The 55,226-nt window shown below is 27.4% G+C and overlaps 9 protein-coding genes across 9 annotated transcripts; 5 read left to right on the top strand and 4 right to left on the bottom strand.

The window, feature by feature from the left end:
* Window positions 1–331: 331 nt before the first annotated feature.
* On the top strand, window positions 332–3,035 carry OCT59_012541 (uncharacterized protein; the record flags this gene model as incomplete). Its single annotated transcript, XM_066134555.1, has 5 exons — window positions 332–740; window positions 813–1,159; window positions 1,241–1,367; window positions 1,440–2,902; window positions 3,030–3,035. The coding sequence occupies 5 exons, from the start codon at window positions 332–334 to the stop codon at window positions 3,033–3,035; spliced, it is 2,352 nt and encodes a 783-aa protein (XP_065989810.1).
* A 1,093-nt stretch (window positions 3,036–4,128) lies between these two features.
* Window positions 4,129–4,609, top strand: OCT59_012540 (uncharacterized protein; the record flags this gene model as incomplete). Its single annotated transcript, XM_025322765.2, has 3 exons — window positions 4,129–4,143; window positions 4,207–4,280; window positions 4,354–4,609. 3 exons carry the CDS (start codon window positions 4,129–4,131, stop codon window positions 4,607–4,609), a joined length of 345 nt encoding a protein of 114 aa, XP_025165506.2.
* Window positions 4,610–6,087: 1,478 nt separating this feature from the next.
* OCT59_012539 (uncharacterized protein) lies at window positions 6,088–7,496 on the top strand (the record flags this gene model as incomplete). Its single annotated transcript, XM_066134554.1, has 7 exons — window positions 6,088–6,241; window positions 6,377–6,427; window positions 6,562–6,621; window positions 6,723–6,806; window positions 6,941–6,991; window positions 7,114–7,223; window positions 7,299–7,496. The coding sequence occupies 7 exons, from the start codon at window positions 6,088–6,090 to the stop codon at window positions 7,494–7,496; spliced, it is 708 nt and encodes a 235-aa protein (XP_065989809.1).
* Window positions 7,497–8,863: 1,367 nt separating this feature from the next.
* On the bottom strand, window positions 8,864–9,320 carry OCT59_012538 (uncharacterized protein; the record flags this gene model as incomplete). The annotated part of the gene is made up of 2 exons (XM_066134553.1): window positions 8,864–8,970; window positions 9,038–9,320. 2 exons carry the CDS (start codon window positions 9,318–9,320, stop codon window positions 8,864–8,866), a joined length of 390 nt encoding a protein of 129 aa, XP_065989808.1.
* A 7,145-nt stretch (window positions 9,321–16,465) lies between these two features.
* On the bottom strand, window positions 16,466–17,753 carry OCT59_012537 (uncharacterized protein; the record flags this gene model as incomplete). Its single annotated transcript, XM_066134552.1, has 5 exons — window positions 16,466–16,521; window positions 16,588–16,704; window positions 16,790–16,912; window positions 16,981–17,660; window positions 17,734–17,753. 5 exons carry the CDS (start codon window positions 17,751–17,753, stop codon window positions 16,466–16,468), a joined length of 996 nt encoding a protein of 331 aa, XP_065989807.1.
* Window positions 17,754–18,991: 1,238 nt separating this feature from the next.
* Window positions 18,992–19,551, bottom strand: OCT59_012536 (uncharacterized protein; the record flags this gene model as incomplete). Its single annotated transcript, XM_066134551.1, has 5 exons — window positions 18,992–19,066; window positions 19,153–19,225; window positions 19,313–19,337; window positions 19,420–19,452; window positions 19,536–19,551. 5 exons carry the CDS (start codon window positions 19,549–19,551, stop codon window positions 18,992–18,994), a joined length of 222 nt encoding a protein of 73 aa, XP_065989806.1.
* A 48-nt stretch (window positions 19,552–19,599) lies between these two features.
* On the bottom strand, window positions 19,600–20,975 carry OCT59_012535 (uncharacterized protein; the record flags this gene model as incomplete). The annotated part of the gene is made up of 5 exons (XM_066134550.1): window positions 19,600–19,614; window positions 19,698–19,734; window positions 20,453–20,507; window positions 20,592–20,872; window positions 20,971–20,975. 5 exons carry the CDS (start codon window positions 20,973–20,975, stop codon window positions 19,600–19,602), a joined length of 393 nt encoding a protein of 130 aa, XP_065989805.1.
* A 15,026-nt stretch (window positions 20,976–36,001) lies between these two features.
* OCT59_012534 (uncharacterized protein) lies at window positions 36,002–36,735 on the top strand (the record flags this gene model as incomplete). The annotated part of the gene is made up of 2 exons (XM_066134549.1): window positions 36,002–36,413; window positions 36,620–36,735. The coding sequence occupies 2 exons, from the start codon at window positions 36,002–36,004 to the stop codon at window positions 36,733–36,735; spliced, it is 528 nt and encodes a 175-aa protein (XP_065989804.1).
* A 14,611-nt stretch (window positions 36,736–51,346) lies between these two features.
* Window positions 51,347–53,237, top strand: OCT59_012533 (uncharacterized protein; the record flags this gene model as incomplete). Its single annotated transcript, XM_066134548.1, has 8 exons — window positions 51,347–51,402; window positions 51,645–51,678; window positions 51,770–51,784; window positions 52,003–52,224; window positions 52,285–52,354; window positions 52,422–52,591; window positions 52,660–53,005; window positions 53,083–53,237. The coding sequence occupies 8 exons, from the start codon at window positions 51,347–51,349 to the stop codon at window positions 53,235–53,237; spliced, it is 1,068 nt and encodes a 355-aa protein (XP_065989803.1).
* Between the last annotated feature and the right edge of the window lie 1,989 nt (window positions 53,238–55,226).

Here is a 55,226-nt window from a genome sequence, read left to right as displayed (position 1 = left end):
TAAGAACATGAATGTAACTTCGCCCAAATGGCATTCTAATGCTGGTAAAGGCGATGATCGCCCAGGCAATACCCGAGATTTCCTTATATATATGCACAACCATGCACAAAAAAAAAATGAAATTGATCACGATGATCATTGCTCAATTAACTTTTGACAATAAAGAAATTTTTTTTTTATGCAAGAGGCGAAATTTTGCATACAGCCATGCATATTTATACATGGTGTTTCAAAATAAAAAAAAGTATATAATCGCAAATAGACGATATAAAAAAAATAATTTCTTTGGTAATAAATTTATATATTTATAATATTTATAAGCGATTACCAAATGAGTGACAATTCAGTAATCGAAATTAACGATATTGATAAAATCGATAAAATCGATGTTGATAAAATTGATGTTGATAAAATAGATTTTGATAAGATCGATGTTGATGAAAATGATGTTGATAAAATATTTACCTTCGATGATATCGATGATGAACGACATAATAGTAAATCTATTATTATGATAGAAATATCACCAAGTGAAAACTACCTTATTACTTATAGTAAAGAAGATCGTTCAATTATCGGTTGGAATGTTAAAAATATAGATAAGGTTCAACTTAAATTTCATCAAACTGTTAAAATTGATGAAAAAGATAAATGTGAAATCAAAAGTTTATGTGTTTCTGATGATAAGAAACTTGCTTATATTATTAGATATTATAATAATGGTTATAATGCTATTACTTGTAAGTAATAATTATTTGGTTATGTAATTATTAAATTATGGTAATTGATATTTATTTTAATATTTTTTTTAGTAATCGATATGAATAACAAAGATAAAAAAATTACATTAAATTTAGATACAGAAGATGCTTATTATTGTGCCTTTAATTTAAAAAGTGAATTTATTTTATATAGTGTAAAGGATGATATTTCTGAAGATGATCATAAAATTATTTGGATTTATTCCACACAAACTAAAAATAACAAATGGGAATGTAAGAGATTTTATATGATACCTGAAGATTATGAATTAATTAGTATATCAAAATATGATAAAGTTTACCTGTATTCAGATGAAAATGATTACATTTATGAATGGAATATTAATACTGAGAAAAGTGTAAAAATATTTGTTAATAATAAGAATAGAACTTATAAGGTAATAAATATTATGAAATTACTTTCAAACCAATCAGTGTTAAGTTATAATTAAATATATTAAATACTAATTATTTTTTAGTTTAAAACAAAAAACATCGGAATATTCAGTAATGAAGAGTTGATTTTTCTAAAAATCCAGTATAAAATTATCATTGTTTATTCAATCGAATTGGGAATTCCTATTGCTTCTTTGGATATAAATGATGGTAACCATTTTTAATAAATTTTATTTTATACGTTAATTATTACTCATATTAAATCATCATTTTTTTATTTAGATATTCAACTATATAATTTTATGAATCATACTGATTTATTTCTTTTACCTTCTGTATTCTATTATACACCAGATAAAGAAATCAAATATTGCTGGAATAGTAAATACAAAAATGTGTTTAATCAAACTTTATTTGATAAATCAACTTATAAACTAACTTATGTTACTTTTGGCACTGACCCAATTTATGTACTAACTGATGAGCAAACAAAGTTTGTGCTTGGAATTCTAAATGGACGTGTTTGGAAATCTAAATTTGAAGAAAAGATGTCAACAAACTTTTCACCTGAAAATTCTAACGAATTAAATAAAGAAAATAATAAAATTATTAAATTTGGTGATCATGATAAAATCAACAAGAAAACTTATAAACACTTAAATGTTTATTCATTTAATCTATATATGGGTACTGTGTTTACATTATTTCAAAAAGCCATAAGAAATAATGGTGATAGTGAAGTGAAAAAATCAGCTGAGTTAACTGGAAATTTAATTAAATGGGATGTACATGTTGATAATGAAAAAATTAAACTAGAAGTTTTCAGAAGGATTAATACTGAATGGGAATCAATTAGCACAAGAATTGAAAATCATCCTTATAAATTTAAAGATTACTATTGTATATTAATTGCAAGCTCATTATTTAATAACGATGATATTGTTATATTGACAAATTTTGGTATTCTTATTTATACTTTTAATGAAAATAACAAATCTAGTGATAATAACAAATCTAGCGAAAAAGACAAATCTATTTTTTTAAACTATTTTTATTATATGAATTTAGAGAACTATAGATATAAAAATAGCATTAACAATCATGACATTATAAGATATAAAGATTGTATGAAATCACTCCAAATTTTTTTAAAATCTACTTTACCATTACCAAATTATAATAGTTTTAGATTAAATGGATGGAATTCAGATGTAATAAATAATAAGACAAGTCTTTTGAAATATGGAGTTGGATTATTAACATTTGCAATTAAAGAACATAATTTAGAATTAATTGATGATAATTATAAAAAATGTATGACTTATTTTAAAGAGGACTTAATTAACAATAAGTCATTTTTAAGCATTATCACTTCCACAATGCCATTACTAGATAAATATTATCCGGAATATATTCTAAAATATTCATCAGAAACGAATATGATCATAGATTCTCCTTTTTATAGCATAAAGCATCGAAATAAAAATTTACATCTTTATTCTTTTTCTCAATATCCTCAATTAGCTAATTTATCGAAATCTCTTTTATGGACAAAATTCCATCGTAAATTGAAATTATTATCAGTTACTACTTCTATTATATGGTTAATTATATGTGTTACTCAAGCTTTAATAATACTTTTAACTTTACCCCTTTATTTTGTTACATTTTATATTTTATCAAAATACAATTTTATCAATAATATTTACGCTTCAGATGCATTTTCTTATGTTTATTTCCTTGCTGTACGTATTATTTTTAAAGTTTTTGAATTTTTTGAAGATAATATGACAACTACAACACCAACAATTACTTTTATTGTTCCCTATATTAATTTTGTTAATTATTCAAGAGATTACAATTGGTTTTTAGAATTAATTAGACCTCAACCTAGTTTATTTACTGAAACAATAAATAGGAATATCTATAAAACATGGAGTGGAGAAGCATTAATTAATTTTAAATGGAATGCTTATGGAAAATATTATTTTGCAATGATTTGGATTTTATTCATGTCTTTACTTGGATGCTTTACTGCTGCTGCAACAGTACCCCAACAATATATCAATGAAGAAGTTAAACAACAACTTTTTATTGCTTCGATCATACTTGGATTTATTCATCTGATTTTAGAAATTCGTCAATTTTTTTATAATATTATTAAGTGGTTCTATAATTTTTGGAATATTTTTGGTAAATATAAATGTTTAATTTAATTATTTTACAATAGTTTAAGAAAATAAAATTAATTATATAATATTTTAATATTTCAGATATAATTGCTTATGTGCTTTCAATTTACACTTCTATTTATTGGCTTCAAACAAATAATAAGAATGATAATTATCTAATTCAGTTGCTTTCTTTTTCATGCTTATTTTTAGATATAAAATTTTTATTATTTTTTAGAGCATTTGAATATTTTGGTGTATATTTTGCAATTATTATTAGTGTTGGAAAAAAGATTTTTTCTTTTTTATTAGTCTTATTCATTATTATAATAAGTTTTGCACATGCATTTTATATTTTATTATCACCAAGATCTGAATTTTCACTTGATCAACATAATAATGATCCAAATAATCCTTGGAATTTAGCTCCTAGTTATAGTCAAATTGATAATGATGGAAATATCAATTCCAATCCATTTATGTTTCAAATTCCTGATAAAAATACAAACATGTTTATAGATTTTAGAACTTCTCTTTTTGCTATGTATTTATTTTTAGCAGGTATATCTAATTTTTCATAATTTATTACATAAATATTTTTTCTAATATTTTTAAGCAATTCTTCTTTCATATCAATAGGTGACTCAAGCGCATTATCCAATTGGCCATATGCTGACAATCCATCAATTGCAATATTGATTGTTTTATTTTCTCTTTTAATTGTTATATATCTTATGAACTTGTTAATTGGACTACTCAGCAATGCAATTGAAGAAAATAATAATAGAGTCTCATATTTGATGCAAAAGGCAGAGGTAAATAATAATATTATTAATCATTCTATTTCTGTAAATATACTAATATATCTCAACTTTTAGATTTTGGCTGAGATTGAGTTATTTTACCTATTACCATATCAGAGACGTTGGCAAACATGGTTTCCTGAAGTAATGTATGTAATCTTACTTTAAAAAAAAATTTAATGTCATGATTTTATTAATTATTCAAAATTTATTTTTTTCAAGACATTACTATGCCGATGTTGATAAGACTCGAATAGAAATTAAAAGATTGATTAAAGAAGGTGAATGGGATACTAAGGAATTCACAGAGATGCGGGAAAAATTATTAGAAGAACTTCAAATTAAACATAATCCTATTGACAATGAGCTAATGTTGGAGAAATTAAAATCTAACGATGATAAATTAGATAATTTAAAAGAAGAAATTAGAGAAATTAGAAAAACTTTGCAAAACTTTAAAATTGGAACCATATCATGACCAAGTTGAAATTTTATCATAGACCTTATAATCAAGACTTGGTCACGATATGGTTTCACATCGCCACGATAAGTTCAAGACAATCGCATGTATAAAGTTACTGTATATTAAGAAAATCTAATCGGGTCGTACAAAAATAGTATTGAAATCGTAAAATGCAAATTAAAGTTATAGTTAACGCATATTTAAGTTATAATGAATATATGTTTGAGTTATAGTAAACATATATTAAAAAGTAAATTTATTTTAAATTAGTTGTTAAACTTTATTTAGGAGATATTAAAGAGATCTTCAAATCTATTATTATTCTGTCAATAAATGTAAAATGTTTTATTAATATACATTGTTCTATAAATGTAAAATACATTATTAGTAATAAATGTTTTCTTTCTAAAAACGGAGATCTCCGAATTGACTAAATTCCGATATATCCAAGTTGGAGCCGCTTCCTTAAAAAAAAAGGAAAAAAAATGTATAAATTAATAAATAAGACTTAATAATGTTTTTAAAAAAGAAAGTTACCAATTATTTCGAGAGCTTACTTTCAGGATTCTGGTAATGAAGTTAGCCAGCATCCTACAAAGAAAAAGAAAGTTTTTGAAACACTTGAAACTAATTACCAGGATTCCAAAGCTAAATCTTTGATTATCCATGATGTAAATTCGCGCTGATCGCCTTTAACACGTTAATTTTTCATTAAAAAATTATAATAAAATTCGTTATATGTAAAAAATAGTCCAAAAATCCAAATATCATTCAAATTACATATCAAATATTTCCAATATTTCAATGTGATTGAGAATGTATGTATAATACTGTACTAAATTTAAAATTTAGGTTTGTAATTTCGCAATTTTTTTTTAGTAATTTTAATTATTATTTTTATATTCCTTTTTATAATATAAATTTACATATAATTATTATCTCTTCAATTATTGTATAATAGTTTATTTTTGCGCTAAATTATTATTCATAAATTCGTGCCGAATAACTATTAATTATGCAGACGGCCAAGATCATGTTCCATATGAAAAGCATAATAAATGTGTGATAATAATCTATATGACGTAATGCGTCAAAAATATTGAAGATATTCACGCAATAATAGTTTATCTAAAAAATATCAGTATGTTAAAAACAACATGATCCTATTTGGCTGCATAATAATATAATATTATTTTATTACATACTATGATATTTGTCATGTTTTGTCATGACACATATTATGTTATTATCTTAGTTTCAAACCACATTATTCAATCGTACTACATAACAATAATCATAATCTAATGAGTAATGATAAAACCGTATTATTCACTCACGTACTGAGAGTATAAAATAAAAGCTCCTGCTAAACCTTTTTTCTCCAAACTAAAATTTTTACGGAACTAAAATTTTTACGGATTTTAACGGATTTTAACAGCATCGGATTTAACAACATTAGGCAATATATAGAAATATTTTATCATTGAAAAAAAATGGCTCGAAAAAAAGCCCGCTCTTTTTTTAAGCAATGTAAAGATTATGTAAGAGGAATTACAAGAGCAAGAAAAAAAAAATTACTAGAGAAATTGTTAGAAAAGGAACAGAAAGAAAAACAAAGAAAAGTACAAACGAAAGTTTATTTTGAAGGTAGGTTATACTGGTATCCTCCAGTCCCTATTCAGCTTTTGCAATCCTGTTTACGTGACTACATAACTATACAACATTCTGGATAACACATGATTTCAACATCAGGCATATTACTGACTTGAGAAGTTTTTGTAGATAAACAATTCAAAACTGAAAAACATAACTCTGAAGAAAACAAGCCTGAAGGTAGGTTGTACTGGGTGGTATCCTCCAGTCCCTATTCAGCTTTTGCAACCCTGTTTACATGACTATATAACATTCTGGACAACACACACTTTCAACACCAGGCATTTTCACTGACTTTTGAGAAGTTTTTGTAGATAAGCCACTTAAAGAACTCAAAACTGATAAACATAACTCTGAAGAAAACAAGCATGAAGGTAGGTTGTACTGGGTGGCATCCTCCAGTCCCTATTCAGCTTTTGCAACCTTGTTTACATGACTATATAACATTTTGGACAACACATGCTTTCAACACCAGGCATTTTCACTGAAGTTTTTGTTGATAAGCCAATTAAAGAACTCAAAACTGAAAAACATAACTCTGAAGAAAACAAGCCCGAAGGTAGGTTGTACTGGGTGGTATCCTCCAGTCCCTATTCAGCCTTTGCAACCCTGTTTACATGACTATATAACATTCTGGACAACACACACTTTCAACACCAGGCATTTTCACTGACTTTTGATAAGTTTTTGTAGATAAACAACTCAAAACTGAAAAACATAATTCTGAAGAAAATAAGCCCGAAGGTAGGTTGTACTGAGTGGTATCCTCCACAGCTTTTGCAACCCGTTCATAACTATACAATATTCTGGACAACACACGCTTTCAATACTGGATATTTTCACTGACTTTTGAGAAGTTTTTGTAGATAAACCACTTAAAGAATCTGAAAGGCAAGATGAAACTGAAAAACGTAACTCTAAAAAAGAATTTGTAGAAAACGAGCTTAAAAATCAAGAAAACAATCCTGAAGGACAAGTAAGAAAAAGCGTGTATAATCATTCATTTTATCATTTTATAATATTCTTTTATTGTTTTTATTTTGTAAAATAGATTCAACTTTGGTGTGGACATTGTAATTATTCATATTGTAAATGCCGGCCATCTTATCGAAGCTCGGATGGATATTGCCCAGAATGTGGTTATTATAAATGTCGTAAAAAGAGGTTTAGTAATAAAAAATCCGGGCCTCATATATTTGATTATAAAGGCAGATTAGTTAATATTAGGAAAAAAAGAATACCACATTAACAAATATTTCATTTTATCGTGACGAATTCCAAAGTTTATTTATTATAGCGACTAACTTTATATATATATTTAACTCTATATTTATTTAATACATCATTCAAAACTTCTGTTATCATGACTTATATAAAAAAGAATCCGTATTTTGACGTATTTTGACATTAATATTAAATATTAAAAAAAAATTAACGTGAATCAAGAACGTGATAATAATAACACGAAATTTTTTAAATGTTGCGAAATATAATGATATAAAAGATTCTATATAAGCAAAACAAGTTGAATAATTTCAATAATTTCATGGGCTTAGTTCCTTTACAGGATTTTACTCCGAATTATCAATGTATTTGATAAATGAACAACGAAAACTATTCCGATAGACGGATAGATCACCGTATGATGAACGTTACACAAGTACTTGGCGTTAAAGAAATCAAAATGGAATGATATTTAATTAAAATTTTTTTTGGGTTTATCATTTGGTACGACACATAATTTTAACATGACGAAATTGTAGTTTTATTTGCCGCATAAATATTGATTGGACGTCTTTCAAAAATTATAATCACAAACGTGTTGAGAAAATTTACAAATCCTTATTACAATTTGGAATTCGAAATTTTAACTTCATTAAAGATGATTATTTGCAAAAATTAGTAAAATTTTCTCAATTTTATCAACTTTGTACGAATTGTAAATAGTTATTTTTATCAACGGTTCCGTTATTCTATTATGATACTACAATTTTTTTTTTATTATTTTTTTTTCTTGTACAATATTTTGCTGATGGAGATGCAAAGATCCCTGCCGCTTCCTTAATCAATACGGCGATGCCAACTAATTTTTTGGCGTAGTAATTATAGTAATTTTATTAATATATACATACATTAATATGATGTTTGTGATCCCTTGTATCATATTTTAATTAGAAATAGGCTTCATAATCCTAACTACTGTAATTGAAAATTTGCATTGAAATCTTAATACAAAAAATTCAGTTGTTATATACAATACAAAGAACGGGACCTATATTACATTTATAGTCTAAACTTTATATTTTTATTTAATTGAAAAATTATTACAATTAAAAGATCTATCTAATGATATTTTCATTTTCCTTAAACCGCCATACCAAATTTAATCTTATAGATAAAGTTGCAATCCAATTATTGAAAAAAAAATCAAATTCTAAAATCATAATAAAAAAAAAAATTATGATGCGAAAATGTATCTTGAAAAATAATATAGTATAAGTTATCGTATAACTTACAATTTACCATCTTTGTTAGATTCAATTGAGAAATTATCAATTTGTAAAGATTTATATAACAAAATAAATTTATTAGTATTTATAAATCTCTATATACTTACTATATATTACCATTTTGTTCATAATAATCATCATCAGAATTTCTTGGTTCAGGGAGATTAATAATGTTCAATTGAGAAACGTTAATTTGTTGAGATAATAATACTACTTAATAAGTAATAATTTGTTAGTATTATTTTATAATTATTTTAAATAATTTTTCATTAAACAGTACCTGAAGATTCAATGCTAATTATATTATCATTCTGTTCATAAAAATCATCGGAATTTTTTGGTTCAGGAAGATTATCAAAATTAAGCAATCTACTTGTATAAATAGCTTCTGAATGTGTTTTATATGATAATCCTAAACACGTTGAAGATATACTGTAATTTGAATTGTTGTTTGTTACATCTGCTTCTTTAATTTGTTTTTGTATTTCTGTTGTTTGTTTGCTAGCTAATTCACATCGCCATATGTATAAAATATCTCTAATTTCTTCCGCTTTTGGTCTCATTAATAAATTTGCATCTAAGCAACTTTTAATTAAATCCACAATTAATTGAGGTACTTTAATATCAAATCTTGGTCTAAGTCCTTGACAAATTTTTATTGCCAAATATTCATCATGACTTAAATCATAAAAAGGAGGTAAACCAGAAATTACTTCATACATAATTATACCAAAACTATAAATATCAGCAGCTTGAGTATAAGTTTGTCCCCGTAAAATTTCAGGAGCTATATAAGGCAAAACACCATATATATTATTTTTTTGTACATTACAATTTGCAGGTTTGCACAATCCTATATCAGTTATAGCAGCATTATATTTAAGCTTTAATATATTACCACTATGCAAGTTTCGATGAATCAAATTGCTTTCATGAATAAATCTAAGCCCATTTATAATATCATATAAATAAATAAATTTATTTCTCCAAAGTAATTTATTAAAATTTGTGTCCAAATATTTTCGTAAACTTCCATCATCTGCATATTCTAAAACCATTACATAATTTTCAGTTTCCGGATTTTGAGTTATTCCATAGAATTTAATAATTTTATAATTAGAATCTAATTTATGATGAAGTATCATCTACATAATATAAAGGCAAAAAAAAAAATAATATTAAAAACTACAATAATTAAAAAGTTTTTGTTAAGTAATAAATTATTCATACCTCGTTCATAAATTCTAATGTGATATTTTTTGAATGATTTAAACTTTTCAGAGCTACTACCATATTTTCATCATGTCTTTTCCAATTTTGATTTATATTATCCCACTTGTCAATACATCCATCAATCCAATTTGCTTTACATATTTCACCGAATCCACCCTTTGAAACATATTCAATATTATTAAATCTATCATAATTTATCCATTCTAATGCTTCATTTACATCATTATGATGATCTGATAGCTGACTATCTTGAATAAATTGATCAATAACATCATTACCACTAGTCCAACTTTCAAAATTTTGCTTAAAGTGTATTGCATTACATTTTGAATTACACTTTTTGCATTTATCACTCAATACAATCATATAATTTTTTGTTTGTGGATCTTGAGTTATTCCATAAAATTCATAATCTATTTTAATCTACAAAATATAATATTACTGTATTAATAGAAATTAAAAATTTTCAAAACTTAAAATTAAATAATAAATTATTATACCTCATTCATGAATTCTTCCGTAACATTTATTGGGTTATTTAAATATTTTAAAGTTACCAACATATTTTGATTTTCTCTTTCCCAATTTTGGTAAAGTACACTCCATTTGCATATACATCCATCAATTAAATTTGCATTATACAATCCATTTCTTTCAATATATTTGATATTATTAAGTCTATTATAAGGTATCCATTCTAATACATCAGATACTGGTAATTTCTTATGAGCTAATAGTTGAGTATTTTGAATAAATTCATCAATATCATCATTACCACTTGTCCAATTCCCAAAATTTTGTTTAAAGTATATTGAATTACATTTGCAAATACATTGTTTGCATTTATCACGCAACACCATCATATAATCTTTTGTTTGTGGATTTTGAGTTATTCCGCAAGGTATATTAATCTACACATATATTATATTTGTAAAAATTAAAATTTTTTCAAAAATTAATTAAAATAAAAAAATATATCATTACCTCATTTTTAAATTCTAATGCAATAATTTTTGGTTCATTTAAAAGTTTCAAAGTAACAAACATATTTTGATCAAATCTTCTCCAATCTTTAGTCACATAATCCCAATAATGAATATATCCATCAATCCAATTTGCTTTATACACTCCAATGTTTTCAATATATCTGATGTTATGAAATCTATCATATGGTATCCATTCTAATAAATTTGATCTATAATTCTTATGAGATAATACTTGAGAATCTTGAATAAATTTATCAATATATTCATTACCACTAGTCCAATTTTTGAAATTTTGTTGAAAATATATTGAGTTACATTTAAATTTACATTTAACGCATTTCTTATTTGGGGTTAGTTTTTTAAGTAACGTATCCATTATGATTTATTATTGATTAATAAACAAAGATTTTTAAAATATTAAAACTGAAATAAAGTTTTTAAATTATATAAATGAATGTGGTGGGTGTGTTTTATTTTGTTTTGTTTGTTTGTTTATTTGAAACAGGAAAGCGCATAGAAAAGTGTACAAATTGTGTATATAAAAGAATTCTAAATGTAAATAAATAAATATATATATTACAGGAGAGGAAATAAACAAATTATGTGATGATCATTTGTTAAATATCATGTGGCTTAAATAAAAATTATAATACTAGTCCGAATCTTATTGGTTGCTTTTGTTTCTAAACTTAAAAGCTTTTTTAAATTGTAAAGTTTTTGAGAATTCCTTTGTGATACTGTTACACAGAAAATATCGACGCTTACGGCTTATCTATTTGTTACATTTGTTACTCCAATATAACCCACGATGTTTAACAAAAAAAAAAATTTATTATGTTTACTAAGGGCAAAAATTTAAATAAGACCGCAGTAAAAAATTATTTATATAAAAATATTAGCTTAAATTTAATAAAGATAATTTTTTTTTAAAGAACAAAGGAAAATACTTACAACTATTTATGATAGTTTTCAATCTCATTATAATGATATACTATCACATAAAAACTTTTTCATCACTATGACGACCAAGTTCAAAACTTATTAGTTTTTTGGTGATTGCGTTAACCCTATAAACTTCCGTCAAGAAGCTGTATAATAGAAGTTATACTGACCCTTCATTTTTTTAGAAATTGCTTCAAGAGCAGCATATACGAATTATATTACAACATCCTATCATCGACTGACGAAGAGGAAGAAGAGGCGGCGCAGTTTAGAAGCTATACTTAATTCGGAAAGTATAATGCAACGATCGAAATGCTTTTCATCACATGAGACAAAGAAAGGCAGATCGCTCACGTGATAAAAATATTTCGTTGAAAACCAATCGTCCGTCGAGATCATTACGGTCAGGTGATCCGAATTAGACATTGCGTAACGTCAATTTGGTCAAAAAAAATTTTAGGCGATTTAACACGTCTATCAAAAATCAACGCAAATATCAAGCAGTATGCATCAATATAGAACTCTCTTCGTTCACTTTCTCAACGGTGCCTAATTGCCTATGGTCTTACACACTTGGAGATGAATTATAAATATATACACGCCCTTTTAGAAAGAATAGGGAGAGTTCTATTGCAGTCGTTTACGATATATATAGTTGAAAGTATGTATAGAGACTGTACAGAGTCTAACTCTGGAATTATGAAATCCACACAAAATTCTTTTGAGAATCATTTTTTTGAAATATTCTATTAACATATTTTCCATTGTGCTGTCATTATTTCATAACCTTGTAGTTCAAAAGTATGTTGTTGGTCACGCTACGCTTCTTCAAACGCGCAAAAGAAGAATAATAACTCAGATTCTTCAGAAAGGTTATCAAAAAAAAGATACTAGGTAAGAACTCATTATGCATTAAAAGAAAACTCCACCTCTCCAAGAAATTGGACAGTAACAGAAGAGTAGGCCAGGTAATAAAGGAGAAGTACTAGCGAAGATTTTGAATTTACTACTGAAAAGTTTATAATTATATTAAGGAACGTTAATTTTAATTGCAATTTATAGAAAGTGTTTTCAGATAGGTCCGGATTGCAATTAGAATAAAAATTTTTTTCCTTTATGTAGTCGGTCTTTTTATAGTGATTACTGATCATCTAGGTCAGGTTACATTTTATTTTTGAGTTTTGAAATATAAGGGTGTCGTTTTGAAGCTTAGCTGGATCAATAAGCAGTTGTTCTATGATATTAATTTACTGCGATGCAGGTGTAGATTCCCAAGAAGTTTTGTCACTACAGTGGGCTCACCAGTTGTACTGTATTATCTCTAGATTATAAAATTACTGTAAATAAAATCCAAACTTTATATGATATCATCATGTGAAAAATATAGTAGTAGCTTAGGATAGCTGGTCTATTTTAAGGTCGCTCAGAATTTTTGTTTAAATTGTAAAGCTTCCGAGTATGACCAAATCAAATCCAATTACAAAACTTGTAAATGTGACGCACGCTGGAAAAGCATAATAGAACGTCCAGGTGTAACCAATCCTTTATCATCAGTTTGTCAAAAGGGATACAAAAAGCCAAGTACGTACATTTCGTGCCAGGACCTTTTTTTTGCTAATATGTCCTGAAAAAAAATTTGCTTAATCCACTGTAAACATTGCAAACAAACAAATTAAATGTAAATCTTCGTGATATACATTTTTTTATTTTAATGTTGTACGAGATCTTTTTTCTGTTTTTCATTAAAAAAAATTTATTTTATTAAAATTTGAACGATATTAATAATGTTTTTACTACATTAATAAAATAATAAAGAATTATGTTTCGTAAATAAGACTAAAAGACCTGTGAAATTTAACTATGAGTAACATAAAATAATTACTATCAAAAAATAGATTTTCCGAAAGGAGACTTCTGATTGGTAATTTAAATAATTTAAATGGTTTTATTTGTGAAATGTATGTGAGAGAATTATTGTTTGTAAAACAGTTTATTTTTGTAATATCAAAATTTGGTAAATTTGGTGAATTTCATATTTTTTTCAAATGATGACTCGATAGGTAACGTAGGACACCAAGTAATGTAACGATACAAAATTTGTGAAGAACGAACTAAAATAATGCGAAGATCCTTCCTTCTTTGGATAATGCCAGGCGGCATTACGTTATTTGTATTTGCGAAATTATCTTAAATGATTTATCAAATTTGAATTTTTTACGGCATCGCATGATTTATATTAAATTAAATGGATTTTTTTTTATCTATAATAAGCTGCCAAGAATTACATTTTTTTTTTATTAATAAAGATAAAAATTTTTTTATTTTGTTATTCATTGATCTTTTTTTAAGATTGTACGCAAACAAATATTCAAAAGTAACAAAAGTCACAAAATCAAACGCAATATTGTAAACAAATAAGAAAAAAAGCAATTAAAAAAAATCTATTTAAAATTAATTTATTTGGATAATAAAAAAAATAAAAAGCTCTACACTATTCACTAAAAAAAAGAGATTAAATAAAATTAAAAAATAGAGGAAGATCTTGTTTTTTTTCTAAAAGTTTGAGATTGATCATTAATTTTAACCTTTTTGAATCAAAAATAATAACTTCTTAAATATAACCGTCGTAAACTTAAAATTATTTCTTTCTTCAATTATATATACCTCAGAAAAATGAATAGCAACATTCGTTGATAGAGGTAACGAAATTGTAAATTTTGTTTATCCCTATAAAATACTGTATATTTATGTACACGAATGATGATAATTTTTTTAAAAAAAAATTTATTTTGCAAAATTTTTTTAAACGATAGTTTTCATTCCAGCTTAGTATTATTTTTGACGATGATACTCCTAAAAATGGTAAATCTTGTCGAAATAAGATCTAATATTAATGAAAATTTTCATATTACGGAGAATAGAACTTGAAACAACACATGATAATGAAAGCAAAAGCGTTGTATATGCCACTTTTAAGTTTGTAGAATCTTTTTATTTTATTTATTGCGATTTTTTTTGTTATCGTTATTTATTTGTTTATCATTTTTTTTTAATGGGCTTGTATCCGATTACTTATTTTGGATGAGGCAAATACATATCAATAGTAAACTTTTCAAGATAAGTTTATCATGGCTGAGCGGAAATCAAATTAAACTTTTATACTTTTCCAGCTGCAAGTTTAGTATAAATAATTGAATTTAGTTATTCAATTTGATCGAAATTATCTCTTTTTTGAGTAGTAGACGGTAATTTTTATGTTATACCTGAAATTACACAAAAAAGATACAGTGATAATTGTTAAGTTTCTTGCAAAATATTGGCTGTTCAATCTAAGGACAAACTGAATTGGCAAAAGATCAGCACCGGTTGAAATAAATTTTTTTGGTAGAATTTTTTTTTAATATAGGTATTAAAAGCTTTTTCTTTGATAGAATTTCTTTGGGGATTTTATTTAATAGAAAAATTTTTTTTTTTTGATAAAAAATTTCGTTAGTGAATTTTTTATTGATAGGGAATGTCTTTTAATAGAGGAGTTTTATTTTTTGATAGATAATTTCAGTAAAGAATTACATTTGAGAACTTTTTTTAATGATAGAGAATTTCATTAAAGAATTTATCTTAAATAGGGAGATAAATAATTTTGCTGAAAATTTTTTTTTTTTTGATAGATCATTTCGTTAGTAAATTTTTTAACAGGGGATCTTTTTTCGATAGAGAATTTCGGTAAAGAATTTTTTTTTAATAGAGAAAATGTGTTTTTTGATGGAAGATTTCGCGTTTCATCAAAATTTATAGAAAAAAAAAATACCTCATAAATTTAATGTTCCTGATAAAAGTGATATATTAGATGAATACGTCATAACACGAAACACGAATTAAATGATTTAATACACTGATATCATTACGCAATAACAAAACAGTACTCTTGTACCATACTTTATTTAAAAATAACTTTCACAATTCTGGTAAACGATCTTGATTGCAAATTACTTAATGTTAGAACGTAATTTCGCTAAATTTCGAGAGAAAGTTCTATCTTCGAATCTTACATAAAAAGAAAAATATTAATAGCTTACTACTAATGATTATGTAAAATTTCGGCCGGTTCCAGTACAAAATATTTACAATTGAAAACTTTGCATCGAAATCTTTCATATTAAAATATTAACACTAAAAAATTTTTTTAAAGAACGGAATCCATCATTTTGTTACATTTTATAGTCTAAATTTTTTATTTTTATCAAATTGAAAATCATTACAATTTAAAGTTCTATTTAATGTTACCATCCCTTCAAACTTAGCCTTATAAAAAAAAAATTTGCAATTCAATTATTGAATAACAAATATATATATAACAAATTCTAAAATCATAATTTTCGTCAATTTACCAAGAAAAACAGAACAACTAAACATTAAATAGAATCTAATTTATAATGCGAAAAATAATACATAAAAAAAATAAAAAAAAGTAAAATTTAATTACAGCAACTAAAATGACAAATAAATATCTTGTATCAGTAGATTGATGTTTATCTGTTATCATATATTTATAATTCACCATCTTCATTAATATTCAATTGAGAAATATCAATTCGTAATGATTCTATTTAACAAAATAAATTTCGTTAGTATTTATAAATCTTAATCTTTGTGATTATTAAATTAATACCTGAATATTCCATGCTTATAATGTCATTATTTTGTTCGAAATCAGAATGTTTTGGTTCAGGAAGATTACTATCATTAATGTCCAATCGAGAAACATCAATTTGCTGAGATAACGATGCTATTAATAAGTAATGTCATTTATGTTATTTATTAGTATTTTTTTATGAATATAGAATATACACTTTTTCATTATTAAACAATACCTGAAGATTTAACGTTAATTATGTTATCGCTTTGTTTATAATAATCATTAGAAGTTTTTGGTTTATGAAGATTATTATCATTAATTTTTGATCGAGAAGCATCAATTTGTTGAGATAACGATACTATTTAACAAATAATTTTTTAGTAGTATTCTTTAATAATTATTCCAAATACTTTTCATTAACAATACCTGAAAATTCAGCGCTAATTATGTTGTCATTGTGTATATAGTAGTCATCAGAATTTTTTGGCTTAGGAAGATTATCAAAACGAAGTAATCTACTTGTATAAATTGCTTCAGAATGTGTTTCGTATGATAATCCTAAATTAATTAAAGGAATTCTACTATTTGTTGGCTTGTTATTTATTTCATCCGCTTCTTTAATTTCTACTGGATCATTCTTCCAATTGTATAAAGTATCTTCAATTTCTTCTGCACTTGGTCGTTTTAATGCATCAGCATCTAAACATCTTTTAATTGATTGGACAATTAATTGAGGGACTTTAATATTGAAACTTGGTCTATATCCTTGACAAATTTTTATTGCTAAATTTCCATCATGGCCTTCATCACAAAAAGGATATGAACCAGAAATTACTTCGTACATAATTATTCCAAAACTATAAATATCTGCGGCTTTTGTATAATTTTGCCCTTGTAAAATTTCAGGAGCCATATAAGGTAAAACACCATACGCACTATTTTTTTTTGTATTACAATCTGTAAGTTTACATGATAATCCCATATCTGTTATGGCAGTTTTATATTTAAGCTTTAATATATTGCCAATATGTAAGTCTCGATGAATCAAATTGCTTTCGTGAATAAATTCAAGCCCAGTTATAATATCTTCTAAACAACAAACACTACTAGAAAATACAATCACTGTGGCTAGCAATAATGTGTAGTAATCCCTTTCTAATAATAAAATATACAACATACCATACACAACGATCGAACATCAACGTAGGACCCCGAGCTATACATAGAAAAGTCCTGCCAAAATCATGTAGATCGCTTCCATTTGTGGATAATGCCGACCAGCATTACATAGTGCCGGCCCTGAAGAAAATGCGTGGAGCTAATAGTAAATGTGTGCCGATCTCCCCTGACCTATATACAGTATATATAACTCGTCGGGACTCGGGATCCTATCAACGTATTTACTATACAAGAAACAAACCAAAATTCAAGCAACAATTATTATACCAAAAAACAAATCTTTTTAAACAAAAATCATTCACGATTATCTCGACAACGCACCTTATAAATAAAGGTGCTGGCATTATAATAATTGTTGACTCCTTTTCAGTGCACGTCTACAAAAGATAGACTGCATCCCAGGCCGACTTCTGATAGCAAACTTGTATTTCAGAGGGAAATAGAATTTATTATCATGAACGTTTATCTAAGACCACACAGTGACATCACTATCAAATTCATCAACAACTTGATAAAAATATCAACAAAAAAAGCACGCACCAAATCAAGAATTCATAATTTTGGAAAAAAATTTGCTACACGCAGTCAACAATAACAAATACTAAATTCAGAATAACAGAATTAATAATTAAAGATATAAAAAAAAATTTTTACAATAAAAACTCAAGAATTTCAACGTGCGTGCTGACATTCACGTGTTACATGTCTATTACCATCACGCATGATTATCCCGTACAAAATCAAATGGCCCGCGTTATGGAGAATTATTAAGAGTCACGTGACGTGTTTTACCAGCATTAGAGTTCTGGGTTTCGTACCCGTCGGCCCATACCCTTCTATCTAATTCAAAAAAGTTAATTATTTTATATTGGCAAAAAAATCAATTATTCTTATATTTTAAATTTTTAAAAATAAAAAAAGATTAATGACTGACTAGGAAAACGGAAACTGCTATTAAGTCCGAGGTGGTGCGCCAAGGAATATAGGTTCAGTTTCTAGTATGAACGGCATAATTGGGAATTACACAGATATCCGGACATGACGCCATCAAGCGTAGATATAGTACTTCGTTACTAAAAAAAAATAACAAAATTAATAAAAAACTTTCAGAAATTCAACCATTGATTCAATAATTATCTTGTACAAACCGCTTGAAGACGTTTATTTCTTTTAGCAGCTAAAAAAATAAAAGTAAATACCCAGTTGTTCTGTTAATTATTTAATTTTACTAATTTCCTTACCTAACGGTTAGTTACAACTAGGGAAACGGGAACCGTTGTAAGTCCGGAGCAATAAGTCGTTTCGTCACCCAAAAGCTGCCTAAAATCTGCAACTAAAAAAACAAACAAAATATTAGCAGACGTTACATTTTGTTAAAAATAAAAAAAAAAGACAAAGAAAAAATATTTAAACACATACCGTAATGCATCTAGGGAGAACCGGATTTCCAACCTTACCGAAATTCATGTCCATAGATATTTGAAGAAACTGTCTAAAAAAAAGTAATAAAACGAATTGTTACTAGTAAAAATTTCGTTATTTTGTTAAAACAAATAACAAAGTAAAAAAAATATCTTACCTAAATCTAACGCGTCCAGATGACTCTAAAAAAAGTGAAGATGAATGAAATATTAGCAAACATTTCGCTAAAAGAATTGATTTAAGTAAAAAGAATACTTCACTTACCAAAATATATGTCCAAGAGACTCAAAGAATCACCTACAAAAGAAAAAAAGAAAGAACTATTAGTAACATTTCATTAAAGAAAAATAAAAAAAAAAGTCTGAAAGGGCCAAGTTTACACCAAAATTTATTCATAAAAAACCATTTTTCCTTGGCGCTGCTGGTAACTTTCAGTATTTTGTTTTAAACATCAACCATCTAAAAAAAGAGAAAAATTGAATGTTAACAATGCTTTGTTAGAATAAATAAATTCGAAAAAATACATTTGCAGATGTTCTCACCAAGTTTCTATGTATCCAAAGGGCTAAGAAACAATGCCTAAAAAAGAAAAAAATGTTAAAAACTGGTCATCAAGATAAAAAAATTAAAGAAAAAAAAAATGAAAACCTGAAATATCACGCTCAAGGAAACTAAACACCAGAAAAAGTGAGAGAAGTAAGGGGAAGGGTAAGACGAAGGAAATAGGAAAGTACTTTTTTTTTCATGTGACTTATTTGTTTGATTATTGATCTTATCAGATGTGATACGCGGAGTAACGCGACGTGACAAAATTTTTTCAAATACAGGGTCTTTTTTTTTATATAATGAACATGATACATTTTGCTTTATCAAGTAATCAAGGACATTGCATACAATGTTACTAAAAATAAAAAGTATAAAGGGAAATAAGCAGGGGCATTATGTTTCAAAAAGGAAATTGTGGTGATGACGTAGGTGGAAGGAAGGAAAAATTACATGGGTTAAACCGGTACTACAAATTTATCTAGTTCCGTACAATAAATAGTCCTTCGCTACGCTCCGGACAATTATGTTACCCAAAAAGAAGGGGAACTACCAACGAAAAAAAAAGATAAAAACTAAATTCAGAAGACTAATAATCCTTTATCTTTATTATTGTTTTTCAGAATTATTTTTAGTTGAATCTCGTAACTTTTTTGTTAAGTATGTTAAGTATAACATATTTGAAGATTATTAAATTATTCTATTTACACTATAATCTATTCAAACGATACATATTTAACGTTATGGACAATACGTAACGCTAATATCTAATTGTGAATAATTATCAATTGTATCAATAGGTATAAACCCTATTTAATAAATTATAAAATTATATGAGTATATTTATTTTTAATATTTTATTAAAAAAAAAAATAAAAATAAAAATAAAATACCTGAATCATCCATGGTTATTATATCATCATTTTTTTCATAATAATTATCAAAATTTTTTGGAGCAGGAAGGTTATTAAAATTAAATAATCTACTTGTATAAATAGCATCTGAATGGATTGAATAAGAAAAGGTCAAGATAGTATTACTAGAATCATTATTTTCACCTAATTCACTAAGTTGTTTACGTAAATCTAAACAATTCCAACCATCCAACCATTGACTTATAATTCTTGTAATTTCTTTTATTGTTGGACGATTTGATGGATTTGAATCTAAACATCTTTTAATTAATTGTACAATTAATTGAGGTACTTTAATACTAAATCTTGGTCTATGACCGTTACAAATTTTTATAGCTAAATTTTCATCATGACATACATCATAAAAAGGGGGTAAACCAGAAATGACTTCATACATAATTATACCATAACTATAAATATCAGCAGCATTTGTATAATTTTGACCTTGTAAAATTTCAGGAGCAATATAAGGTAAAACTCCATATACATTATTATTATTAGTATCATCAGGTTTACATAAACCTATATCAGTTATACAAATACGAATATCATCCATATATAATAAATTTCCAGTATGTAAATTTTGATGATTTATTTCTTTTTCATGAATATATTCAAGACCAATTGCAATATCATTTAAAAAACTAATTTTATTTTCCCAATTTAATTTATTATTTTTAATTAAATAATTTCTTAAATTTCCATTTTCTGCATACTCCAAAATCATTAAATAATGTTCTGTTTTTGGATCTTGAGTTATACCATAAAGTTTAATAATATTACTATTAGAATTTACTTTATAATGTGATGCAATCTAAAAAAAAGTACAACTGTGTTAATAATTTTTTTATAACAAAAAAGTATTTGTTATATTTCATTAAATAAATACCTCATTAATAAATTCAGATTTAACATTTTTTGAATCATTTAATCTTTTCAAAGCAAAAATTTTATTTTTATCTTTTCTTTTCCAATTTTTAATTTTATCATCCCATTTATTTATTATTCCATCAATCCAATTTGCTTTATATACTTCACCAAAACCACCTTTTGAAATATATTCTATATTATAAAATTTATCATAAGGTATCCATTCTAATATATCATCCACATTATAATGAGCTGATAATTGAGTATTTTGAATAAATAAATCAATATCGTTATTTCCACTCATCCAATTTTTAAAATTTCGTTTAAAATATTTTACATTACAATCAAAATCATTACATATTTCACACATCTCTTGTGATTCATGCGATGATGATGACTTTTTGAATTTTTTTCTAAGATTATCAAGTAATTTTTTACCGCCCTTAATAATTTTCTTGATTAAAGGACTCATTTAAAAGAAATAATTTTTTTTTTTTTGTGGCGAAGTTAAAATAAAAGTGGGGGATAAATTAATAAGCGTAAAAAAATAACCCAATATGAAAAAATAGACTAACCTAATATGAAAAACAGACTAACCTGATATGAAAAAAAAAGACTAACTCGTTATGAAAAAAAAAGACTAACTTGTTATGAAAAATTATAATAAATAAAAACAAACAAAATCATGTCGATCACGAAATATTAAATATAGTAAAAGAATCTCATATAACCTTATTGGTTTTTGGTGTCATCCCAAAATCAAATTATTCTGATCGATCTGCATTGATGTTGACTCATTTTTCTTTCATTTTTAGCAAATATTTACAATAAAATTTTTTTTTTTACGTATAACAAATCATGATATACTGTGTTTTGGCGTTAATCTATGTTACTTAAGAATTTTAGAATGAAAAAAAAACAATTAAAATAAATTAAATAAATTCAGGTTTTTTAAATGTTACATTTATTATTTAATTTCAATTTCTTTTTTTTTTCATAATAAAATTTTATTGGCAAAGGATTGATAAAATGGAGATTATTTAAAGACTCATTGTTTAATACCTTTATTTACGCTTATTCTGCTAACTAAAATTATGATTCCTATTCGAATATAGTAATCCAATTAAAAATCATTCATTTTAACATTTTATCTCTGTGTATTTCGGAAGATGCGAAATCTTTTCTTCTAATTTATTTATTTATTTATTATATTTGTTTACTGTTATACCCAATACGAATTACCCATATAATCATTTTGCCCATATTTCTGGTTAATTATCAGGTTGATTAATCCGGGTAAAGTTGGAGTAAGGTCGGTACATGATCCAATTGGTTCATTGTAGTAATTGACTAATTGTGTAACTTTTTAAATGATTGTACAAAAATTTTTAATGCCAAATTTATTATTAATATGTCTAAATTTGGTATTTAAAATATGTATTATACTTATACTAAATCATTTGATTTAAAAGAATCTATCGTATTAAAGTTCATATATAGAATCATATGACGATTTTTTGAAATTTTTTTGAAATTTTTTACAATGTTCATAAAAGTTTCTATATACGGATATTTGAAATTCCGAGGTCTCCGTGATCAACATCAAAAAATCACGTTACAATCGGATTATCCTAAAAAAAAAAAGCCAATTTACTTTTTTTGTGAACCTGTTTCCAATCTTTCCAATCTTGTATTAAATGATCATCAACATCTGATGTAATTTTGAATTTTTTGTATTAAAATTCTTTTCTTCGAGGCCTTTTAATAGAATATAATAATTTTACTTTTTTGGTTATTGTACAAAAAAAAAGTAAAAAAAGTTATTTATAAATTATTAATCGTATCAAAAAAATTAAATATAGTAAAAAAAAATAAAATTATTATTATGAAAAAGTAATTTCTCATTACATAATTTCGAATTTCAATTTCGAATTTTTTTTTTTTTTGGAAAAATAAAAATGTTACTTATGATTCAATTTTAAATTATGATCTATAGAATGATATTATAAAACAAGAATAAAATGTAAAATTAATGATTCACCAATTTGAAAAATTTTAATTTAACGTGAAAACTTTTTAAAAAATTTATCGAGTAATTTGATACTGTATTCCTCGATAATTCTAAAAATTCAATGTATTATAAATAAGCAATAAGTTGGTATGTCATACTTGAATATTGAATACAATGTAGTTCAAATAAATCCGTCTTGGATGAAACACTTAAATATACGTGAATAATTTATTCTCTAACTTCGGAAAAATTGTCATCATGTAGAAAAAATATAAGATAAATAATTTTTTAGATAAAAAATTTTAAACTTCTATTTTTTGATTTTTTGATACATTCTTTCAAAATCTTACAAAAATAAATATAGATTGCAGCTAAAAAAAATCAAACTATCAATAAGTTGCTGTCATCATAAAATTAATGACATGTATGACCATTCCGTGAGGTAAAAATTTCTCCGTCGGAGATTTTATTCAGAGTATTTTCCATAGGTATAACTAATTGTTTTTCTTTTCAGACCTTTTGAGTTTACCAAATTTTCACGATAATGTAATGTTTCTGTCTTTCTGGTACTTTATTTGAACAAAGCATTACACTAGTACTACAGTAGAATGTAATCTTTTTTTTGTCAAGATTATTGGCGAGAAATCATCTTGTTGAATAAAATTAATAAAATCAACTTACGAAAATAATGACCTCCGATATTTATTGCTACTAGTTATACTCAATACTGAATACTTTATAGTTATGTTGTTAATAATCGTCCAAGACTATACATAAACTTATTGTTAATAAAACCATAAACATGAGTACATGACCCTGTCCTATGTTAATTTATCCAATTTTATTACAGCTGTAAGTCAGAAATGAGAAATACGTGGTCTTTGCCAACAAAAACGTACGCAAGCTGCGCATAATTCTGTAATTACATATTTAAGTCTTAGTAATATTGCATAGAAATGCGAGGAGGCTTATTTGTATAATCAGGGACGATAATTTTATGCAAATTGCATAAAACCGCAGAAATCGAGTGAATATGGTATGAAATGCTCAAACGCATAGTCGCCGTATAATGCCGCATAAGTAATGGTAATACATAAATATGCTTTATGTCAACCATTTCCTTTTTGGAGCCAGAAATTATTTTATTTTTTTTTTAAAAAAAAAAAACATTAACGATCACGCGAACAATATATTTTGTAATTCAGGCTGCAGCTGAATTACTGCTACGCATTAAAATGCATATTTACTTTTATTGGATTTATTGCAGCATGGAATCATCGTCCTCAATTTATTCTATGAATATGGAAAACAAGTGATTTTAGTTTGATGCATAATACAATATCACTTTGATTGAAGAATAGGAGTACAATTTTCATTTAAATAAACGAATTCGGATTCACAGAATTCGTTAATTTAATTTAAAATTTACAAATTCAGTTGGATGCACTAATGTCGCTCGCCGCATAACTATTATGCGATGTTTACATTTTTAATCTAAACTCCATCTCAGTGTCGATTGTAAGAAAGTAAAAAGCTGAATAATTCTATTTTTTTTTTTCACAAAAAATAATTTATAATTCCCATCTCAGTGTCAAGTAAAAAGCAGTATAATTTCATTTTTTTTTCTCAAAAAATAATTTACAATAATAAACGACAATATATTTAAAGATTTCTGGGGAAATTTCGCTGCTAGAGTCGCAGTTACCATTATAGCTACACGACTTGGCAATAAAACCGAAAGAAGATTATTTTTCATCAATACCATTATTAATATAAAATAGGAAAAAATTCTGTACGTATGTATATTAAAATTGAATTTACATCCTGACGAACACAAAAATATTTTTGAGCATCAAGTTTTAGCTTTGATTTTTGTTATTTAAATGCACCAAATTACGAAATCGATTTTGGTTTTAAAACTTCGAGTTTGGGAACACATGACTGAAATTACCAAGTCTCTGGACTGCATTACATCAAAATTAGAAATATAGTGGACACTTGAAAATTGGATCGCGGTTACTCGGCTAGTCGGGTTATTAGAAAGATACACATATGGGCTACTCACCAACCAAATGTCACATGAAAATAAGTGTGACAATATCGAACCAATCGAATTTAGTGTAACAAGCAAAAAAAAAATCAAAAAAAATATTTCAAACGCTTCTTTTATGTAATAAAACCATTATAAAATACCGCCAAAAATAAAGAATAACCCTTAAAAATATGCTGTTTATTATATAAATACATATAATATACAATAATTACAATAATTATTAAACAATAATGCCTACTTTACTAAAAATGGCTAATTTTTTGAAATATTTTTATAGACCTAGATACAATGGCTTTCAAAACAATTGTGCAATTATTTTGTAAAATGTTTAAAATATATCAAGATATATTTGAAGTATTTTTAAGATTAAAATATTAAAATAATATCAAAGTTAATTATATTATAATATTAAAATAATAACAAAAACATTAAAAAATTATGTGATATTATTTTGAGTTATTTTTATAGACCCAGATACAATATAATTACAAAATAATAACAAAAATATAATAAAAACATTTTGATGTATTAAATGTATTTTTGTAGTATTTTAAAATTATTACAAAATCATTTCAAAAAATTGGCCATTTTTAGTAAAGTAAAAAATAAAAATAAACCTATTAATATATTTAAAAAAAGTTTTACAGCATAAACTGCTGTTTAAAATGCCTTAATAAACGTAATAATGTGCAAATAATGTTATAAAAATAGAGCACATTATACTAACTTTAACATGTCATATATTTACAACATCCAATAGGAAAATGATTCCCTGACGATTCCCCACCATATTGTTTTTTGTAGAAAGCTTATTTTATTTGCAGATCATCACAAATTTCATATATATATTCCTCAATTATATCTAGTGTTCCGAAAGGGTCGAGTCGGGTCGGGTTTGATAATGTATTTGAACTTGACCCGAGTATAAAAATCAAACTCGATAAATATTCGGGTTAAAATTTATGTAACTCGATTCCTGACCCGACCCGATATAGCTTAACTCCCGGATAACCCGGGTCAGATAAATTTTTCAGATCTTCAAAACGAATTTGTTTATGATCAGCAAGACAATAATAGTAACATGTAGATCGCACAATTTTACAAGAAAGATTTCATATTTTTATTGATAAAGTATAAAATTCTAAAATTCTAATTCTCATTATTAAATCATTCTTTCCATATCTTACGCCCACCAAGACTTCAAACACATACATGCACGGATTGTATTAGTTTTGAGATTACTTCTTTTAGCCGTAATTAAATCCGTGCCACCAGAAAAGATCCGTTCTACTGGAACACTTGTAGCTAAATTAAAATCATTTTATTAGCTAGTAATTAGTAATACTAAAAATTGTTAAATGTCTTTACCTGTAATTGCGAGATAATCCCTTGCCATTATTGCTAGGTGCGGATACTCTACTTCATTCAACTACGTATGTTTATAGTAATTAAATTAGTAAAACTAAACTAATAATTTATATTAATTGTTACTATTAAATAATTACCATCCACCAAAGTAGAACATCTTGATTTCGATCTGCTCGAGGAGTTTTTAGGTATAATTCCACTTCATTTTGCTGAAGATTTTGCTTTTTGCCAAAAATATGATCTAAAAATTCATTATCTTCGTCATTATTATCATTAACCTCTACATTTGTAACAGGTGCATAATTATTATTGTAAGCATTTAGAACTGTTTCTTTTGCGTAACGAATAAAACTTTGCTTCCACTTATTATCTTCATAATAGCCCAGCTTAAACCGTGGATCAAGCACTATATAATTGTTAATGTGATAAATATTAGTCAGATTTATAATAAAATTATATTTTTTTATATTTAACTTACCAGTAGCAATTGTATACATAGTAGTATCATCAGTTTTTTCATAATAAATCTCAAGTTTCTCTAATCCTGCTTTAACAGCAATTACCATATCACCAGAGCTATCAAAATTTTCACAATATGTTTCAAGTCCATCCATTAAATAATTATATATTGGTATAGCAGAAGAAAGCATAGGATATTTTGCAGATGAAAGTATTTTAGTAGTCTGTACGAATATCTATTTTAATATAAATAAAAAAAAAAATTTTAATCAATCATAAAGGTTAAATAAATATTACAATTTACTTACCTTTAAAACAGAAATAATCTCTTTGATTTTATTCCATTCATCATCAGTAATTTCAAAACTTCTAAGATCTCTATCTGAATTTACCATTGCATCTATTGCCTAAATATAAAAATAATATTATTATTTTAAATATAAATAAAAAAGCAATTGTATTTAATAAATACTCTAACCTCACGCATTTCAAATGCACGGTTAAGCATGTCAAAGGTGGAATTCCACCGTGTTTTCACATCTAAAATGAGTTTAAGATCCTTAAGATTAGCAGCTTCGGAGTGGCGCACAAATCTTTCTTGGCGTTGTGGTGAAAGTCTTATTTTTACTACAAGTCTACGAAGCTATAATTATAGTATAAAATTAATATTATAACAATTGAAAAATTTAAAAATAATCAATAAATCAACTAACTTTTGGAATTATTTCTCCAGCATTTATAGTTGCATCCATATTATTCATGATGTCATCCTCAGTTTGCGCTTCACCAGCTTTTAATTGCTTTAAGATTTCTTGTACAACTAAATTTATAATATGAGCAAGGCATCGACAATGAGAATTGATAGCATTAAAAAAAATATTTTCTTTGTGACAAACATCTTCTAAATGTTTCATAAAAGTGATATTATTCGATGCATTATCGCTTGTAACTGCAAAAACCTATTAAAGTTACAATGATTTTATGAGATCTAAGTTCATATGATATAAATATTATACAAATTATATATTTACCTTTGCTAAAATTCCGAATTCATGACAACTTTTTACAAAAGCATTACAGAGGTTCTCGCCAGAATGAGGACCGGAAAGATCTATAAAATCCAGTAATTTATCCTGAAGTCTCCAATCTTTTGTAATCCAGTGTGTTGTAATAGCTAAAAAGGCATAGCCATTCATTGATGTCCATGAATCTAAAGCAAATGAAATTCTTCCTGGTACACCCTATTAAATAATTAAATAATTAAATAATTTGATTTATTAAAAATCATTTACGCGTATGTTTAAAATTACCTGAAATAATTCCTTCATTTTTTTTTGTTCCACATTGAAACTTTCTAATATATCATTTTTTATTGTATCTGCTGACAGAACAAGTGCATCTGAATTTAACACCTTTATCATCTGTCGAAAGTATTTATTTTCTAGTGTTGTGAACGGCTGATCATCATCAATTACCCATTTGGAAATGAACCAACGAAAATCTTTTTGTGTAAACTTAAAATGAAAGATGTAAATATTATAAAAATAATTTATATATTTTACTGCTTATATATTAACTTACTTTAGATGGAAAAGTTGTATGGCCTACAAATTCATCTAATGTACTTTGGCTTTCTATTATCAAATTCTTTGCTTTTTTTGGATTTTTATCTGGATGATTACGCTCTAAATGACGCCAAAGATTTGATGTATTAGAGTCTCCTATCTTGCGAAGCCATGTTTTATTTCTAAAATGTTAAGAAAGATAAAATGTTAGCACATATTTATACTATTTAACTTTATAAAATACTTATATACAGTATAAAAAAATTTTATTCTTTTTTAAAAAAATACTTACGGACAGTTCAAACACTTAACTTCCCGGTGAGTTTTTGCATTTTTATGCTGTGATGGGAGGTCGTTTTCTTTAAAAAGTTCTCTAGTAAAAAGTTCACTTCTTAAATAATTTCGCTTCCCAAGAGAGGTTTTTTCAGCTTCACTCATTTTTTTAATACAAATAATACAAATGAAGTTAGATCGCGTAGTAGATCGCGTAGTAGATCGCGTAACATAAATACAGTATATATATCGAAGATCATCTAATCATCTTATTAAAACCCGGGTTAACCCGGGTCAACCCGGGTCAAGCAAAGGTATGACCCTGACTCGACGGGTTGAATCAAATCTATGACTCGTGTCAAATAAATAAAAACCCGATTCGGAATTTAAACACGAGTCGGGTCAAACAACCCGGGTCTGACCCGACCCTTTCGGAACACTAATTATATCACCTGATCATTAATTAATGAAATGAATCGGCCCATATGATAACACGTGACATATATATATTGTGTGATGGCATAGTATAAAGTATAATAAAGTATAATTGTATATACTAATATATAATGTAATTGTGTTATATTAAAAGTAGATTGATTATACTAGAGGGGAACTCTCTTCGCCAATTATCATGTCCAAAAACTTCAGAACAAAAAAAAGGTGGAAGATATGAAAATTTGTTTTTAGACGCATTTCACCATCACCAACTGTTTACTTACTCCTTTACGAACATTTTGCTTTATATAAGTTTATTGGGTCCTGCTTAGTAGTTTTCAATTTTCTTGCTCACAAATACAGTGTGTTGCAAAAAAAACTGGAATAAAGTAAACGGCCATAACTTCACATTGAGAATATAAAAACATAGTAAATTTTTTTTTATTTAAGAGCTAGTAACCAGCTCTTTCTATTAATATAATTTAATAGGAGATTCGTTCTCCATTATTTTCGATAATTAGCTCGCAACGTCGTTTCATTGAACCGGCGAGATTCTTTATCACGGTATCCGGAATTGCCGACCATTCCTCTGCCATAAAACTCTCCAATTCATTGAGATTTTTTGGCATTCGGCGCTCCACATTCCCCTTAACAATAGCCCATAAATTTTCTATCGGATTTAAGTCAGGACTATTTGAGGGCCAATCCATGACTTCCGGGACATTGTTTTGGAGGAATTCTTTAGCAAGACGGCTAGTATGCTTCGGGTCATTGTCTTGCTGGAGCCGCCAATCATCACCGAGCATTGCATCAATCTCCGGAATATGATTTTCAAGGATCTCAACATAAAATTCGGCATTCATTATTCGACGGAAGCAAAACAAACTTGTTTTGCCCATTACGCAAAATCCGCCTCATGCAAAAATCTTTGTTCTGTCTTTTGGCATGGGGCGTATTGGCTGAATTTTCTTATGCCAACGCTTCACAGTGTTCTGGAAGAGTTGGAAGGCCGTTTCATCCGAAAAAAGTGTTGTGTTCCAATTATCATTAATGTGCTGCTGCGCCCATTCGATACGTTTTTGCTTATGCACAGCAGTAAGCATTGGGGTCGCCCTTGGAAGTGATTTTTTATAGCCATGGACAGTTAAGTGCCTTGAAACTGTCGAGTGGGATACTTCAAGGCCCATTTGGCCCAATTTTTTGGCCAAAGTCCTCGTTGGAACTGATGTATCTCTTCGGATACTTTGTCCAAGGGACCTGGAAAATTTGCCGGTAATTTTCCTTGGGTGACCACTTCCCTTTTTTCGGTTTACTATGTTATCCTCTTTTAACTTTTTAATATTATCATATATAGTGGAGAGTGGGATGCGTGTAATCTTGTGTATTTCAGTCCCTTTACGCATACCCTCACTCCACAATTGTAAAATTGTTTGTCGCTGCCTTTCTTTCTTTGAAACTGTCATTTTGCAGCGCAGTAGCTCGGAAAAACATAAATATATTATTTACGAATTAGGTCGGGATTTATGGTCATGATCGTCATGTCGATTTTCCATTTTAGATTTTCCAAATCGGATACAAATTGGGTACGTAAGTCCGATTTATGTCATGTGAATAAAATTCCGGTTTTTTTTGCAACACACTGTATTATTTCTTCCTGTCAGCAACCCAAAAAAGGGCCAAGTAGGGCGAGGTGTTTGCTCCATAAAGTGTTGATAGAATGTTATAATAGAAACGCCGAGAAAACAAAGAAAACGTACTTTTCAGATGACATATGATAGTACATGATAAGAGCACTTTGGACTTTGGGGTCTCTTGGGAATTTTTCAAAAAAAATTTTTAGCGGCTGGAATCTCAAAATGGATTAGGAGGATTTCTGAGGAACCAGTTAGAATGGGTATCGATAAGGTGATTGTTGTGAAATAAATTTGCTGGCATAAATATAACACCGCAGCAAGTTACGTATGTGGAGATTAAGTAGAGGATGAGATCGATAATTTTTCTCAAGTCACGTGATTTCACGTAAAAAATTTTTGAGATTAAAATATAAGGTTTCTTTGTAAGAATAGTTGTATTATAGGTTAGCGGTGAGCCTGCTGGAAAACCGGACGAGCTGTAATATTTTAAAAGGTTGACGATAAACCTGGAAATCCGTGAGTGGATGCAAACTATGGGGAAGAAGATCTATCTGGATAAATCTTTGGAAGGATTTCTCTATACAGCCAGCATCTTCGTTCAGTAGGGCGGTTACTAAAGGTGGTGGATCTGCGCCAAAGAGTGTATAAAGCCACTAGAGAAGATCAATACTGTGACATAAGGAGTAATCTGTCACCTAGCGGGATTCTTTTGGGGAAGTTTAAACTAGTTTGTAGACTAATTTTTAATTTTGTAGGATGGTTAATGTGTGTTGGCTGTATTTAGTATAGGTCTGTTTGAGTTGGTGTTAGTTAGTTCTTCGTTTAATTTAGTATAGGAATGCGTCGTATGCCCTATAAGAAATATGTATACGGAAAGGATATGTTTTGTATACATTTTATATACGTTTCTATAAATTCCATATACAAATTCAATATATTTAATAAGCAATTCATTTTTGATCATTTTTTAAAAAAACTAATGTATACAAAAAAAATCAATCATACGGAATGTATACGGAATTTTTAAACTTAATATTTTTAGAAAATAATTTTACAAAAATCTCGTATCATAACATGAGATCACATGATTGTTTATTGTTTTGTTATGATACATTTTTTGTTTTTTATATAAACTCTTACTTTGATGAGTTTGATCTTCCGATCTTCCTTTCTGTCTTTCCTTTTCTTCTCTTTTCTCTTGTCTTATTTTTGTTATTTTTTTCTAAATTTTTCTTCTTTTTTTGTCACCCCCTTTTTAAAAAAAAATTTTTTTTTTCGTACCTCACTTTAAAAATTTTTCTTTTTCATCACTCTCCTTTAAAAAAAAAATTTTTTTTCGTCACTCCCTTAAAAAAAAAAATTTTTTTGATTTTATTCTTTTATTCCCACTCTTCTAAAAATTTTCTTTTTTCTATTTCTATTTCCTCTTTATAAAAAATTTTTTATTTTTCTAACTTTGACGTCCTCCCTTTAAAAAAAAAATTTTTTTTAACTCTCCTAACTTCGTTACCCTCTTTTTAAAAAAATATTTTTTTTTTGATTTATTCTTTACTATTCCCCTTTCTTTTTTATTTATATTTATCCCTTTTTTTTATTTCATAGGCCAGCAGATTTTTTTTTGAGAAGATTCAGTTTTTTTGTTGATCAGTTTGGGAGTCCTTTCCTTTTTGTAGGATTGTTCAGGATTTTTTTTCTTTTTTAGGTCAAGTTCAAATTTTCTTTTTTTTTTTTTGTAAGTTGGGTTCAGATTCTTTTCTTTTTGTAGGTTGTTTCAGTTTTGTTGCTTCAGATTCTTCTTTTTTTGTACTGTAGGTCAGTTTTGGATTTATTTTGTTGTTTTGGTTTCTTTTTCATCAGATGCTTCATAATTCTTTTCATTTATGTAGGTCAGACATTCTGGAGTTCTCTTTCTTTTTTTGTAGGAATTCTGACTTTTGGTGACTTGGACGATTGCAGATACTATATGAAGGGGGTTTTGTTTCCAATTAAGTTAGATGTTCTTTTTTGTTTTTTTTAGGTTGTTTGACTCCAAATGAACCTGAACTTATAGATAATTTTGGTTGCAATAGGTGGCCTTAATAAAGAGGGAATTTTCATAATGTATTTGTATTTTGTTTATTTTTTATTTTTTATTTAATTTAATAAAGTAAAATTAGATTTATGTAAATATAATTATAGTAAACTGTAATACAAATAGTAAATTCAGTGACCAAATCGTATAAATTTCGTGATAAAATCCATATTTTTAGTGATACAGAATTGTGCATTTTTCCGTATCCTATTATGATACGTTATTTCTAAGGAAAAAAAATCATATAAAAACTTTATAAAAAACGTATCCAATTTTTTTATAGGGATGGATAGAAGGGAAGGTTTTAGTTCTATGGTCTGTTATTCTTTATTATTCTTTATTTATTGTTTATGGGTTCGTTATGTAGCAGGTAATGGCGCTACAATTTCATCATTTGGGACGAAGGTGAGGTAAAGCGGGAGGTACATGGTATGTGCTGAACGCAATGGTTTATTTTTTGTCTGTTTGTATGTTCTCTATCATATGAATAATAAAGATATTCCTTTTACTCAAAAAAAAAAAATTCAATTAAAGTATACCTGTGAACATAAGTACAGTCGTAACGTCCGCATAGTAAAAATAGAAGATTTTAAGCTATATACATATTATTTATATTTCTTTTAGTAATTATTTCTAAATTTTATATTACTTTAATGCTAATATCATATTTTTTTAGAAAAGTGATATTTAAACTTTGTAAACTTTGGGAAAGTTAAAATGCAAGAGCTATTTTAATTATAATGTAAAAAAGTTTTTTTTATATGTTTTAGATCCGAAAAAAAGATTTTACATATAAAAATAAATAATTTCAAGATGCATAAATATTTATATTTCGTTTAACAATTATTTCTAAATTTTATATAATTTTAAAGTCAATATCATATTCTTTTAAATAAATGATATTTGAACATTGGGAAAGTCAAAATGCAAGAACCGTTTTAATTTATAAAATTTAAATTGAGGATAATGATCAAGGAAAATTTGACAATAAAATAGTAAACAACCTGGTAAAAAAACCTAACCTATTGTGACAATGCATCATTCTACATTTGGAAAGAAATTTATATATGTAATTTACTATGTAATTGTGAATCGGGCGTTACTTTCCGACGCGACTGTACATCATATAGCCATCACATATATATATATCACGTGTTATGTATCTTTTTTAATAACCCGACTAGCCAAGTAACTCGAGTACCTGACAATCCTGACAATAAAAATTTTCAAGTGTCCACTATATTTCGAATTTTGCTGTAAAAGTGTTTAACATAGTATGTGCTAGTTTTTATTAACTTAGCTTTTAAAAAAAAAGAGAAAAAAGATCTTTTTTACAAACAAAAGGTAATCACATGACGATCACTAATGTATCCCTTTGAATTTGATTGGCTCAGTTAAATTGATTTTCGTGTAACATCTATCAGAGAAAAAAACAAATTCTATGTAAAAATTGATAATTTGCAAATATTCAAAATTTGCAATAAGTAATTTTTGGTTTTCAGAGATTTTAATTTGAGTTTCTTTAATAATTTATTCATTTTGGGAGATAGAAGAGGGATAAATTAATTTTACTTTTATCAGAGGTTAACTTAAAATTAATTCACCAAAGGTGAATTTAATTTTTTTATTATTACTCAATTTCGGAGCAATCATACTATCAGTAATATTTTGGAAATATAGATTGAAGTAATTAAGTTTACTGTTTTAAATATAAGTAAATTGATACATTTGCATTTTTTAAAGGTTGGTCAGTAAGATATCTTTATGTATTTCTGATTTTAATCAATTTAAATGTACTAAAAAGCCAGGAATGAATTGTAAACAAGCTAAATCACACCATCGCCCAGATAAGAAAAGAAAAGGAGGCAACGAATAAGAACATGGACAAAACTGAGAACAAGAAGGAGAGCACGCCTAAAAAATTAAAAAAAGCAAACGATCTCCAAAAAAGAAAAAATTGGAGCCGATAATGGATATTCCGATTCTAGCAGATGATCTTGGAGATAAAGATAAAGAAAAAGCACGTGACTTATTTTTTTTATAATGTGCCAAAATATTGGACCGAGGTGGATATCAGGATGAACCTATCGAAAATAGGGAAAGTTTTCAGGATACAAGTGAGACAACAATACAAATACAAATCAGTAAGGGCACAAATATTGTTGAACGAAAATTTGAGTTAACATTCAATAAAGGCATTTTCGGAATTTGTATTAGCAAACATTTTATAAGATGGTACAACGCAGGGAGTGGTTTAAAGATGAGACAGGACCAGGATAAATGGCAATTGATCAGAGACCTAACTAAAGATGAAATGGAGGAATTTAAAAAAGGAGAAGACAACGGATATGATTTTTTGAAGAAATTGCAACAGGAATATACTGCTGCTTTTATTAAAATTATCAAGATCACACAAAATTGTAAAGTGATAGGATATTTTAGTAATCACAATATGATGGAGAAAGCGGTTGAACTTTCATTGAAGAAGAATAATTTAGCATTGGTATGGATGGTGCGTAACTTCAAGATGGTCTTCAAGAGTGGAAAAAGCGAGAAGGTAATACCCTCACGCAAATCAACACCACTACCACAAAATTATATCCCAGAGGTAAATGTTTCTTTACTGCAAACACCTCCTAATTGAATTTATATGGAGTTAGCAAATATGGCGTCAAGAAACAACAAAAATTCTTTACCTCTTATCAAGAGAAACAAGAACAAGAACAAGAAGACCATTTTGGAGGAAGAGGAAGTTGTAGATATGATTAAAGGTTGGCAGATCAGAGAGAAGAAAGAAGAGGAATCAGAAAGTGATGATGAAAATTTTGGAATTAATTTGATGGAAAAAACAGCTAATAAACCCCTAAAACGTGATAATGTAGCAACGGATGAAATTGTAGATATTATAAGAGATTATCAAACGGATAGAATCATTTATAATTCAAAAAAAGAAGCAAATAAGTCCGAAAAAGAATTAAGGGAACGTTTGACCATTTTGGAAGAAATATTTGAGGTGACATCTAATATGATGGAATGGGAACATATATATACACCTTCAAGCAGTAATGGACGTGAAAAAAGAGAACGGTTTCTCCGTCGGAGATGTATCACATAAATTAAAGATTGGGCGATGCAAATAAATAATTTCCTTCTTTTGGGTAATAGAATCATCAGTCACGCAGAGTAAAACAAGATTTTGCAGGAATATATGAAGCTCAATGATGATTTCACAAATAAACTAAAGGAGGAGCACCGTACTGATGGACAGATGAAAAAGAGACTGGAGAGAAATGGCCAAACCCAGCTTCACCATTAGCTGTTGAGATTACAAGGAAGAAAGAAGATGGTGAGAAGGATAGGAAGAAGAAGCAACGTGAAGATTAAGAAGGGCACGACCAACAAGAGAATTATTGTTAATTGAAGTCACGTGATTTCACGTAAAAAATATTACCAATAATAAATTTTAGAATATATGTAATTTAATAGTTTAGTTTACTAACTTTATTTTTTGTAGGGTTATGGGAGAAAAGATTGAATAATTGTTTACTGGGTATGGAGCCGTTGGGACTCATCTATTTTTATAGCGTTAGGCTTCAGTCTTTATTACAAATTTTCACTTATTTTTCCCTACGTAATATAGAGCAAATTTTAGTTAGGTCTCATCTTAGTTTAGTTTTTTTTTTTCTCATCAAGGATTAGGAACGGGTTTGCTTTTCTTTTATATTTATTATTTTATTATTTTTGTTTTTATTAGGATAGATATACTCGATATACTCTCTGCTATAGAGGCGTTTCATGTTTGCACGAGCGTTTCTAGGTATCTATACTTATGGCGCAAATTATGTTGTCCTAATAAAAGATGCGTTACAGGTTTTTTTTTTTAAAAAAAAGTTAAAATCTAGAAAAAGAAAGATTATTATCAAAGACGTCATAAAAAATAAATATACAATAAAAAACAAAAACCTTCCTTCTGCCAAAACCTTAAAATAAAAGAAGCACCAAAATCTACAAAGAAGAAGAACAGATGTTAGTAATTAAGATAGAAAGATAAAATAAGAATAAAATAGAACACCTACCCAGAAATTGACAAAACCTAAAAAAGAAACACGAAAGAGCCACTGAAACCCCCAAAAAAAAAGAAATTGAAGCCTACATCTATAAAAAAGAAAGGAGAAAGTTAATAACAAAGACAAAAAATATAAGAAAGACCAGAAGAAATGACACCCACTTCCATTTCCAGGGAGAATCGGCAAACCCTAGAAGAGAAAAATGAGAAAAATGTTAATAAATAAAGTTCGTTAAAATAAAATAATCAAAGAAAAAAAACTAATTACCATACCAAAATTCCATTTCTCAAAGAGACCTTAGAGAAACGCCTAGATGAAGAAAGTAAACGAACTGTTAGAAAATGTTCGTTAAAACAAAAGCAATTAAAGAAAAAAATTTAAATAGCTTACCGAAATTTCACGTCCAAGGAGACTGAAAGAACCATCTAAGAAAACTAAGAAAAAAAACTGAAACGTTAGAAAACGTTTTGTTAAAATAGATAATTAAGAAAAAAAATTTTCCCACCATATTCCCACATAAAAAAAAGTAAGAAAAACAACTATTAGAGATCATTCATTAAAATGAAACATTAAAAAAAAAAGACAAACTTATTGGAAATTTGCACCTAAGGAGAGAAACGCTTAAGATTTCTTCAACAAAAAGTGTGGGAAAAGCGGGAAAGGAGAAAGAAAAGAGAATTTATATATATTTATTTATGCGTTTCTAGTACATATTTACTCTAGATAACTAGACAAATTATTTATTTTGTAATGTTAATACTTATGATTGTTTTTTTATTTAGTATTATATAAATTTTTATTTTTTTTAGTATTTATTATGATTTTTCAAATATTTATAATTATAGCTTTACCACCTTTTATATACTTTGGATTACCAATAATTTGTACTTATTGTAGTAATTTTCTTAAAAAAAAATACAACGAAATAAGTCATATGTTTTACATTATATTATAAGAGTAGTTTTCAAAATATGATAATAAAATGTTTAATTACACGACAAAGATTATTTAGAAAATTTAGCGTACTATTGTTAATAATTTAGGGTTTAAATACTCTTTCAAATACATAAGTTATATAATAAACATAAACTTACAGATGAACTAGTCAAGCACAATTTTACGTTCACCGCAATGAAGTATCTAGTAATTACGATCGAACAAATCTTTTGCCAACAATTTTAACAATTTTGTAAAAAAAAGAAATTTAAATTCAATACAAAATAATTTTTTATTGGATGTATACATAAAGGTTGCTCACTTTGTTCTTTCTTTTTTTTTCGATTTTCAACACATAATTTAAGTTATAACTCACAATTAGAAAAATATTTTAATTTAAAACCGAAAATTTTCGTGATAAAATTACCGAAATAAATTTTGGACTAATTTTAATGCCGGCCAGAATTAAGTTTTAAATTGTTAATTCTGGCCGAATTAAAAATCGGCCAGAATTATTGATTTTGATGATCTTACTATTCTAATGCTACGTACTATATTTATTAATTTGATTGATGCACAATAATTAAATGATGTTGCTCAAATGATACTGAAATAAATTAGTTAAACCAATCAAGTTATAACAAATAAAATGTGGTTCTTTTAAATATGCGAAAAGTAGCTCATATTTCAAAAATAGTTAATTTGTAACGCCAATCTGTGTTAAAAAAACGTTTTAAAACAACGTGCACTTTATTATGCATACATATTTCACAAGCACTTTTATAATACATATTTCAATATAATTTGTTTAATTTTCATCATTTTCAACCCAAATATCTTCACTAATTTCTTTTAGAATTCTTAAATCTTAAAATTTTAAGAGCTACAAGGTTTACATCCTACCATTATATGATTTATTATAGATAAATCCCAAAACTAGACCAGTTGCGTTCAGCAGTAACTGAAGATGTTGGAATTGAATGGACTCAACAGGCAAGTTCATCCACGTTCATTAACTTTTCTAATGGTAGTTTTCCGTGAGACATAATTTTAAACTTAAAAGGTTGCTTAGAATACATTTATTATTAAATATTCATTAGTCTGAAACGAAGCGAAGGGACTATATAAATTTTATGTGATGACGTAGGTCACGTGGAGATTTCGTGCACGTCACCATTTTTGGTACATTAGAATGAAAAAACTTTTTATCCGGGCTCACAACGGTTTCCGTTTCCTAGTATACTTATTAGCGTAATTGATCATGCCGATCAATGTTTTAAAAGCAAAAAAAAACGCTTTTTAACTCAAACACCATACTTTTAAATCACGTGCCATCTCTACTTGCTTACGTTTACTTACTTTCAATATTTCAATGTCAATTTTGATATTTCTTTTTTTTTTACTTTCATGATTTATCATGTGTAACAGTCATGCAAATAAACAGGGCGGACATATCTATTTTATCACGGGCTTGCCGATCATTTGTTGACCAGGCGAAGCTACAGAACTTCGGGCGAAACTAGAGATTTTTAAAATACATTATTTAGGTATTCAAAGGATCAATGCCCAAAATAATCATATGGAATTTTAGATAATCAAAAAGTTACTATCATTGAATGAATGTTCATGAACTAATATTAAATCTGGCAAAATTTTATACATAAACTGTCTAAAGATTTTTTTGTTTTATTTAAATTTGTTCATTAAGCATTACGTTGTTCAAAATTCTATTAATGCTTTTATTAATGGAAAATAGACACTTTCTCGTATGTGATAAGATTGAATAATTGATCAAAATAGCAGTTGATCGGCGAATGATCGGCAATTATCAAATGATTGAAAGTTTCAGCTTGAAGCTAACTTTGGCGTTACAGTCGTTACACCTTTTTTCAATATAATTTTTTTAAAATATATTCTAGATAACCTATAGCTTACATATAAATGATCGGCGAATGATCGACATGGCAATATAAGCACGTCCTCCCTGTTTCATGCAAAAAAGTTACGCATAATGTATGAGTTTACGACAGTGGATCATTTCTATAAATACCATCCATTTAAACTCAGCAATTACGGAATATCTCTAGCGAGCTCCGTTAAAATCAACAAAATAAAGTTATTGTAAAGAATGTCAAAAGAAACGAAAGAAACTGAACTCAAAGAGTCAAATATTTATATTGATTGGTTAGAAAAATCAATTGATGATGAACACATCAATTATTACAATTATTCAGAATTTAAAAGTTTAAAACTGTTAGGAAGTGGTGCGTGTGGCAGTGTTTCTCGTGCTAATTGGAAAAATAGTTTGTTCGCTTTAAAATCTTTCAGTAATGATTATGAAACGCTTAAAGTTGTTGTCAATGAGGTATATTATATAATATTGTAATCTTGAATCTTTGTAATTTTTAAAGCTTAAATTTATTAAATTTTTTATAGATAAAATTGCAAAAAAAAGTAGATTTTCATGAGAATATCTTACGACTCTGTGGCATTACAAAGATAGAAACTGGCAAGTATTAGGATGTATTATTTAATTTAATATGTAATCTGTATGATTAATTACTTATTTTCTTCACACGTTGTATTTAGAAAAAAAATATTCGTTAGTTTTAGAATATGCTGACAGCGGCACATTAAGAGCTTATTTAAACAAACAATTTCATGAACTTGATTGGAATGACAAATATTTGTTATCATTTCAATTATCTAGTGCAGTTGCATTTTTACATGAAAATGATATTATCCACCGCGATCTGGTATAGTTAAATTTTTAAATATATATTAGTTTTTCAATAATAGTATGTGCTGAATAAATTTTCTTCATATACTTATAGCATGCAGATAATGTGCTTGTACATCAAAAAAAGATAAAGTTGGCAGACTTCGGATTGTCAGAAAAAATTGCTAATGCGTCAAGTAATACATCAAAAATATTCGGTGTAATACCTTTTATTGACCCAAAAAAATTAAATGACCATAGTTACGAATTAAACAAAAAATCCGATGTGTATAGTTATGGAGTATTAATGTGGCAAGTTTCAAGCGGAAAACAACCATTTTGTAATCATAAGTATGACGGAAATTTATCCTTATCTATAGTAAATGGTAAACGAGAAGAAATTATTAATAATACTCCCCTTGAATATGGTAATTTATATACAGGTAATGATTTTACACAATATTTTGTTTTAAATGGGAATGTATGAATAATACTAATTTATTTTAATAATTAGAATGCTGGGAAAATGAGCCAGATAAGCGTCCTGATATGCAAAAGGTTGTTTTAGTTCTAAAATCAATAGTTTTTCCTGATCAAGATCTTAAAACTAATAACTATAAAGATGACCAAGAAACTTTAGACATAAATGGTGATTCAGATATAAATTATGACTTATATATAAATGAAGATATAAATAATGATAGTGTCGATTCAGATATTCATGATGATTTCGATATAAATAATAGTTTAGACATTAATAACAATTCAAATTTGGATAATATATTAAATTTCATGAGTTATGGAAATAGTTTGCCAAATCAAGTATATAGCCAATCAACAGGAATATTTGCTAGAAATAATCAATCAAATATATCAATTCAAACGAGTTTATCAAAGGATTCATTTGAATCAACAGTTAATAATATCAATAATTTATTGATTGAAAGATTAATTACAGTTATTATTAAAAAACATGATAAGGGTTATACTTTTGATCAAATTGAACAACAAATTCATCAAATAACACTGCAGTTTAGCCAAATTACAAATGATCTCATTAATTGGCTTTCAATAAATCAAGATAAATCAGATTATATTTGGCTTTATGGATTATTTTATTATTATGGCATTGGAATAGAAGAAAATGACGAAAAAGCATTTGAATTATTTTCAAAAGCAGCAGAAAATAACTATTCAATAGCACAAGTTTATCTTGCTAAATGTTATAATGATGGATATGGAATTGAAGAAAATAAAAATCTGGCATTCAATTGGTATCAAAAAGGTGCAGAAAATAAAAGTATTGTTGGACAATTTTATTTAGGATATTGCTATGAATTTAATATTGGAACTAAGAATAATGAAAATAAATTTATTGAATGGTATCAAAAAGCAGCTGATAATGGAAATATAACTGCAAAACTTTATCTAGCAAATTGCTATAGATTAGGAAAAGGAATTAAAAAAAATGAATCTAAAGCATTTGAATATTATCAAATATTAGTAGAGAAAGAAATCACAGATGCTCAATATCAATTTGGAAATTGTTATTTTTATGGAGTTGGAATAGAAATTAATAGAGAACAAGCTTTTAATTGGTATGAGAAAGCAGCAAATAATGGAAATATTATCGCCAAATGCATTCTTGGACAAAATAAAAATGCAGAAATAAAAATTCATAAAACAATATATTTTGAAGGATTAAGACGAATTGGAATTAATAATTATAATGGTACTGGAACAAAACAAAATTATAAAAAAGCAATTTATTATTTTCAAAAAGCAGCAGAAAATGGACATAAAATTGCGCAATGTGATTTAGGTGATTGCTATAGAAAAGGTAAAGGTGTGAAAAAAAATAATAGAAAAGCTTTTAAATTATATCAAAAATCAGCTGAACAAGGATATTTAGCTGCACAATTTAAACTTGGATATTGCTATGAAAAAGGAATTGGAACTGAAGTTAATGAAACAAAAGCATTTGAATTATATAAATTAACAGCAAATAAAGGGCATATTTCTGCGCAAATCAATCTTGGATATTGTTATGATAATGGAATTGGAACTGAAGTTAATAAATCAAAAGCATTTGAATTATGTAAATTAGCTGCAGAAAAAGGGCATATTAATGCACAATATAATCTTGGATATTGTTATGAAAAAGGAATTGGAACTGAAGTTAATAAATTAAAAGCATTTGAATTATATAAATCAGCAGCAGAAGAAGGACAAATTAATGCAAAATATAGTCTTGGATATTGTTATAATGAAGGAATTGGAACTGAAGTTAATAAATCAAAAGCATTTGAATTATATAAATCAGCAGCAGAAGAAGGACAAATTAATGCACAATATAATCTTGGATATTGTTATGAAAAAGGAATTGGAACTGAAGTTAATAAATTAAAAGCATTTGAATTATATAAATCAGCAGCAGAAGAAGGACAAATTAATGCAAAATATAGTCTTGGATATTGTTATAATGAAGGAATTGGAACTGAAGTTAATAAATCAAAAGCATTTGAATTATATAAATTAGCAGCAGAAAAAGGGCATTTAAATGCACAATATAAGCTTGGATGTTGTTATAATGAAGGAATTGGAACTGAAGTTAATAAAATAAAAGCATTTGAATTATATAAATTAGTAGCAGAAAAAGGGCATTTAAATGCACAATATGAGCTTGGATATTGTTATGATAAAGGAATTGGAACTGAAGTTAATAAATCAAAAGCATTTGAATTATATAAATTAGCAGCAGAAAAAGGACATATTGCCGCGCAAGACAATCTTGGATATTCATATCAATATAGTGAAGGTACAGAAAAGGATTTAAACAAAGCTATTTACTGGTATAACAAAGCTGCAGATAAAGGACACATTACTGCACAATATAATCTTGGATATTGTTATGATAAAGGAATTGGAATTGAAGTTAATAAATCAAAAGCATTTAAATTATATAAATTAGCTGCGGAAAAAGGACATATTACTGCACAAAACAATTTAGGACATTCATATCAATATGGTAAAGGTACAGAAAAGAATTTAGACAAAGCTATTTACTGGTATAATAAAGCAGTAGAAAAAGGACAAATTAATGCACAATATAATCTTGGGCAATGTTATGAAAAAGGAATTGGAACTGAAGTTAATAAATCAAAAGCATTTAAATTATATAAATTAGCAGCAGAAAAAGGACATATTACCGCACAAATCAATCTTGGATATTGTTATAAAGAAGGAATTGGAACTGTAGTCAACAAATCAAAAGCATTTGAATTATATAAATCAGCAGCAGAAAAAGGACATTTAAATGCACAAAATAATCTTGGACATTTATATCAATATGGTAAAGGAACAGAAATTGATTTAAATAAAGCCTTTTATTGGTATAGCAAAGTAGCAGAAAGTGGTAATGAAATAGCACAAAATAATCTTGGATATTTATATCAATATGGTGAAGGTACAGAAAAGGATTTAGACAAAGCTATTTACTGGTATAATAAAGCAGCAGAAAAAGGACAAATTAATGCACAATATAGTCTTGGAAATTTATATAAATGTGGTGAAGAGATAGAAAAAGATTTAGATAAAGCTATTTTCTGGTATAGAAAGGCAGCAGAAAGTGGTAATGAAGCAGCACAATTTAACCTTGGATGTTGTTATGAAAAAGGAATTGGAACTGAAGTTAATAAATCAAAAGCATTTGAATTATATAAATTAGCAGCAGAAAAAGGACATATAACTGCACAAAACAATCTTGGATATTCATATCAATATGGTGAAGGTACAGAAAAGGATTCAGACAAAGCTATTTATTGGTATAACAAAGCAGCGGAAAATGGAAATAAGGTAGCACAGTTTAATCTTGGATATTGTTATGATAAAGGAATTGGAACTGAAGTTAATAAAACAAAAGCATTTGAATTATATAAATTAGCAGCAGAAAAGGGGCATATTACGGCACAAAATAATCTTGGATATTCATATCATCATGGTAAAGGAACAGAAATGGATTTGGACAAAGCAATTTATTGGTATAGTAAAGCAGCAGAAAGTGGTAATGAAGTAGCACAAAACAATCTTGGATATTTGTATCAATATAGTGAAGGTATAGAAAAGGATTTAGACAAAGCTATTTATTGGTATAACAAAGCAGTAGAAAGTGGTAATGAAGCAGCACAATTTAACCTTGGATATTGTTATGATAAAGGAATTGGAACTGAAGTTAATAAATCAAGAGCATTTGAATTATATAAATTAGCAGCAGAAAAAGGACATATTACTGCACAAAACAATTTTGGATATTTATATCAATATGGTAAAGGTACAGAAAAGAATTTAGATAAAGCTATTTACTGGTATAACAAAGCAGTAGAAAAAGGACAAATTAATGCACAATATAATCTTGGGCATTGCTATGAAAAAGGAATTGGGACTGAAGTTAATAAAACAAAAGCATTTGAATTATATAAATCTGCAGCAGAAAAAGGCCATATTGATGCACAATACAATCTTGGATATTATTATGATAATGGAATTGGAACTGAAGTTAATAAAACAAAAGCATTTGAATTTTATAAATCAGCAGCAGAAGAAGGACAAACTAATGCACAATATTATTTTGGATGTTGTTATTATTTTGGAACTGGAACTGAAACTAATAAAGCAAAAGCATTTGAATTATATAAAATAGCAGCAGAAAAAGGCCATTTGGATGCACAATATCAACTTGGATATTGTTATGATGAAGGAATTGGAACTGAAGTTAATAAATCAAAAGCATTTGAATTATATAAAATAGCTGCAGATCAAGGTTATTTAAATGCACAATATAATCTTGGATATTGTTATAATAAAGGATTTGGAACTGAAGTTAACAAAATAAAAGCATTTGAATTATATAAATTAGCAGCAGAAAAAGGGCATATTACTGCACAAAATGATCTTGGATATTCATATCAATATGGTAAAGGGATAGAAAAGGATTTAGACAAAGCCATTTATTGGTATAATAAAGCAGCAGAAAGTGGTAATGAAGTAGCACAATTTAACCTTGGAAATTGTTATGAAGAAGGAATTGGAACTGAAGTTAACAAAACAAAAGCATTTGAATTATATAAAGTAGCAGCAGAAAAAGGGCGTATGACTGCACAATATCAACTTGGGTATTGTTATGATAATGGAATTGGAACTGAATTTAACAAAACAAAAGCATTTGAGTTATATAAAATTGCAGCAGAAAAAGGGCATATGACTGCACAATATCAACTTGGATATTGTTATGATAAAGGAATTGGAACTGGAGTTAACAAAACAAAAGCATTTGGATTATATAAATCAGCAGCAGAAAAAGGGCATATAAATGCACAAAACCATCTTGGATATTCATATCAATATGGTAAAGGTACAGAAATGGATTTAAATAAAGCCATTTATTGGTATTATAAAGCAGCAGAAAGTGGTAATGAAGCAGCGCAATTTAACCTTGGATGTTGTTATGAAAAAGGAATTGGAACTGAAGTCAACAAAACAAAAGCATTTGAATTATATAAAATAGTTGCAGAAAAAAATATTTCAGCTGCACAATGTCGACTTGGATATTGTTATGAATTAGGAATTGGAACTGAAGTTAACAAATCAAAAGCATTTGAATTGTATAAATCAGCAGCAGAAAAAGGTTATATTACTGCACAAAATAACCTTGGATATTTATACCAATGTGGTGAAGGGATAGAAAAGGATTTAGTCAAAGCCATTTATTGGCATAATAAAGCGGCAGAAAGTGGTGATAAAGCAGCACAATTTAACCTTGGAAATTGTTATAAAAAGAAATAGCATTTGAATTATACATGTAATGGCTGAAAAAGACCATTTAGAACTTGGATATTATTATGAAGAATGAATTGGAACTTATGTAATAAATCATAAGCATTCTTTTATTAGTTATTATTATAACAAAATAAATTTGAATTTTTTTATGAAAGTTGTGAAATTACAGAAAAGGAGTTATATTAATCCATTTAATGGTATAATAACCAAAGTGACAATTTAATAAATAGAAATTTCACCACTATTTTACTGCTTTTCAATGTCAATAAAGACAAAAAATTTTATTTACTTTTTTTTTGTTAATAACGCGCATTTTTTTATTATAATGAATTTAGGAATAAATTACATATAAAAAACAAAAAGTACAATTGACATAACACTAACTAATATCACTTAGGTTATTCTATCTACTAACCCGTCTGAGATGGAAGTAGACACCTATTATACCTACTTACTAAACTATACTATGGACTACATATGGCTGTTACTAACTATTCTATATACAAATGAGTGATACAAGTAGTTATAAAATCAAAAAAAAATATCAGAACACAGAAAAATAAAATTAATATTTCCATTTGACAAAATGTATCGATGCTAGCCGGATTTCTATGCTGACTATGTTATCTTTATACCTTTTCCATCTTAGGAATCCTAACTCTACTAGGACCCAGAAATATATATAAAAGGGTCAGGTTTGAGTTTGCGTATTTTGAACTAAAAAAATCATGAAAATATTTCCTTTTTTAGATAATTTTCGATAATGCCAGTTGGAATTTTATTTCCTATTATAGGGCACGGCTAAAGCGGGGCAGGGCTGCAGTGGCTCAAAAAATTTTGTACTGGATTCTCCTGATGGCACATAGCGGGAAAATATTTACCTACAGTGGCCCAGCTCGTCACAACAGTGTTGCTGTGGCGTGGCAGAGCTGGTCCTTCGTGACAGTGAGACTTGTTCCAGCACTCGCCACACCCACTAAGGACCTCCCAAGCTCAGCCACAGCTCAACGTTGTGCCGGCTGGACACCACGGGTAAATATTTTACCGCATGTGCCACATCGGGGGAATCTGGAAAATTTTTTGAGCCACATTAGCTCCGCTTTAGCCATGCCCTATTATAGTAACTGACTGGCATTATCATAATTCTGGCCCTGAAAAAATTTTTTTCATCACCAGACCCCTATATATATATTTCTGGGTACTACTCTACTTTTCCAAAATTTTGTTTGGTTTAATGAATGGTTAATTACATTATTTGTTTACCATTCAAATCATCTGATTCTGCAACTTTCCCGTTTTCCTTCGTAATCAGCTGCACTATTTAATGTTTTAATCTATTGATCTAATATTGGCAGCCATAAAAAATGTTTCCTTAATTGATCGCGGTAAAGATCTATGTGTGTAACCATGTGACTTCGCCGAATAAAAATTTGTTTACTTTTATTAACATTTATTATAAAATGATATGTAATAATAATTTGCTGATAAGAATTTATATTCTAAAAAAAAATTATCCTATAAATTTTGTCCAAAGCTAGGGATGGCAACGGTCACGGTCATTAACCGGTTATGACCGGTCATGACCGTGACCGATATCGGTCGGTCAAAGACCTCTGACCGACCGTTTGACCTACCGGTCTGACCGACCGGTTAACCGACCGTTTGACCGACCGTTTGACCGATCCTGAAAACGTTTGCGAAATAGAAAAAATGTTTCACAAACGTTTTTTTAATTATTTTAATAGAAAACGTTGCGAAAACGTTTTTTATTAAGTATTTCAATTAAATTACGTTTCGCAAACGTTTTCAGGATTGGTTAACCAGTTGGTCAAACGGTCGGTTAACCGGTCGGTCAGACCGGTCGGTCAAACGGTCGGTCGGTCGGTCAAAGGTTCTTGACCGGTTATGACCGACCGATGACCGACCATGACCGACCGTTGCCATCCCTATCCAAAGCCACTGTTCTCGTTTCTTTCATTAAAAACGCGCATGATAAATGTTACACAATGATAAAAATAGTAATATCTGTGCCACTGATGTGGCTTCCTGATGGGTTTGTAGGGGTTACCATCATAGTAAGTTAAAAGATTGATATCGATCATGCAACACAGCCAGAAAATAGTTCTACAGTTAATTTTTATTAAAAATAAGTACAAAATACCATTAATATATCAACACAAGTGTATATTTAACGAAATATCACTGGCTTTTTTGATAAAATTTACCTATTTTTGATATCTTCTTTTATTTCCCAGACTTCTTCCATTGTTGACTCTGTCAAGTCTAAATTTGGTATATAAAAATATAAAATATCATTATGATTATGAAACATTATATATTCATAGCAAAAAGTCATTCTATCAAAAAATAGATTTAAACTTTTTGTATATTGTTTCTGCATACGGATATTTAAAATACTTAAAGGTAAAAAATCTAGTCTCACTTCCAGTTCTCACAAGAGAAATCCGTGCCCAGCATGTAATTCATCCATATCTTGTTGTATCAAAGAGCCGGAATACGTTATTTTAACAGTTAATATAATAAGTTATTTACTTTTTTTGCGAAACCTGTTTTTAATCATGTATGAATATCACACCTGTAATTGTATTAATCTCTTTTCTTCGATCTTTTTATTAGTAGAATAAAATTCTTAATAATAACATATAATTTACTTTTTTAAGAGTTATTGTATAAAAAGTTCAAAAAAGTTATTTATGATCGTATCAAAAATAAATAATTATTATTAATATAGTAAATAAAATTATTATTATGAAAGTAATATCAATCAAATTAACAATATATTGTTGAACATATGTATAATCCATTTTTTTTCTTACCTCCATCTTTAGATTCTCATTTTTAAAAAGGAAAAATATAAATTTTCTTCACATTTCAAAAAGAAAATTATAATTATTATTTATGAATTATATATTAATCAAAAAATAAATATAAGATAAATAATTTTTCAGACAAAATTTAAAACCTCTATTTTTGATACATTCTTTCAAAGTCATTAGAAACAAGTATAGATTGCAATCAAAAAAATCAAACTATCAATAAGTTGCCGTTATCATAAAATTAATGACATGTATGACCATTCTGTGAGGTAAAAAATTTCTCCGTCGGAGATTTTATTCAAAGTAGTCTCCATATGTATTACTAATTGTTTGTTCTTTTCGGTGTCACTTTCACCCTTTGAGTTCAAATTGTTACGACGATGAAATTTTTTTGATACTCTACTCGAAGGGTACAAAGCATTACATAATAATTACTATTAGTACTAAAATAATATGTAATCTTTTTTTTTTGCCAAGATTATTAACGGGAAACTATCTTGTTGAATAAGATAAACTTACGAAAATAATACTCTTTGACATTTATTGACACTAATTATAACCAATACTCAGTTGTGTCATCTAAGACGATACATAAACTTATTGTCATTAGTAAAAACGTAAATAGACTCGGTATCTTCTGTCCCATCTAATCTTACTACAACTGTAGGCAGGCAGGAATGTGAATTATATACACAGCTTTTGTCGACAAAAACATATGCCAACTGCGTGTAATTTTGATATTAGGATTTCCCTTAAACAGTAATGTGTAGAAATACGGAAGGAAGGCTCATTTGCCCTGTAAAAAAATTTATTTGTAATTTCTGTAAAACTCCATAAATATGATACAGTTACGGAAATATAAAAAAACACGGAATAAATTTTTTATGGGGTTGTATAACAAATTGCAAATAAAAGAATATAAAGATTATATCGACCATTTCCTTTTTAGAAATAAACATTTATGATCACGGGAATAATATATTTGTTATTCAGGGCGGGAATTACAGATTCGGTTATTGCATAAATGTAAAATTTTTCTGAACCAATTTTTCTAGTTTTAGTTTTGCAGTTTCGGAAACTAGTGAAGTTTGGACAGCAACACTAAACGTAACGTAACGTAACGATTAGCATTCCTAGCAGTATTCCCAGCTGGGATTTTTGTAATTTTGCTACTATTTATACGTTTAGCCCAAATTATTGTCGATCTAAAAAAAATTTTTTTAATTGACAGGTTGAACAAAATAGTATATAAAACTAGTTGGTTTTATGCCTAAACTTTCATTATCAATTTATCATGTTTTTAATATTTATAATAATGTACTTATTGTCAAAATTTTATATTTCTCAAATTTTAAAAATTGGCATAATTCAGGCAAAATTCATAGTGCCGGCCGAAATTAAAATTTTATTTTATTTGAAATTAATAAAATATATTTGTTAAGAATCAATCGATGAAAAAATTTTTTTATACATAATCTTATCCGGATTTCGGTTTATCCGGATTTCCGGATAATCTGGATAAACGGATCAAAACACTACCATTTGTATCCAAAATAATATAAAATAGGAATAAGCCCAGATAATCTTTTTTATATATAGTTATGTCATCTATTCTATGCGTATATAAAGGACCAATAATCTCTATTATAACGGGCACGTTTTAATTGTCACACAAAATATGATCATCATTCCAATACCCTAGTCTTCCCCAAAAAATATCAGAAATGATATTTTTCACAACTTAAACCAATTATTTCGTTCAATAGACTGAAAATTTCTTTTTATCGTACTCAGAGTTACTGGAGTTACTAAAAAATCACCCTCAGACACTTTTTTGGTCGCTTAATACAGTATTGCTTTAGCTCTGTTTCTTAAAACAAAGAAGCAATTTTAAATAAGTAAACAGCGACAATCATCTGCAACAATTTACAAAGTAAGAAAGAAGTTTTGCTATTATTTCAATATTTTATTTTTCCATTTCTTTTATTTTCTTGTTTTTTTAACTCATATCTTGCTTTATTTAGTTGTTAAAAACAACTGTATAGTTTAGTTGACTCAAAAACTGCGCCACACAAGAAAACGAGTGGGAAAAAAGAGCGAAAAAACCCGATATTTAAATGGTTTTTTTTTTACGGCGCAGCAAAACGTTTTGTCACAGCGATAATGCAAATAATAATGCAAATAATAATGCAGATCAAATAATGCAAAATAATATTTTAGCTTAATATGGTAATTCGAATTCATTATATTGTAACAGTTGCATCTCGAAGAGGGCAAAACTAAAAATACGCTAAAGATATTACTGGATGGAGAGGTATCACAGACAATTTATTATTATGATCATCAAGGCTTTAGGGATCTTGATAAGATTGCTTCTGCGCCATCCACCTTGGTTTATAGTGCACGTTGGAAAGGTGCATCAAAGTTCGCAATTAAAAAATTCATCGGAGATTCTAGCAAAGATTCCATCGTTAATGAGGTATGTTATTGATATATTACGATAAAGCTTGTATCAATATTTACTATTTTTTATTTCTAGATTTATTTAAATAAAAAGGTTAATTCTCATCCGAATATAATTCAATTCTACGGACTTACGAAATTTCAAGGTAAATAACGATAACGATTATGCAATAAATTGAAAATGATTTTTTGACACGTTTTAATATTCTTTAGATGAAAATTACTCGCTTGTCCTTGAATACGCAGAAGGTGGAACATTGGGGAAATATTTAAGAAACGATTCTATAAGTTTTGAATGGGAAAGTCAATTAAAGTTTGCTAAGGAAATTGCAAGTGCGATTTCATGGTTACATGATGATGTGGGAATCATACACGGGGATCTCGTAAGTAAATTCCTGTTGTTTTTAAACTATAATGAAACTAATCCACTAATTAACATATCTTTTTTTAGCACTCCAACAATATCTTAATACACAAAGAATCAATAAAATTAGCAGATTTTGGACGTTCATGTATAAAAGGATCAAATTATAATACTGAAGTATGGGGTGTAATACCTTACGTGGATTCTAAAATGCTTGAAATGCTTATCCAAAAAAAACCATGTGTTTTAACTGAGAAGTCTGATATATACAGTTTGGGAGTATTATTCTGGGAATTAACAAGTCGAAAATCGCCTTTTGGTTTTGAGGAAAAAAGTCAGAAACACGACTGTTCTCTCATTAATATCATTAGTAAAAGTGCTAGAGAAGGACCTATTAAAGACACAAATGATAAATTTGTCGTACTTTATGAAAGTATGTATAAGATATTAATTATGATTCTTTTCTGCAATAATATTTTTTTACAATCTATTTTTACTTTATTTTATCAGAATGTTGGCAACACGAACCAGATAATAGACCGAATATCAACGAAGTAATTTTAGAACTAAATCTTATTAACCCTGAAAACAAGGATGTATCAACTATTCCTCCCGAAGAAAATGAAGAAAATGGAAAAACGGAAAGTTTATGCTTGCCAGATTAAATCAATTTCGCGACAATCTTAAATTAATTATCCCTTAAACTGTAACTGAAAAAAATCAAACACCGAAATAACATGTAGAAAACTATTTAATGTGATAATATCCTCTTTTTATTTTTTGAAATTAGCAGACAAATTTCGCTGTAAACCGTTTAAGAAATTTTTCTTTAAATAGGGATTTTATTTTTTTGTCAAAATTTTACACGAACATTCTATTTTTATATATAGTAAAATAAAGAGTTAGATTTTTTTTACGTAATACGTAACTTCACATGTCAAGTGATAATATCTGTGTACTGTTATTGTGCAACGAAATAATGCGGATTCTTACTTAATTCTATGTGTAGGGCATGGCATGTTGTTACTTAACGGATACGTAATATTTATATAAACTAGGCGTAACCCGTCGCGTTGCGTCGGCGATGATACTTGCCCATCAAGCAAGAGAGTAGGTAATAATAACACACTTATATTTTATTTGCCATGCAGTAATGTGAATAGGTCTAGTTTCTACTAATATTATGGTGGTATTAGTAGGAAATAAATGTAGTAAATTACATAATCTATATGCTTATACAAATAACAATAAATTGTGTGCAAGTGTTATACAGTATATGAAATATTATTATTAAATGCAAATTTTATTTATCATACGAACAAAATGTTGCAGTACTGTGAAATTTACAAATTCATTACAAAAACAATTTTGTATAAGTAGTTTATTATTACATTGTTACAAAAAAAAAATTTTTTTTATCCTAAAAAATTCCATTGTAGCATTAAAAAAAATTACATCCTCTAGAAAAAAAAATATCTCACTAATTAATATGAAAAAGAAAAAATTCTCAGAAAGATTAATTATAACGATCTATTGTTATGAAAAAAAAAATGTATTCAAAAAAAAAATTCGGTTTGAAAGAAAAAAAAGCTAAACCGAAAAAGGAAAAGAGCAAAAAATTTTTCGGATTGGAAAAGAAACCAACCGGAAAAAAAAAAATTTGAAATTTGAAAAAATAAAACTAAAAAAAAAATTTGTGGGAGGAACAAAAAGAAAAATCGGGTTGAAAAAAAAACCAAAAATGAAAAAGAAAGAAAAAATAAAAAAAAATCGAAAAAAAGAAAAAAAAATTTGGGGAAAAAAAAAGGATAAAGAAAGAAATCGGTTTAAAAAAAAAAGAAATAAAGTACCGAAAAAAATTCTGAAAAAAAAAGGACAATAATTCGATCCAAAAGACCGAAAAAAAAATTCAAAAAAAATGAATATGGTCTAAAAAAAAAGACCGAAAAAAAATAATATAAGTCTTAAAAGATTATTTAATAAAAAAAAATAATAATAATTTTTCGGTTTTGGAAAAAAAACGGGAAAAGAATTAAAAAAGAGGGAAAAAACGAAAATTTTTTTTTAAAAAATAGGAAAGGAAATAGATGTTTCGAGAAAAGAGGAAATTTGAAAAAAAAGAAGAACCATTTGTAAAGATCGGTTCAAGAAAAAAAAATGAAAATTAAAATGAAAAAATATTTGAAAAAACAAAAAAAAATCCCGATTAAAAATTTCATTAACTGGAATTGACAACATGACTTGCCGATCAATTGGGTCTTAAATATAAAGAATACGTCAAAATTAATTTATACAGGCTAATCTAAACGTTAGTCACGCAAACAATTTTTTATTTAAGATCTACAAAACATCTGGATCGAAACTGGATCGATGGTATTATAAGTCCATTAACAAAAAAGCCAGATACTCGAGTTTTTGAGATAATAGGTAATGATCATAAGTAATATAAGAGTTATGTAAATTTGATGGCCGATTTTGCATCATGTAACAATATCAATATATACGAACAAAAGAAATTATAAAAAAGGGCTTCCAATAATCTTATTTGTCTTACAGTACATAATAATAGTTTCCGTTAATAAAATAATAAAAATTACTACATAATAATAATTTCCGTAAATAATAAATGACTAAAGTTCTGCCGGTGAATTTTA

This window comes from Rhizophagus irregularis, chromosome 2 (assembly GCF_026210795.1).
Source record: "Rhizophagus irregularis chromosome 2, complete sequence".
In the NCBI taxonomy this organism is placed as follows: Eukaryota; Fungi; Glomeromycota; class Glomeromycetes; order Glomerales; family Glomeraceae; genus Rhizophagus; species Rhizophagus irregularis.
The sequence above is the reverse complement of the archived record's forward strand: the minus strand, read 5'-3'. Positions and strand labels throughout refer to the sequence as shown.